This window comes from Staurois parvus, unplaced genomic scaffold (assembly GCF_062004578.1).
Source record: "Staurois parvus isolate SC_StPar_1 unplaced genomic scaffold, SC_StPar_1.0 ptg001724l, whole genome shotgun sequence".
Lineage (NCBI taxonomy): Eukaryota > Metazoa > Chordata > Amphibia > Anura > Ranidae > Staurois > Staurois parvus.
Window position 1 is genome coordinate 125,879 of NW_028319520.1, and position 72,089 is coordinate 197,967.

The 72,089-nt window shown below is 45.5% G+C and overlaps 1 protein-coding gene and 1 pseudogene across 1 annotated transcript; both read left to right on the forward strand.

Annotated features, from left to right (window-relative positions):
* The first annotated feature begins 6,290 nt into the window (after positions 1-6,290).
* Positions 6,291-35,147, forward strand: LOC149434610 (uncharacterized). Its single transcript, XM_089663585.1, has 3 exons — positions 6,291-6,450; positions 22,149-22,203; positions 33,464-35,147. The coding sequence occupies exon 3, from the start codon at positions 33,481-33,483 to the stop codon at positions 34,552-34,554; it is 1,074 nt and encodes a 357-aa protein (XP_089519711.1). The 5' UTR covers positions 6,291-6,450; positions 22,149-22,203; positions 33,464-33,480; the 3' UTR covers positions 34,555-35,147.
* A 10,492-nt stretch (positions 35,148-45,639) lies between these two features.
* Positions 45,640-45,755, forward strand: LOC149434611 (U2 spliceosomal RNA; annotated as a pseudogene).
* Positions 45,756-72,089: the final 26,334 nt, after the last annotated feature.

A 72,089-nucleotide genomic window follows, 5' to 3' on the forward strand; every position in this document is an offset into this window, starting at 1 on the left:
TAGGGGGCCCCATGAGATGCCCCTGGTACCTTTTTCATAGGCTTTTTTTGAGATTGGCAAGGACACAGGGGCCCCATGATCCCCTATTGCCCGGGGGCCCCATGAGTTGTCAGTCCGCCCCTGGTGTTAACCTTTCGATTTACAAGGCTGGAGGTATAATTATTTATCAAATATCCAAGTAGTGGTGTCTGCCGGCATTTCAGGCTTCAAAGCAACAAAATGTATTATATAGGGAGGTGATTCTTTTTTTATACCCGCTGTATATTATACAGAAAGTTCCCTATTGACTTCTCCGGTCCAGTTTGCCTTGGCCTGGGTAAATGACGAGGTGGCAGTTGCCCCTTACAGGGCAGAACAAGCCTAAAGCGGAACTTTAGCCAGAAAATGAAGTCCTGCAGGATTATTTATATATTATATACAATATATTTATTATAATACAGTATTTATATAGCACCAAAGGGTATGCTCAGCGCTGTACAGTAGCAAGGGGGACAGAACATGAGACAAGACAGTAACAATACAATACACGAGGGGTTCGAGGGCCCTGCTCCTTGGAGCTTACAATCTAGGAGGGAGGGGAAGGTGGTACAGGAGGAGATGGCTGTGGGGGATGGAGTGGTGGGAGGAGTGGAGGAGGTTAGTTGTTAGGTGAGGTCGGGTGTTAGGTGAGGTTGTGGTAGGCTTCCCTGAAGAGGAGGGTTTTCAGGGTGCGCCTGAAGGTGAGGAGGGTAGGTGACAGTCTGATGGATTGGGGTAGGGAGTTCCAGATGATGGGGGAAGTCCTGTAATCGGGCGTGGGAGGAGGAGACCAGGGAGCTAGAGAGTAGGAGGTCCTGTGAGGAGCGGAGGCCACGGGTAGGGTAGTATTTGGGTATCAGGTCAGTTATGTAGTTTGGGGCGGCGTTGTGAATGGCCTTGTAGGTCAGGGTTAGCAACTTGAACTTGATGCGTTGGGCAATCGGGAGCCAATGAAGGGATTGGCAGAGGGGGGAGGCAGATGTGGAGCGGTTGGTGAGGTGGATGAGTCTGGCCGCTGAGTTCAGGATAGACTGGAGTGGGGATAGCGTTCGTTTGGGTAGGCCGGCGAGGAGGGAGTTGCAGTAGTCCAGGCGTGAGATGATGAGGGAGTGTACGAGTTGTTTGGTGGTGTCCGGGGTGAGGAACGTACGTATCTTGGAGATGTTGCGGAGGTGGAGCCTGCAAGATCTAGATAGCAGTTGGATGTGGGGTAGGAAGGAGAGGTGGGAGTCCAGGGTGACACCCAGGACTTAGGCGTGTGGGGTGGGAGAGATGGTGGCGTTGTTAGTAGTGATGGAGAGGATGGGGGGGGGGGGGGCACGGGGTGGGGGGAAGACCAGGAGCTCGGTTTTGGATAGGTTAAGTTTGAGGAAATGGAGCGACATCCAGTCTGTTATGTCGTTTAGGAGGTGGGCGATGCGGGCGGAGAGTGAGGGGGTGAGGTGGGGGGTGGAGAGGTAGATTTGGGTGTCGTCGGCATAGAGGTGGTAATTGAAGCCGTGGGAGTGTATTAGTTTGCCAAGGGAGGAGGTGTAGATGGAGAAGAGGAGGGGGCCGAGGACAGAGCCTTGGGGGACCCCGACAGAGAGGGGGAGGGAGGGGGAGGTGGCAGTGTTGTAGGTGACGCTGAAGGAGTGTTGGGAGAGGTAGGAGGCGAACCAGGAGAGAGCAGCGTCCCTGATGCCAAGGGAGTGCAGTTTAGTAAGGAGGAGAGGGTGGTCAACAGTGTCGAAGGCCGTGGAGAGGTCGAGGAGCAGGAGGATAGAATAGTGGCCATTGGCTTTGGCGGTTAGCAGGTCATTGGTGATTTTAAGTAGGGCGATTTCGGTGGCGTGCAGGGGGCGACTTCAGGATGACTTCAGGCTGGCCCCTTTTGCAGGTATCAGGGGCGGACTGACAACTCATGGGGCCCCCCCGGGCAATAGGGGATCATGGGGCCCCTGTGTCCTTCCCCAAACTCAAAAAAGCCTATGAAAAAGGTACCAGGGGCATCTCATGGGGCCCCCTACTGACCCCGGGCCCTCGGGCAGTGCCCGAGTTTCCAAATGGTCAGTCTGCCCCTGGCAGTTATAGGTATGTAAAACATTAAACATAACTACCTATACTGTTTAACCACTTCGGCTCTCACACGTGTTCACCTCCTATGGACCAGAGCAGTTTGTACATGTATGCTATGGGCCTGTTTATTCCCCGATAACTTCGGTTAACTGACAGGTAACTGACGGGTAACTGACCTAACTTCGTTCATAACACCAATAATAATATAAAATTATAACACGCATGTATCATTTATATCACTTCCCACCATTATTATCATCACAGCAGCCATATTGTTACCATCTTTATTGCTATGGTCAGTAATTGTATTCAGGACTTTTCCCTCCATAGAGGACACAGCGATTAATTCTGGTTGCTATGGGTTACCTCACTGGGGAACAAAGGGTTTATCGGTGAATCTGGATTAAGCACGGTATCCATAGCAACCCACTGATTGCTATGGGCTACCATGAGGAGGAAAAATTGGCCCTTTATGGGGATTGTGACGCTCTGGTATCACTTATATCGCTTCCCACCATTGTTACCATCATTATTGATACAGTCAGGACTTTTCCTTCCATACGGGTTCATAGCAGTGAATTTTGGTTGCTATGGGTTACCATGCGAAGGACAAGGGGCCCTTTATGGGATTATATTATTATTATTATTATACAGTATTTATAAAGTGCCAATGGTTCGCTCAGCGCTGTACATTACAGAGGGGGACAGAACATGTGACAGAACAATACCAATACAATGCAAAACATGAGGGGATCGAGGGCCCTGCTCTTTCGAGCTTACAATCTAGGAGGGAGGGAATGGTGGCACAGGAGGAGATAGCTGTGGGGGATGGAGTGGTAGGAAGAGTGGAGGAGGTCGGCAGGTTAGCAGGGGGCGGGGTAGGCTTCCCTGAAGAGATGGGTTTTCAGGGTGCGCCTAAAGGAGAGGAGAGTAGGTGATAATCTGATGGGTTGGGGCAGGGAGTTCCAGAGGATGGGTGACACCCTGGAGAAGTCCTGGAGGCGGGCATGGGAGGAGGAGAACAGGGAACTAGAGAGTAGGAGGTCTTGTGAGTGTGCGTGTTGGGCGGTACTTGGATATCAGGTCGGTGATGTAGTTCGGGGCAGTGTGGTGGACGGCTTTGTACGTCAGTGTTAGGATTTTGAATTTGATCCATTGCGCAATCGGAAGCCAGTGGAGGGATTGGCAGAGGGGGGTGGAGGACACTGAGTGGAGGCCAGTGGAGGGATTGGCAGAGAGGGGTGGAGGGCACTGAGTGGAGGCCAGTGGAGGGATTGGCAGAGAGGGGTGGAGGACACTGAGTGGAGGCCAGTGGAGGGATTGGCAGAGAGGGGTGGAGGGCACTGAGTGGAGGCCAGTGGAGGGATTGGCAGAGGGGGGTGGAGGACACTGAGTGGAGGTCAGTGGAGGGATTGGCAGAGGGGGGTGGAGGACACTGAGTGGAGGTCAGTGGAGGGATTGGCAGAGGGGGGTGGAGGGCACTGAGTGGAGGCCAGTGGAGGGATTGGCAGAGAGGGGTGGAGGGCACTGAGTGGAGGCCAGTGGAGGGATTGGCAGAGAGGGGTGGAGGGCACTGAGTGGAGGCCAGTGGAGGGATTGGCAGAGGGGGGTGGAGGACACTGAGTGGAGGCCAGTGGAGGGATTGGCAGAGAGGAGTGGAGGACACTGAGTGGAGGCCAGTGGAGGGATTGGCAGAGGGGGGTGGAGGACACTGAGTGGAGGCCAGTGGAGGGATTGGCAGAGGGGGGTGGCGGAAACGGAGCGGTTGGAAAGGTGGATGAGTCTGGCTGCCGTATTCAGGATGGACTGAAGTGGGGATAGCCAGCGGCGAGGCAGGCCAGTGAGGAGGGAGTTGCAGTAGTCGAGTCGTGATATGATGAGGGAGTGGATGAGCTGTTTAGTGGTTTCTGGGGTTAGGAACGTGCGGATTTTGATGATGTTGCGGAGGTGGAGTCTGCATGTTGCGGAGGTGGAGTCTGCATGTTGCGGAGGTGGAGTCTGCATGTTGCGGAGGTGGAGTCTGCATGTTGCGGAGGTGGAGTCTGCATGTTGTGGAGGTGGAGTCTGCATGTTGCGGAGGTGGAGGCGGCACGAGTTTGTTGAAGATTGGACTTGGGGCTGGAAGGATAGGTTGGAGTCCAGAATGACACCAAGTAGTCTGGCCTGCGGGGCGGGTTTGATGGTGGCGTTGTTGGATGTGATGAAGAAGTCAATGGGGGGGGGTCTGAGCTGGGGGGGAAGACAAGAAACTCGGTTTTGGAGAGGTTCAGTTTAAGGAAGTGGAGTGACATCCAATCTGATATGTCGCTCAGTAGGTGTGTGATTCGGGCGGAGACTGAGGGGGTGAGGTGGGGGGTTGAGAGATAGTTTTGTGTGTCGTCGGCATAGAGGTGGTAGTTGAAGCCGTGAGAGTGTATGAGTTGGCCAAGGGAGGAGGTGTAGGTGGAGAAGAGAAGGGGCCCGAGGACAGAGCCTTGAGGGACCCCAACAGAGAGGGGGAGTGAGGGGGAGGTGGTAGCATTATAGGTAACGCTGAAAGAGCGTTGTGACAGGTAGGATGAGAGCCAGGATTGAGCAGAATCTCTGAGGCCGAGGGAGTGTAGTTTTTTGGGGAGGAGGGGGTGGTGGACTGTGTCGAAGGCCGCAGAGAGGTCGAGGAGTAGGAGCACTGAATAGTGGCCGTTAGTTTTGGCGGTTAGCAGGTCGTTGGAGAGTTTGAGTAAGGCGGTTTCGGTGGAGTGTAGGGCGGTTTCGGTGGAGTGTAGGGGACGGAAGCCGGACTGTAGGGGATCGAGGAGGTTGTTGTCGTTGAGGTGAGATCATAGGCGGGTGTAGACGAGGCGCTCGAGGAGTTTAGATGTAAATGGGAGCAGGGAGATGGGTCTGAGGTTGTTCGGGTCATTGGGGTCCAGGGAGAGCTTTTTAAGTATGGGGGTGATGTGTGCATGTTTCAGAGGGGAGGGGAAAGTGCCGGAGGAGAGGGAGAGAATAAAGATGTATCATTTATATCACTTTCCACCATTATTATCATCACAGCAGCCATATTGTCACCATCTTTATTGATACGGTCAGTGATTGTATTTATTTCCCTCCATACAGGACACAGCTGTAAATTCTGGTTACTATGGGTTACCGTACTGAGGAACAAAGGGTTTATCTGTGAATTTGGTTTAAGCACGGTAACCCATAGCAACCAAACAGCGCGCTGTGGTTGCTATGGGTTACCAAGCTGAGAAATGAGGGCCCTTTATTGGCCTGTGATGCTCTCATATTGTTTCTATTGGTTTCCACCATTGTTACCATCATTATTGATCCGGTCAGTGATTGTATTCAGCACTTTTCCCTCCATATGGGACACAGCGAGTAATTTTGGTTGCTATGGGTTACCGCACTGGGGAACAAAGGGTTTATCAGTGAATTTGGATAAAGCACGGTATCCATAGCAACCCACTGATTGCTATGGGTTACCATGCGGAGGAACAAGGGGCCCTTTATGGGGATTGTGACGCTCTGGTATCACTTATATCGCTTCCCACCATTGTTACCATCGTTATTGAGACGGTCAGCGATTGTATGCAGCACTTATACCTCCATAGGGGACACAGCGGTGAATTCTGGTTGCTATGGGTTACCATACTCAGGAACAAAGGGTTCAGCAGTGATTTTGGATTGAGCACAGTAACCCATAGCAACCATGCATCAAACTGTGGTTGCTATGGGTTACCAAACTGAGAAATGAGGCCTTTTATTGGACTCTGATACTCTTATATTGTTTCTATCACTTTCCACCATTGTTATCAGCACAGCAGCCATGTTGTTATTGTATTGTATGGAATTAATATAGATTGTGGTCGGTGCCTGTCATGTGGAAGACTTCTCCCCCAAACCCCGACAGAGGGCTCGGTGTGCGCCTCCATAGAGGAGAATGGAGCAGATTTCCTCACAGAGGAGCGGGATTCTCTCCCCTCACAGCCTCCCCATAACAGAAATGGCGGGAGAAGGAATAGAATGTTCTACAGCGTGAGGGGGAGGAGGAGGAGGGGCCGGGGAACGGAGGGCGGGACCGAAGACGAGAAGAGCGCCGCTCACAGGAGGGGGCGGGGCCGTAGATGAAGGGGGAGGCGGGGCCGTGGCTGAGGGGAGCGTGGCGCTGGTTGGACAAGGAGCTAGGAGAAAGGGCTGCGGGGGGCGGGGAGTAGGGGCACGTGACGCGCGGCACATCCGGTGCAGCGACTTCCGGCGGCGCTCTGGCTCTTTTCTGGCGGTATCGGCGCGGCAGGCTGAGTCGCGTTAGTGTGGAGACCAGGAGGAGGCGGAGACCCGGCCGGGAGGGTGGGAGACATCTCCGGCCTCTCGGTGCCGCACAGTGGATAGGTGTGTGTGTGGCGTGGAGGGGGCGCTATGTTCCGCCGTACGGGGCGCGGCGGCCTGGGGAGCCTCATCGGCGCGCGCACAGATGGCAGTAGGGGGCGGGGAGGGCCGATGGGGGGGACCTGTACACCGCACTGGGGTCCCTACAATGGGAAGAGGGGCCCGAGGAGGCCTGAACACAGACTGGTGTGGGGGGGGGGGACCGGGAGACCTGGAGCAGCCAGTCAGCTTCTGCCCTCAAGTTGACCAAATCTGGAGCAGCCAATCAGTTTCTGTCTTCAGGTTCTTAAGTCCTGATTTAAAAAAAAATAAATAAAAGTAAGCTGGAAGATGATTGGCTGCCACGCACAGCTGCTCCCTGAACTGGGATATGGGGGGGGGGGGGGCACACAATGGGAAAACAGGGCCCCATGGAAGGGCCTTTAGATCACTGGGGGATCTGAATACAGTATTGGGGGTGGGGTGTCTTGGAGGGAATTTACCATATCTGAAGCAGCCAATCAGATTCTGTCAGTTCTTGCTATGCTTTAAAAATGGAAGGTGATTGGCTGCCGTGCACAGCTGCTCTGGACTGGGAGGATGGGCACTGGGGGCCCCACAATGGAAAGATGGGCCCGCAGATCACAGGGGCCTGAATATACCGAGGGGGAGATTGATATATCTGTGTGTGTGTATATATCTGTATATAGAGATCGATCTGTGTCTGCACGGGGAGGATACCTTAGATGAAAATCTTACTCATTTTTGATCTGCCAATCCAAACTTCACCTCCAGTCTTACAAAAATTTGGAGCAGCCAATCAGATTTGATCTTCCGATTGTTTAGACTTCAAAAATGAAAGCTGGAAAGTGGATGCAAAGCGCAGCTGCTATGGACTTCTTAAGTCTCTCGTATTTGGGGGGGGGGGGTATTCTTCATCCTGGGGTCCTAGGCTGGTATTGGGGAGACGGGGGTGCAGATGGTGTGTTAGTGCCAGGGATCCTGTGAACAATGTATCCTGACTGTATGCTGTCCGCTCTTCTTCCTGCAGATATGTACAGGGTGTTCATTGATACATTGTTGGTGTCTATATATATATATATATATATATATATACACACACACTCATATAGACACCAACAATGTATCTATATATATATATACACACACACACACACACACACACATATATATATATATATATATATATATATATATATATACACACACACACTCATAGACACCAACAATGTATCTATATATATATGTATATGTGTGTGTGTGTATATATATATATGTATATGGGGGTGCAGCTTTGTAGTAGATCTCCTTGTGTTGGGGATGACAGTGATGGGGATTTTGGGGTCCCTGGCTGAGGTTGGCAGGTATGAGGGGGTGCAGGCGGCGCGCAATGAATAATCTCCATTGTACATCATCTGCCCTCCATCCTGCAGCTGCTCAAAATTTAGTTTGTTTACATTTATACTTTGTGTATATCTGTCTAATATATGTGTGTATCTTGGATATATATCTAATATATGTGTGTAAATTGTTGCATTTTTATGTGTATACACAATAATAAAAAAAAAAATATATATATATATGTAGTGAAGGGGGTTATCCCAGGATCCTGTGTATAATGTATCTGATTGTACACGGTCTGCTCTCCATCCTGCACCATGTGTGGGGGTGCAGCAGCAGCTTTGTGCATGTTGCTAGTCTGATTTTTGTTTGTGTTTGTGCATTTTTATATATTGGGGGGGGGGGGTAGTAGCTTGTTTACATTAATATTTAATATTAACTTATATTGTAAAGCACTGAGCAAACTTGGCGCTATATAAATCCTGTATAATAATATAATAATTAATATGTGCATTTTATTTATCCATAGTGGATGGGGGGGGCAGGAATCTGTCCTGTAGGTTTTTGTATTGGAGACAAAAGACTGATGGGAGCTTTGGGGTCCCTGGCTGGGGTTGGCTGGTATGAGGGGGTGCAGGCAGCATGCTACTAGAGGTAGGGGTTGTCCGGGGATGCTGTGAATAATGTATCTGAACACTGCTCCCTATCCTGCAGCATGCGTTTGTTTATATTGATGCATTGTTTCTATATATATATGGGGGTTTTTGGTTACAGCAAATGGATACACTTATTTTATTTTTAAATTCATTTTAGTTTTAATTAGTAAATATATATATATATATATATATATGTAAATATATATATATATATGTATGTGTATATATATATATATATATATACACACACACACACATGTCTGTGTATGTGTGTATGTGTATATGTATATAATTACAATGTGTCTACCAATGTAAACAGACTACTGCCCCCCCCAAAAAAATGGGGTGCAGTAGTTTGTTTACATTGATGCACTATACTTTTTTTCTTTTTAGTACATATCTGTTAACCACCTCCCGTCTGGCCGTTGTATATAAACAGCTGGGCAGTGCAGGGTCGGGTGGCCGTTTATAAATGGCCTCCCCACCCCCTGCTTGTGGGAGCGCGCAGCACCGCGATCCAGTGCCCGCTGTATCCTCCGGACACAGTGGAACACCGATCGTCGGACGGGACCTCTGTATGAGGTCCCGATCATGTGATCACTGATTGGCCAATCGGTGATCACATGCAGAGTAGTAAGCAAGATGTCACTTGTGACATTGCTTACTACGTGTGAAATCTGAATGATCACAGAGGTGACATGGTACAGGGCTATTCACCACAGCCTTGTACCATGTGACAAGCTGTGACCAATCACAGCTCACTCAGTAGTTCTCTCTGGCTGCATTTTTGCAGCCATTGAGGAGAAATTATTGGAGACAGCCTTTATGGGTGTAAAAGCAATCAGTATAAAAAAAACAAAAAAAATCACCATGCTGACAGTATGTAGAAAAAAAAATATTAAAAAATTATAATTTTTGGTTATAAACGCATTTGGGTTATTTTTTTTTTTTTTACTAAAAATATAACGGAATAAATTTTGAACACGATTTATGATGAAATAATATTTATTTGCAAAATTTTATAAGAAAAACACTTTCAAAATTTTTGGACTTTTTAAAAAAATTTAAATTTCGGCCTAAATGCATTTTGCGACATCTTTGCTAAAAAAACCCAAAACAATACGTGTAAATTAATTGGTTTACGTGAAAGTTATAGCGTTTACAAATGGCGGTATAGATACTGGGATTTTTTTCCCCCATTCTTACTAGTAATGGCGATCAGCAACTTATAGTGGGACTGTGGCAGACATTATGACAATGGGGGGGGACGACTGACATGGTGTGACTGACATCCCCAGTGACACCAATAAAGTGATCAGTGCTAGGAAAAAGCACTGACACTGGGCAGGAAGGGGTTAACATGTGGGCCATCAAAGGGTTAACTGTGTTTTTACTAGGTAGGGTCTGTGCTGTTAACTGTAATCACACTGCTTTGGATGGCTGTGCACAGCCATCCAGAGCAGTGTGCCTGAGCCGACGGAGGAGAACTGTTAGTAAACAAAACAGTTCTCCCTGTCGGTGATCATCGGAACTTGCCGGGCGCAGGTGAGTAATTACCCGGTGGGACCCGATGATTGGCAGCCACAGCCGCGAATGGTGGCACTGGTGGGGGAGTGCGCCCCCTACCCGGAAATGCAAAATCACATGTGTATATACATTATTTCTGCGCACCCTTGCAGTATTTGCAGTATTTCTGCTATAGGGTGGTCTGGAAGCTGCTAAAATATATTGTGGGGGGGGGGGGGGTGCGCAGTGGCTTGTTTACCTTGATACATTATTTTTGTAAACATATCTATAGATGGGGGGGCTGCGCAGTATATCTTTTTATATTAGAGACCGCAGACTGATGGTGGGAGGGTTGGAATCTCTAGCAGGTATGAGGGGGTGCAGGTGGCATGTTGCTAGTGGAGGGGGTTGTCCCGGCAATAATGTATGTTGATTGTACACCATCTGCTCTTCATCCTGCAGCATACGCAGTGTATGATTGTACATTGGGGGGGGGACATTGTATGGATATAATAGTTGGTGGCGGCTGTGCAGTAAATTTCCATGTATTGGAGACAACAGACTGGTGATGGGAGATTTGGGGTCTCTGGCTGAGGGGGGTGCAGGTGAGGAGGGGGCTTTGCAGTTTACCATGGGTTTCCCTGTATTAGGGACAACAAAAATGGGTAATCTAGATGGGGGGGGGGGGGGTGTCAGGGACCCTGGCTGAGGTTTGCAGGTAGTGCTCTGCCAGAGGAGGGGGGTTGTCCCTGGAAGGGATCTAGATGGGCTGCATTCACATCTGCGCCCTGAAGCTACAAAATTGCTTAGATTTAAGAATCCATTCTCCTCTATGGTGCCTGTTCACGTCCGATCGCGCAGTCAGGTGTGAACAGGCACCATAAAGAAGAATTGATTTTGAAGTCTGAGCATTTTTGTAGCTTCGAGCTACGAAACGCTGAAGTGTGAACAGCCTAAGGTGTATCTGTGCACCATCTACTCTTTATACTCCAGTGGGAGGTGTAGTGGGAGGTGTAGTGGGAGGTGTAGTGGGAGGTGTAGTGGGAGGCGTAGTGGGAGGCGTAGTGGGAGGCGTAGTGGGAGGCGTAGTGGGAGGCGTAGTGGGAGGCGTAGTGGGAGGTGTAGTAGGAGCTTTGTACGAGTTGCTCCTCTGATTTACGTTTTCTATGTACATAGTAAGTTTATGGGGGGCTGTGCAGTAAATGAGTGTCGTGCCATGGAGAGGATACAGTGATGGCAGATGATTTGTTGTGGGGGGGTTCTCAATCCTGGGGTCCCTGACTGAGTTCGGCAGGTACAAGGGGTGTGCAGGTGGCGTGTTGCTAGTGCAGGGGGTTGTCAAGGGGGGGGGGGGGGGTGGGAGGAATCTGGGCCCCTGGCACAGCAGGATGGGAGGTTTAGGGGGGTATATGTGGGGTTTTGCTGGAGGAGTCAGTGTCCTGGGAAGGATTCCTATATCCATTTCTACTCAATCTGCTCTTTATCCTGCAGCAGATCTACAATGTGGGGTGTAGCAGTTTGCTGCTCTGATTCTAATGTTGACATTTTATATACGTGGTAACTTTTATTGTAGAGGCCCCTCCTTATATATATATATATATATATATATATATATATATATATATATATATATAGTGTATATTATTATTATACAGTATTTATAAAGCGCCGATAGTTCGCTCAGCGCTGTACATTACAGAGGGGACAGAACATGTGACAGAACAATACCAATACAATGCAAAACATGAGAGGATTGAGGGGCCCTGCTCCTTGGAGCTTACAATCTAGGAGTATATGTAAATGTTCCTGGATTGGAGCTAGCAGACTGCTGTGTAGATGGCGGGAGCTTTGGGCATCCCTGGCTGGGGTTGGCAAGTATGTGGGGGTGCAGGTGGTGCGTTGCTAGTGGAGGGGGTTATCCTGGAAATAATGCACAGTTTGCACTTCATCGAGCAGCAGATCTATAATCTGCTCTGTATCAGCTGCTTTGTACGAGGTGCTCTGTGGATTCAATTCTATTGTTTTCCGTATACTGTGATAGTTTTATAGGATGGTGCAGTAAATGTCCCTGTATTGAAGAGAACAGACTATTGGGGGCCTTTTATGGCACTGGCTGGGAGGTGGGTGCAGGTGGCGTGTTACTAGTGGAGAATATTGCCCTGGGAATCATTGAGATTAATTTCTGTATCATCTTCTGTTTATACTTCAACATATCCTATGGTGCAGCAAATACATAAAAAAAAAAAAAAAAATTATATATATATATATATATATATATATATATTACACACATACACTGCTCAGCATACACGACTCCACCCCTTTTTGAAAAGTAAGATTTTAATCAATCTCTTAATGAACACAAGAACCGTTTCCAAAATGTTGACAAAACTGAGTTTTATCGAACATTTGTTCGGCTCATTACATGGAAGGAAGGTTCATAATAGAACTTATATTACAAAATCTTCCGTTTTACTCCAGTTGATGCAAACATGAATCCCCCCCCACAACAAGAACTCCTCCATCGAGTATTCTGTAGGACCTCCATGATTTGTAAGGTCCGCAGCAAGTCTTCTAGTCGTGGAATGAACAAGTTGGCGACATTTTGCCACATCTATCTTTTTCCATTCTTCAAGAACGACATCTTTTAGAGCCTGGATGCTGGATGGAGAGGGATGCTCAGGTTGTCTCTTCAGAATCCCCCATAGGTGTTCGGTTGTTCAGATCAGCAGACTGAATCACTCACCCGGTTCTTCTTCAGAACCGGGTCTTGGATCATTGTCGCGTCGGAAAAGTGCATGACGACCGAGGGCACTGAGTGATGGCAGGATCTTCTTTGAATATAGAGCAGTACATCTGTGAATTCATGATACCATCAGTGAAGTGCAGCTCCCCAACAACAGCAGCGCTCATGAGCCCCACAGAAGGACACTGCCACCACCATGTTTCACAGTAGGCACCATGCATTTTTCTTTGTACATCTCGCCTTTTGCGATGCCATACGGTTTGAAGCCATCAGTTCCAAAACATTTATCTTGGTCCCATCACTCCGGAGTACAGCGTTCCAGTTGTCTTCTTTTTCATTATGGGCCCGGCAAGTTCTAGGCAGGCTTTTTTGTGCATGGGCTTTAGCACAGGCTTCCTTTGTGGTTACACCCACGCATGCTGTGACGATCGCGGCGTCAGACCCCAGCCCTTCTCACCAAACTTGTGACCGAAGGACTAGCCAATCTAAAACCGCGCAGTCACGTGCGTAACAATGCCATGCCCAGCTGCACCCTGCACACAGATTTTCCAACTAATGGACCACAATCTGTGTACTTGCAGCCTGGGAGCGATTGTTACTGGGTCGGGTTAATTACGTAATTAACCATTCACATTGCCACCTCCTCCTTTTTGTACAGAGAAAGAGGAACTCGGCAATATCAGCAATAACACTATGATGTTTGAATAATCGTTTGTATACACAATGTCACCGCAGACAGATGCATGCAGACGTTTAAAACACACAGTAGTGTTCTTCAGAGACAGGGGTGCTTTAGTTTGCATTAAAGAGCTGTAGAAACAGTTCAACACTTTCAGAAAGTAAAATTTATTACCAAAAGGTCAAAATGGTGCAATAAAAATATTTTACAGAAAAAGATGTAGCCAGTATATATAAATAAATAAATAAATATACAGAGAACAATAGCACATCAAAGAGATAACAGGAGTTTAGAGGGTTAAAGTACTTTCCAAATGTCCTGGTTTAAGCAGATCAGGTTTCATGAGCCAAAAGGATGCCTTCTCTCCCAAACTTAGTTCTGATTTTTAAAAAAGGGAGAACTTCAACGGCTTACAACTTAGCTTAGCTTTTCCTAGCAACTCCACAGGGTGTCTCCCTGGAGCAGTAAACTAGTCGCCTCATTTGGGGAGGGAGTTGTAGGTGGAGACCCAAGCTATGACCAAAAACTGCACAAATTATAATATGGTTCAGAATTTACCCTTGATACATACAACATCCGATCTACGAGTAGATTATTACGCAGAATCCTTGGCTGAACGGTTAGATATGAAATATCCGCTTGAACAGGTAACGAGATGTAATTTTCGGCTCTCCTGTATATGCCAGCTAGGGGGTGTAATATAGGAGAATGGTCTTAACTTGAGCTGTCCGAATATGGACTCCATGTTTAGGTACTTATGTCCTATTTGAAGATATGAACTTATATGAAAAAGTGTGTTTTTAAATGTAAGTCTGTTTTTACGACCCCTTGGAATGTTTTTTGAACTCAGTAAAGGACTTTGTTTATGGCTTTACGAGCCCAGATTGCGGAAGTTAACAGACATCTAGGCCCCAGCTCAGTTGTGGGATATATAGCCATGATGCCCTCCCATGGAGTTTGCTGCCTGTGATCTGCATCAAACAGACCACCTGTCACTCAACAGAGAGGGAGGGGGGATGAGGAAAGCTGATTTGGGAGTAGACATGATACAGCATGGAAGATTCTTAACAAGGTGGATGACCGTGTCCTTCTCTCTGTGCATGATTGCTACACTTGCCATTCCTCTGCAGTGTATGCCGTATTGTGTCAGGGAAACAATCACCCCAGTTTGGCTTTTTTACTTCTTTAGCCAACTGCAGTGAACTTGCACGGCGATTTTTCTTCAGCCCTTCTCATTAGAAGACGCTCCTGTTGAGGTAATTCCATGGACAGCCTGGCTGTCTCTGTGAGATGGTTGCAGATCCATCTTTGTTAAATTTTTTTATCACTTTTGCTCCAGTATCCAGTAACACTTTGCTGATCTTCTTGTAGCCTTCACCTTTCTTGTGTAAAGAAATGATTTTCTTTCTCAAGCCTTGTGACATTTCTCCTCCATGTGGTGCCATTGCTGACAGCATGAAATGGGAAGGGTTTTCTTTAAGAAATGCACTTTTATAATCAATGTTTAATGAATAATCACTTACCTGGAGTCTAATTCTTGTTAATTAGAATTTTGTCTAAAATTTAGCTTTGCTCCTAAGACTTTCATTGGGGTGTGTTCATTTTTGCAACATGGTCTTGGATGAATTTTGTTAGGAAAAATACTTTCGTGTGTGCAAATGAACAAATTTTGTTTGCAATCAATGGCTGGCATTGGTGGGAGGATTTTGTAGTATATTGTCCCATAGAAAAAGTTAGTTCCGAAAGAAAAGTGAAGGTTTTCTGACAAATCTGTTGGGGTGCACTCCTTTATTTATATATATATATATATATATATATATATATATATATATATATATATATATATATATATATATATATATATATATATTCAGGTGCTCCCTGAAAACCCACCTCTTCAGGGAAGCCTACCCCACCCTCACCTAACAGCCGCTGCCCTTCCCTCCTCCTACCACACCATCCCCCACAGCCATTTCCGCCTGTACCGCTACCCCCTCCCTCCTAGATTGTAAGCTCGAAAGAGTAGGGCCCTCTTACCCCTTATGTGCTGTTTGTTGTTACTGTTCTGTTTCATGTATTGTCCCCCCTCTATTGTACAGCGCTGAGCAAACCCTTTGGCGCTATATAAACTCGATATAATAATAATAATATATATATATATATATATATTTTTTTTTTTTTAACAAAGAGGGAGGTGGTGGTGAAGAAATGAGTATGCAGTTCACATACAGTCGGAAGATGATAGTATGAAGATGAGATGTAACTGGGAAGGGGGGGACAAAAATGATCCCTATGATCAAGTACAACCCCTCACCACAAATTTTCATTCACTAATCTGAATATTTCCTCTGTTGTGACAGGAAGGGGAGGGTTGTGAGATGTAAACACGGCGAGTGTATATATCTGTGATTGACCATTGCAGCGTACAGAGCCTCTTCGATTGACTCTGTGCCTGTGGGCCCTCTCTGTACTGTGAGAATGCAATGCTTCTTTTGTCAGGGGTCTCTATAAACTGGGCCGGATGTGGTCCTACTTTTCTTTTTACAGCTGGCCTTTGGTGGACTATTCCTCCCCCTGACACCAGCGATAAGGGGGCGATAATTCCTCCCCGACACCAGCGATAATGGGGGCGATAGTTCCTCCCCGACGCCAGCGATAATGGGGGCGATAGTTCCTCTTCGACGCCAGCGATAATGGGGGCGATAGTTCCTCCCCGACGCCAGCGATAATGGGGGGCGATAATTCCTCCCCGACGCCAGCGATAATGGGGGGTGATAATTCCTCCCCCCGACGCCAGCGATAATGGGGGGCGATAATTCCTCCCCCCGACGCCAGCGATAATGGGGGGCGATAATTCCTTCCCCCGACGCCAGCGATAATGGGGGGCGATAATTCCTTCCCCCGACGCCAGCGATAATGGGGGGCGATAATTCCTCCCCCTGACGCCGGCGATAATGGGGGGCGATAATTCCTCCCCCTGACGCTGGCGATAATGGGGGGACGATAATTCCTCCCCCTGACGCCGGCGATAATGGGGGGACGATAATTCCTCCCCCTGACGCCGGCGATAATGGGGGGGCGATAATTCCTCCCCCTGACGCCGGCGATAATGGGGGGGGGGGCGATAATTCCTCCCCCTGACGCCAGCGATAATGGGGGGCCATAATTCCTCCCCCTGAGACCAAGAATGGGGCACTATTCCTGCCACTGGCGCACGGCCATTTTCCACTCCCACTGGTTAGTCTGGCCTTCCTAAAGTTTGAAGGGCCGTAAACTGACTCTTTTGTTTTGAAAGTTTGAAGACCCCCAGTCTACGGGAATTAGGGAACTTTAATTAAACTTTAATTCCTCTCTCTTTGTAAGACTGATCCCTTTGAAGCTGCGTGACCATTCTTGGCTGTGACGTCATCACGTACAATGCAAGGCCAACAGTCCTGCATTGTATGAAGATGTCAGGAACCTGCCCACCCTCCAGGGGTGTCGGGAGAACACTGGGATGGGAGGAATAAGGTAAGCGTGCAAATCTCTGTTCCTAGACAACTAGTATTCAACCCCTGCAGTACCAAGACGGGGGAGAGGAGGTGGCAGTGCAAAGCGCACTTTTCCTCCAGCCTGGTGTCATCTGGCTTTAAGCTGGCCAATAAAGGCTGTCGGACTCTGTGATATACTTGCCGAAGTCTTTCTAAAGGTGTGCCAAGTGGGAGTATTGCCAACTGATAAGAGTCATGTGATAGAAGGAACATTGTGTCCTTGAAGTCTCTCCAGATGTTGAGCAGCCTTTGGCCGTCATTGCCCAGAAGTGGGAAGCCCTCTGCACTGAGCCCAGAGACATGGTTGTGGGATCCTAGAGTATCACCTCCAGCTCAGTGTGGACTTCTGGGTATTTTGGTGGTCTTCCAGAATTGTATTTTTTCCACTGGAGTGGTGCTTCCTTTTAACCGCTTCAACACTGTAGAATGTACCTGTGTGTCCTTTCGTTGGTGCGGGGATACAGTCCCAACACTACAGCTGGTGGTTCCACCAACTGACCATAGTGATGACTTGAGGACCAGGATGTCCTCAATCATCTCTATGGTTTAAGAAACAAAGCGAGTATTTCGTCACTTACTATTTTCGGCTTTGTGTTTACTGGTCCGTGAAGTAGACGATCAGACGGGATCTGTGTCTGATCGGCTGATTTGAAGGCCAGAGGCAAGATATGGGGTCTAATGGACCATAAAGAGGACCTGTCTATCACAAGGGATGTTATTCATCCCTTGTAATGACAAAGTTGATAAAAAAAGGAACAGTGTAAAAAATTTATTTTTTAAAATAAAGTGCTCCCTCTCCCCTACCACTTCTTCCCCTGTGCTCGCACGCAAAGGCAAGTGCATACGTAGTCGTGCACACATATGTAAGCAGTGTTGGATCACCTCATACAACATAATAAATAGGACTTTCTGCATGTAGTAAATGATTTCATAGCATTATCTATGGGGGATCCAGGCATGTCTGCCATGTCACTGTCCTTGAGGTTGAGCAATAAAAGCTTTTTCTGTCACCGGCTCCCAGTGTTCTGGTTGGATGGTGAAGCTTCCCTCCACTGAGGTCATCTCTCGATCTCCTGTATACTTCAGGTTCAGCTGTGACCTTCCTTTACTGCCATGCAGAAGTTTTTGCACACATATAGAGGTTATGGCTGCGTCGTATTGAGGTGCAGTTTCGTCAGGGTTTGTACGGTGTGAACTTGGTTTAGGGGCTCCGGGGACTTGCTGGGGCCACATTTTTAAGTAGCTGACTACTTTTTAGTAAATAATTTGCTTTGAAAGTCTCTTCATGTTTTCAAATGATAGGTTTTTGTGTATGTATATGTGTGTGTGTGTATATGTATGTGTGTGTGTGTGTGTGTGTGTGTGTGTGTGTGTGTGTGTGTGTGTATATATATATATATATATATATATATATATATATATATATATATATTTATTACATTGTATCTTTTATTTAGATTCTGGGGGCTCTGGCATTGAATACTAGTTACTTTGTTTCAGCTTGTCCTTTTATGTACTTGCCCCTCCCCCTTAGGGTGCACTAACTTTAATAATGGCCTTGTTTCCCTTTCTTGCAATCTTCATCGTTTGTCCCTGCCCAGTGTCGCACGGCCTTTTAGTGGACATTTCCCATCGGCCCATCTTCCTAAAGGCTCCGTTCATTCCTATGGGTGAGTTGGTTTCCACTGGGAAGGGATGCCTGAGGAGGATCGCTGTCCTAAGGGACACTGGGCAACTACAAACGGTACAAGTTCTCTTTGGCTGCCTACATACTAGTGTGTTTTTTAAACTCAGATGCTTGAAAAAATGCTGTTAATTGCTATTTTTAGGAGCCCAATGATTTTTTTTTTCTTTGAGTATTTTACAGTACAAAAAAGCTAGAAAAAAAGCTGTTAGGAGCATTTTAGAAACGTTCGGCATTTTGTTTTTTTTCTGCCAGAAAAACGCTCCCAAAAACTTTACCAATACACTATATATATGTGTGTGTGTGTGTGTGTGTGTATATGTATGTGTGTGTATATATATATATATATATATATATATATATATATATATATATATATATATATACACACATACATATACACACACACACATATATATAGTGTATTGGTAAAGTTTTTGGGAGCGTTTTTCTGGCAGAAAAAAAACAAAATGCCGAACGTTTCTAAAATGCTCCTAACAGCTTTTTTTCTAGCTTTTTTGTACTGTAAAATACTCAAAGAAAAAAAAAATCCTTGGGCTCCTAAAAAATGCAATTAACAGCATTGTTTCAAGCATCAGAGTTTAAAAAACACACTAGTATGTAGGCAGCCAAAGAGAACTTGTACCGTTTGTAGTTGCCCAGTGTCCCTTAGGACAGCGATCCTCCTCAGGCATCCCTTCCCAGTGGAAACCAACTCACCCATAGGAATGAACGGAGCCTTTAGGAAGATGGGCCGATGGGAAATGTCCACTAAAAGGCCGTGCGACACTGGGCAGGGACAAACGATGAAGATTGCAAGAAAGGGAAACAAGGCCATTATTAAAGTTAGTGCACCCTAAGGGGGAGGGGCAAGTACATAAAAGGACAAGCTGAAACAAAGTAATTAGTATTCAATGCCAGAGCCCCCAGAATCTAAATAAAAGATACAATGTAATAAATAAATAAATATATATATATATATATATGTGTGTGTGTGTGTGTATTTGTTTTCTGCTCCTAAACACTGAAGCTTGAAAAATACTGCTGGCCTAAAATGTTGTGCATGGGCACATAGGATAACACTGTTTCTGCTTCTAGCAGCAGAAAAAAAAGCTGCTGTGCATGAAGCGTTAAAGTGGTTGTAAATCCTTCCATATACCCAGTGAAGTGACTGGCCTCAGGTGATGCACCACAGATGAAACAAATCCTTCTACATAAGTTGTACCGGTTTATCTGCTGTCTTTTCTACTTATGTTCAAAGTCCAGAATTTATAATGCTTGCCTGAGTTCAGAAACGGGGGCTTGGAGCTGAAGTTACATTTGGTGAGGAGAGCTCTGAGAGCTGATTGGAGGGAGGAGACAAACCTCTCTCCACAGGAACAGAGCTTAGGCTGTCAATCTGCTGGAGGTCCCTCCCCTGTCACCATTTTTCTTCTGGTGGTCAGGAAAACTTTTCAGAAGTAGGCAGCAGACAGAAATAACACTTAGTGCTCTGCATTGAGGCAAGTACACACTATAGAGAGGATACGCCTTGTTCATATTTCATTTCTGAAGTTTACATCCAGTTTAAGTGAACTCCTACCTGAGGCATGTTTCACTTCTAGTCTTATAAACCCACAGAGATCTGTCAGAGGTCAGTCACATAGCGGTCCTATCAGTATATGGGGTGAATACTTGGACTACAGGGACAGCATGGTTGCAGAGAAGAGGCGTGGTCTAATAGAGGTGCTTTAGGTCCTCCTTGTGTTGTATCTCTATCATCTGTAATACGAGGCTCAGGGTCTCCTTGATAAAGGAGTCTGCTCTTCTCCACCTGATCTGTGCTGTACAGTCCAGGGGTGAGGCTGCCGCGTCCCATGGAGTGGTTTCCACTGATGCTTATGCTGAGCAGAGAGCAGGTCATTGGAGGGGAGGACAGTCACTAGATTAACTGTTCATGTGATTGTTCCTCCTACTTTAATTAAAGAGCACCTTCACTCTTCTCTGTCAGTTTCTTAATCCCTACTTAACTGTTATCTTGGCTTTTCCTGGATTCAGATACTTGCCTGCCCAGCGAATCCAGCAATGTCCTGCTGTATTCCACTGATCAGCTGCAGCAGCCCAGGGTGCGCACCGCCGCCTTGCTCGTCCTCAGTCATCGGAAGCCGGCTGCCTTTTTTGGGTTAGGCAGCTGGCCTCCATTGACACACACAGCTGGCTACTGTCAGTCTCTGCTCCTTCAGCCTCCTGGGGTACGTGCTGTGGAATCCTAGAAGGAAACGGACACCTTGTTATCGCCTTGGCGAGAGAGGTGGCGTGGGGGCGGAGACGGGAATAAATTACGATAAAAAAAAAAAATCGGTTATCAAAAAATTGTAAAAGCGTTGATTCATACTGTAGAGGGGGCAGAAGTGCACAGTGGCTAAATGGTTAGAACTTCCTCCTGGCAGTACTAGGGTCCTTGGTTCGAATCCCAACCACAGCACCACCTGCCTTGAGTTTGCATGTTCTCCCTGTGCCTGCGTTGGTTTCCTCTGGGTACTCTGGTTTCCTCCCACACTCCAAAGACATGCTGGGAGGTGAATTGGCTCCTGTCTAAATTGGCCCTAGTATGTGTATGTATGAATGTGAGTTAGGGACCTTAGATTGTACGCCCCTTGAGGGTTAGGGACCTTAGATTGGACGCCCCCTTGAGGGTTAGGGACCTTAGATTGGACGCCCCCTTGAGGGTTAGGGACCTTAGATTGGACGCCCCCTTGAGGGTTAGGGACCTTAGATTGGACGCCCCCTTGAGGGTTAGGGACCTTAGATTGGACGCCCCCTTGAGGGTTAGGGACCTTAGATTGGACGCCCCCTTGAGGGTTAGGGACCTTAGATTGGACGCCCCCTTGAGGGTTAGGGACCTTAGATTGGACGCCCCCTTGAGGGTTAGGGACCTTAGATTGGACGCCCCCTTGAGGGTTAGGGACCTTAGATTGGACGCCCCTTGAGGGTTAGGGACCTTAGATTGGACGCCCCTTGAGGGTTAGGGACCTTAGATTGGACGCCCCTTGAGGGTTAGGGACTGATGTGAATGTACAATATATATGTAAAGCGCTGCGTAAATTGACAGCGCTGTATAAGTACCTGGAATAAATAAGTGCAGGGAGCCGTGGGGGGCGCTGCGAGGTCAGGTAAAGGTCTGCTTTAACTTCTTGCCACCCACGTATTACACAGGCAGGGCAGGCTGATCATGTGACCACTGTCAGCCAATCGGTGGTTGCATGATCAGGAAGTCTGTCAAGGGGTAAAGATGCACTATAGGACGGGGCTCATTGGGGAGGATTTAAAATAGGGCTTCACTTGTTTTGGCATCAAGAAGCACGAAGCATTTGCCGTGCTTTTATTTTACAAGTGTGCCTTAGGGTGGATAAGACACTCGAGCAGCCATCGGATACATTAGTCCATTCGGCTCCTGTGGTGGGGATGAGTTTCAGTTCATGGCCATGCCTCAAGTGTTTTCTTCCAGGCTTTATGGGTTAATTTTAGGAATTTTGTTTAATCCTTTTTTTTTTTTTTTTTTTTTTTTTCTTTCCTGCAGATAATCTCCAGCGCTGGTGGTTGCAGCAATCTCTTGCAGTTTTTTAGTCAGCCTTGTAAGTATATCGGGATATTGTTTCCTGTAAAGATAATTGAATGGTTTCTGATGTCGTAGTCCAGAGGAGCCATCATTACTGAAGAGGAGATACGAGTCAACAGCCGCCAGCTGGCTATCCTGAGGGTTTACCAATAAAATGTCTTCAAAAAACTGAAATGCGTTCAGGGGTAAGCCCTCGGGACAGCTTCCTATTGCAACCAATGGGAGGCCGACAGGTCCTGCAGCTATTTACAGCAGCCATCATTTGATCATTCATGAAGCGATTACCTGCGACTGATTGTCCCTAGAGGGCTGATCATTCACAGGTAATTGCTCCATGAGCGATTACCTGAGAGCCGGTGTAATTGGCTGCTGGAGCTTGTGGGCCTCCCTTTGGTTTTAAAGGGACTGCCACCTCCAGTTAATCGGGAACCTCCATTGGGTCTCCAGCATGTGATCACTAATGGCACCATTTTTTTTTTTTTATAAATATTTTAATGATTTCAACGTTGTACTCATCACTACAAAATGAAAAACGTTTTCCTTTTCACATTTCCCCCCACTACCCTCCCAAACAATCCCTTGGTGCCTCTCCTGTGCCTGCCAAAATTTAGGTATCAATCCCTTTGCTGCATTTATTAAATGAAATATTAAATTCTTATATTTTTCTATTGTAATCTCAGTTTTGTGGAATAAGCATATGCCTGGATCTTTCGAGATATTAGTCCCCAGAATCTCCTGTTTTTGAACTATTTCTTCCCAGTACTCTTGTATTTGAGGGCATTCCCACCATATAGGTGCCATTGTACCCCAGTTCCCACAACCTCTCCAACACATACGTGATTTCTCTGCTCGTTGCATATGTGCCACACTCGGTGTAATATACCACCTAGTTAACCCTTTGAGGACCGTAAGATTTTGGAACGCCTAAAGAATCAATTTTTTTGTTTTTAAAGTTCGTACACTTCAGTTGCTGTAACTAAGCCATTTCATGAAATAATTGGCAAAAAGCTAGATCCATTTGTTTGATAAGAACTAATATTTTGACTCAAACCAAAAAAAAAAGAGAGTTTTAAGTTCTTAATCAGATGATACACGCAATTAAAAACATGGGACAAATACGTCCCTTGGTCCTCAAAGGGTTAAACATTTATAGCTCATTTCCACCACCTTCAGATCTATAGCCCTGTGCATTAATCTGAATATTTTCTTTTTTTGTTGCTCATTAAATATTCAGAGTTCCCTTTACGACATATATGGCGGTGAAGTAGATTCCGCGATTGCAGTAAGAATTTTATAGATATTTATAATATGTTTCTGTGTCTTGCACTAAACAGTTGTTCAAGTGGATTCAAATCCTCCATTGTCCTTAGTGGCTTTGGGAGCATTGCAACAAAATGCCATAATTGAAAATATCATCACTCATCTAACATGAAAAAAAACACCTCTTTCTTATTTTTAACTCCTGAAAGGAGCATATTTCTCCTTTTTTTCATTATATCTTTTTACCTTTTCTTATCCATTTACTGGACATGTTCTCTTTCCATGGCGGGAAGAAATCTGTTCCCACCAGCGGTATTAACATTGAATTAAACTCCCATCCCATATGTTTGTGAATTACCTTCCAAATCCTAACTACATTTCTTGTGTAAGTGCCCCTATTTGCAGCCAACGTACGGTACTGATGTGGCAACCAAACAGCCCTGTCAAGTTGTGTCCTACTTAATGTGTTTTCTCTATTAGCCCAACTTTTCCCTGTTGCATTGTATATCCAATCAAAAATACGTGACATTTAAGTCCCCATGCACACTGGACGTTTTTACAGCAGCTGTTTTTGGCTTTTGACTTTTTTTTTCTGCAGCTAGTAAGCCCCCCCCAGCATGTTATCCTATGTGACCATGCACACACAGACGCTAATCAACGTTTTTTTATCTCAATATAATTTTTTTAAATTATTTTAAAATCGGATCCCAGAAGATATGAGAAGCATATGAAATTTATATAGGATTTTCGGGACCATTCTCATTTTTACCACATTTATCCGTCCTGTCCAGGAGAGTGGACCTACTGTGATTCTCCTCAATTCATCCTTTATCTCATTTATTAATGGGATATAGTTTATTTTATGTAAGTTCTTAGAGGACGAGGTTAGTTTTATTCCCAGGTATTTTACTTTTGCCCTCCATGCAAAGAGTAATTCTCGCTGCAAAACCTTTTTTTTCTTTTGGAACTTTAACATTTAAAATCTCAGATTTTGACGGGTTGATTTTTAATTTTGATAAATCTCCATAATATTTAATTCTCATTAGATTGGGTAGTGTCAGCGTAGGATTTACCACATTAAAAAAAGCATATCATCGGCATATGCTGCAGCTTTATGTTCTATTTCTCCTATCTGTATCCCTTTTGCATCCAGACTGTTTTGTGCTCTTGCCAAGAGAGGCTCTAAAGATAAGACACACGGGGGCAAAAGTGGACACCCCTGTCTTGTACCTTTTTGATACATTTAAAAAAAACTGATGAGCCATTGAGCTTTTACCGCTGCTGAAGGTTGACTATAAAGCTTTCCTATCTACTCTCTCATTTTGGGGCAAATTCACAAAGCCTCCAATTTATCATAAAGCCCCAATCTACCCTATCAAAGGCCTTCTCGGCTTCTTTCGATAAAATCTAAACGGGGGTAGGGGGTTTCTCTTACTTTTTTGTATGAGGAATAGTGATCTTAGCCCATTATCTCTTCCTTCCCTCCCAGGGACAAATTCCACTTGATCTAAATGAATCCATTGCGGCATTAAGTCAACCTAGTTGCCAGAAGTTTCACATACAGCTTTGTATCAAAATTTAACATTGATATAGGCATGTGGCCTCTTTGTTCTTTACATTTCTTGTAATAGCTCGCATTATACCCCTCTGGCCCAGGGCTCCTCCCTACAAATGTGCCCTTCAATGCCTCCTGGATTTTCTCCTGTGTTGTTGGTTTTTCTGTAATCCCACCCCTTTTAGATACTTCCCTTTTTCCTAATTTTCTTCTAACCCCTCTTTTAGGTTTTTTGGGTTTACTTCATATAACTTCCCATAATATGTTTTAAATACATTAGTGATATCAGTGGTTGAGTACACCATTATTTTGATTCTCTCTATTTCCTCGATTTCTTGGTGCGCTCATTAAATATTTACCAGGTCTATTCCCCCACTGATATCTTTGTCTTGCCATGTTAAATATCCTCCATTTCTTGCTCCATTAAGTTACTTCATCTTTTTTTGATTATTTTCTGCTGTATATCTTTTACTACTTTTTTTGTTTTTTTTTATTCCGGTTCATATAGTTCCCTTAACTTCCCTGGCGGTCTGATTTGTCGATATCTTTGAATGTCAAATCGGTACATTGTTTTGCATCGAAATTTATTTTATATTGTAGGCCTTTAACTCTTGGGAATAACTCACTTAATTCTGTCCAAACGAGTCTAGTAAACATCCTGGGTATGAAAGTTTGAAACACAAAATCATAATTATAAAAAATATAATAATTTAATTCAATAATGTAATCAAGCCAATAACACTGAAATTTTAAATAGAGCACCAAGTTCGCACATCGCTGAGCTCAGTCACAGGATCGTCGCTGTCCTCGCCTTCAGTGTCTGATGATGAATTTCCCCACGAATCATTATCGCTCAATTCTGCAAGTGGTTCTATTTCACTATCGCTGTTTTTTAGCTGGTCTACAACCACTTTTGACCTAAAGGGACGCTTTTTGGATGCCATGGACGTTCTCGCGTTTCCAGGTAGAAAGAACAGTAAAAGTGCAGACAGGAAGCCGGACAAAGCACTCGGGACAAAATTTAGGTGAAATGGTTTGATACAGTAATGGAATCATAACAGATTACAATGTATTAACCTCTATATTCACTCTAACCAGCAACTCCAAGAGTCTGTGTTCTATCAATATATAATCTAATCTAGAATACGTTGCATGCGCAGGAGAATAAAACGTATAATCTTTCTCTAGGGTGTTTTAATTCTGCAAACGTTTAGGAGTTGACACTGATATAGCATTCCGTGCATAGATTTCAAGTATCTACCCCCATCTGTCTGCACATGCGATGTCGTATCGATTTGAGAATCCTTGCAAAAATTAAAATCTCCTGCCACAATTGGTTTGCCCTTCTTAAAATCCAAAAGCCTTCTTGGTATATTTTTCACATAGGCCATTGAATTTCTATTGGGGAATAGATATTTGCCATTGTACATTCTATTTCCTGTAACCTCCACCTCAGGAACAGAAATCGACCTTCCAGATCCTCCAACTCATCTTCCTTCTTAAATTTTTAGCTAAACCAATTGCTACTCCTTTGGCACGTTTATTTTTTGAATCTGCATAATACCAGGTTGGATAATACTTGGGCCCCATGTACACGGGACACTTCTGAACGATGAAAACTGACTGCTGGAAAATGTAGGTTAAAAAACCGTCTGCTTAGCCATGTTTGCATAACGCGTTTATGCGCGTTTGCGTTTAGAAATGTTTTTTAAAGATAAGCACAGGAGACCTTCCAAATTCCCAGAATGCACTGAAAAGTGGTAAATTAACTATTTCGGACTGTTTTCAGAAAAATACAGAGATTAGAAGCAGAGACAGCAGTATGTGTTGAGATTAGCTGAGGTGTGAGTTGCTCATTAACATTTCTTTTGTTTCCAAGGGTAGGAAAGGTGTCTAGTGGAGTCATTAAGGCCACCTGGCAGGGGGTCTTCATGAGGAATTTGAGGTGTGAATGATCATTAACATATCTTTTGTTTCCAAGGGTGGGAGTGGTCTGAGGTTTGAATTCGTCATTACAATGTGTGACAAGCTTGGTAGGATTATCCTGTGTTCAGTGTTTTGTCCATCTGAGTACCTTGAAAATACTTTGCATGCATTTTTCATGAAGAAAAAAGGCTCTGGACAGCATCAGGAACTGGAAGAGTTAAAAAAAACAAAAAAACAAAATTTCAAATGCTTATCAACGCGATTTGCAGCCTTTAGAGTGTAACATAACGTTTGCTTCCTATAATAAATGAGTCTCCTGTAGAAATACTACTGACATAGATCGCTGTTGTAGTTCCCTAAGAATCTTCTGCATCTTCCCCGGGGTATTCCGCCCCTTTACATTATAGGTCATAAAACTAACCACATCCATTTCCTATATTTTCTTTTTTTTTTTCCCAACCATATTCATACCAGCGACAGTACGTTTGTCCGTCCGAAGGGACATGAAGATATCCTACTACCCGATGGCTCTTATTTTGCCTTTGAATCATTTTGTGGTCCTAGTCCCACAGTCTATTCCGGGATAGGGTGGAGCTCTGACCATATACGCCCACCCAGGCCGTGTTCCCAATCCCTGGGCTGCTTGTCTGGATGTATATAAGGATTCCCATTTTCCGCCTATCTTTTAAAATTCTCACCTTGCTTGGGAGGAAGATAAGGAAAGGGAAGAAGGAAAAAAAAAAAAGATAGACTTCCAAAAATCTCCCACCTCCATTCCCTCTTTCCCGTTCCCGTTTCTGATGTATTTTTCTTTTGGGGACTGACTTCCATCTCTCATTCTCTAATCCCCTATTCCCCTTTACCCCCTCTTCCCATCCTGGGATGTCTATTTTCTGTAATTCTAGTCTCTGAAAAGTCACCCAAGATCTTCTGGGAACCTCAGTCTTGCAGAGCGGCCATCTTTCCATCCAATTAAACATGTTGGGAATTCCCACCTGTATTGTACATTTTTGTTTTCTCATTTGTTCTAGTAATGCTTTCAGCATTCTCCTTCTGGCCAGTGTTTCCAATGTTATATCAGTGAAAATCTGTAGACTTGCATCTTCATATTTTATTACTGGTATCCCTCTTCTCATCTTCCATAAATCTACTCTTTCTTTGTAGTTGTGAAATCGCACAATCGCATCTCTGGGATTTTCACTCCCAGTTCCTTGGGATCTTCCTATTCTATGTACTCTGTTGATTTTTCAGATGCTCTGTTAATGATCTGTCCGTTATTTTATTGAGCGTTTTCTTTATCTCCATCAAATCTCCTTGTGAAGTCTCGGGCAAACCCTGTCTCCTTAGGTTGCTCCTTCTATCTCTGTTTTCTTGGTCTTCCAATCTCCTTTGCTCCTTTCGCATCTCCTCCGTCTGTTTTTCTAGATTGGTTATTACTTGGGCATGTTTATCCAGTTTTCCCTCAGTTTCTTCTACCGGCGACAGAACTTGCCCCGGGTCTTTATGTATTACCGCCATCTCCTATTTTATAGCCTGTTCCAATCTCATAAACATTTCTTCTATTTCATTTTTAGTAGGCGTTTTTGAATTCTCTTGTTCTTCAGCATTTTCTATAGCTAACTCTTTTTCTATGTCTTCAGTTACTACACTTTGGCTCATATTGGACACTCCCAGAGAAAACCTGGAGCGATCACCGATGCTTTTTTTCCATCTCCCATCTTCTGCTTACTCCCTGTTGTCTCTGGGGTTTGACCCTCTGGACATTTCTCTTGTGAGGCCATGTATTTTTTGGTTGTACTTGTTTTGGGATGATTTTTTTTTATTTTTTACACTGATTACTTTTACACCCATAAAAGATGTAAAAGCAATCATTTCTATTTCTCTCTGGCTGAATTCTTGCAGCCATTGAGAAATACGGTGAGAGCTGTGATTCGTCACAGCTTGTCACATGGTACAAGGCTGTTGTGAATAGCCTTGTACCATGTGACCTGTGATATTTCACATCTAGTAAGCAATGTCAGAAGTGACTTGTTTACTACTACTCTTGTGGCCAATCGGTGATCGCATGAATCGGGACCTCACACAGAGGTCCCGTACAGCGATCGGTGCTCCCAGGGAGCGTGCACAGGCAGTGAATGTGGGTGGCGTTTAGAAACGTCAACCTGCTTCTGCAGCGCTCCCGTCCGGTAGTTTATCTACATGGACCAGACGGGAAGTGGTTAAAGGAGAAGTGCGGGATTGGAAAAAAAAGTAGCATTGATCGATCAATCAGGTATATGTCCCTTGCCGTCTCTAAGCTTGAGAACTGAGCGATCAGTCCCGTTCTTGAGTCTGCTCAGAGCACCAGGCTGTGCAGGGGCCTGGAGCGCCTGGCTCAGGATATCTGTGGCATGCTGAGAGGCTGAGCCAGGAATGTGGGTGGATCCTGACCTTAGTATTGGAATCCTCTCAGAGACAGAAGAGCAATACCATACTAATGTACAACAGGATGTCACCACAAGGTGCGTCTTAATGGTCCTAGATCCAGTGGCCGCCTTCAAACAACCCCCCCCCCATGACACTCAACATAATTCAGTATCCAGATGGAGAGGAATCTGCCAATGTCCTGACCTGAAGGGCTAGAAGAGCAGAGGATCCCCGCTGCTGTAACATGAGGAAGTGTCCAATGTTGCCATTGGATGTAATGGATGATTTTATTTTTTTTATGTATTTTTTTTAAATGTTATTTTTCTGATGTTTTCCAGGTTATAGGAGAGATCTGGGTAGAGTAGACCCCAGATATCTCCATAAAGAGGACCGTTCATCCCTTATTTCCTGTGATGGGCATAAAAGTGATTAAAAAAAATAAAAATAAAGGGACAGTGTAAAAATAAAAAAATATTTCAAAATATTTTTAAAGCACCCCTGTCGCTCCATGCAGAAGCGAATGCATATGTAGGTCACGCGCTCCTATGTAAGCAGTGATCGCCTCGCACAAGTAAGGTATCGCCACGAACGCTATAGTGAGCACAGTAATTTTAGCGCTACACCTCCTCCTGTAAATCGAAACTGGTAACCTGCAAAAAAAGCGTCGCCTATGGATATATTTACATATCCTAGTTTGTCGCCATTACACGCGTGTGCGCAATTTTAAAGCGTGACATGTTCGGTATCTACTTGGTGTTACATCTTATATATTTTAATGAAACATAAAATGGGTTATAGGCAAATCTATTAAATCCCTTCTTCAGCTCTGTGTATACAAAGGAGCATGGGGGGGAGCTCCATATTGGGCGTGGTACTGACACAGCTCCAGATGATCCACATTGGCTCACAATTGATATGATCCAGAAATATTAGACAGAATAAAAGGTGAATAAAGCCCCTGGACCGGATGGCATACACCCCACGGGGGCCTTAAAGAATTGAGCTCTGTTATTTCAAAGCCATTGTTTCTAATTTTTAGGGACTATTTAATGACTGGCATAGTACCACTGGATTGGTGTAAGGCCAATGTGGTGCCAATATTTAAAAAGGGGTCAAAATCTTTCCCAAGTCATTATAGACATGTTAGTGTAACTTCTATAGTTGGGAAGATACTGGAGAGTTTAAGAAAAGACGCATAGAGGAGTTCTTCCTGGAAACAAATATTTTAAGCAACAGACAGCATGGATTCATGAAAGATAGAAGTTGTCAAACCTGATTTCATTTTGATGAGGTGAGCAAAACCTTGGACAGAGGGGTGGCTGTGGACGTGGTATCCTTGGACAGAGGGTTGGATGTGGTATACTAGGACAGAGGGGTGGACGTGGTATACTAGGACAGAGGGGTGGACGTGGTATACTAGGACAGAGGGGTGGACGTGGTATACTAGGACAGAGGGGTGGACGTGGTATACTAGGACAGAGGGGTGGACGTGGTATACTAGGACAGAGGGGTGGACGTGGTATACTAGGACAGAGGGGTGGACGTGGTATACTAGGACAGAGGGGTGGACGTGGTATACTAGGACAGAGGGTTGGACGTGGTATACTAGGACAGAGGGTTGGACGTGGTATACTAGGACAGAGGAGTGGACGTGGTATACTAGGACAGAGGGGTGGACGTGGTATCCTTGGACAGAGGGGTGGACGTGGTATCCTTGGACAGAGGGGTGGACGTGGTATCCTTGGACAGAGGGGTGGACGTGGTATCCTTGGACAGAGGGGTGGACGTGGTATCCTTGGACAGAGGGGTGGACGTGGTATCCTTGGACAGAGGGGTGGACGTGGTATCCTTGGACAGAGGGGTGGCTGTGGTATCCTTGGACAGAGGGGTGGCTGTGGGCGTGGTGTTTTTTTTTTTTTTTTCTGCGCTTTGCTGCATTAAAGCATTACTAAACCCAGGGCCCTGCATTCACTATATCTGGTCTCCCACAGTACACAGAACATGGAAATGCAGTTCTTTCAGTAAAAATAAACTGCTAAATACCTTTTCTCATCAGCAATATATAGCAGTCTTGTGACTACTTCTATCAGTGTCCAGCATAGCACTGGATATAGCTTGTAGGAGTTTTCATTCTTCTCTTGGATGCAGAAACCCTGATCTCTGGACATTGCTGATTGGCCCTGTGCTGATCACATGCACTCCCCCAGGAAAAGAAAAAAAAAACCTTTAGCAATACACAAACAGCATGTGCAGAGGGACTCCATACATACACCATATTGCTAAAAGTATTGGTCGGCCTGCCTTTACACGCACATGACCTTTTAATGGCCTCCCAGTCTTAGTCCGTAGGGTTCAATATTGAGTTGGCTCCACCCTTTGCAGCTATAACAGCTTCAACTCTTCTGGGAAGGCCGTCCACAAGGTTTAGGAGGGTGTCTATGGGAAGGTTGGACCATTCTTCCAGAAGCACATTTGTCAGGTCAGGCACTGATGTCGGGGGAGGAGGCCTGGCTCGCTGTCTCCGCTCTAATTCATCCCAAAGGTGTTCTATGGGGTTGAGGTCAGGACTCTGTGCCAGTCAAGTTCCTCCACCCCAAATTGGCTCATCCATGTCTTTATGGACCTTGCTTTGTGCACTGGTGCGCAGTCATGTTGGAACAGGAAGGGGCCGTCCCTAAACTATTCCCACAAAGTTTGGAGCAGGAAATTGTCCAAAATGTCTTGGTATGCTGACGCCTTAAGAGTTCCCTTCACTGGAACTTGAGGGCCAAGCAAAACCCCTGAAAAACCACTCCACGCCATAATCCCCCCTCCACCAATCTTTACCCTTGGCACAATGCAGTTAGGCAAGTACCGTTCTCCAGGCAACCTCCAAACCCAGACACGTTCATCGGATTGCCAGACAGAGAAGCAATTGATCACTCCAGAGAACATGTCTCCTCTGCTCTAGAGTCCAGTGGCGGCGTGCTTTACACCACGGCATCCGACGCTTTGCATTGCACTTGGTGATGGAAGGCTTGGATGCAGCTGCTCAGCCATAGAAACCCATTCCATGAAGCTCTCTACGCACTGTTGTTGTGCTCATCTGAAGGCCACACCAAGTTTGGAGGTCTTTAGTTATTGACTCTGCAGACAGTTGGCGACTTCTGCGCACTGTGCGCTTCAGCATGCGCTGACCCCGCCCTGTCATGTGACGTGGCCTACCACTTGGTGGCTGAGTGGCTGTTGTTCCCAGTTGCTTCCACTTTGTTATAATCCCACTAACAGTTGAGCGTGGAATATTTAGTAGCCAGGAAATGTCACGGATGGACTTATTGCACAGGTGGCCACCTATCACGGGACCACGCTTGGAGTCACTGAGCTCCTGAGAGCGACCCATTCTTTCACCAATGTTTGTAGAAACAGTCTGCATGCCTAGGGGCTTGATTGTATACATCTGTGTCCATGGAGGGGATTCGAACACCTGAACCCAATGATTTGGAGGGCAGGGCCAATACTTTTGGCAATATAGTATGTCTTACCGGAAGAAGAGGAGGATCAGAGAAGACAGGATCGAACAGTGCGTTTTTACACAATGCGGGGGGATTTAACCCCTTAGGTTCCACCGTGAGTATAACCAGCATGCTTTACTGCATTTACTGACTGATTTTACTGTTGAGAGTTTTGTAACACTTACGGTTTATTAAAGTGCATTTTTTCCAAAATTGTGTTTGAAAAACCGCTATGCAAATACCATTTGACGTACAAAACTGCAATGACGACCATTTTTTTTTTTTTTCTCTAGGACCTTTTTATGTTTGGGGGTTCTAAGTAATTTTGTAGCAAAAAAAATACTGATTTTTGCTTGTAAACAAAGTGTCAGAATAGGCCTCGTCTTGGTGGTTAAATTGTGCTCATTAATCAGATGTTAGTTTTTAATTATGTCTGTTTTTTAAATTCTCCTTTCAGTTGGCATAGTAGATGACAACTGTCTTTTGGTCACAAAACTTGTGGATTTGCAGGGTTGCAGCCATAGAGCCCTGACTGGGCCACAAGGTTCTTAAACTGACCATCCATCACCATGACAATGATACCTACTGTAGTCCTCAAATGAGTCCTCAATGGTCCATTTTCTTTTATCTTTCAACAGGCTTTGGTTGAACAGAAATGGAGGATCAAGATGATGTGGAGACCATTGATGTCTATCTTGAGCCTGACCCGGAAGATGAAGAGGAGGCACGCAGAAGACCAGTGAAAAGGATCCGGGTTGATGATAGCCCCGATGAAGATGTGGATGATGAGAGCGGGCAGGATGATGAAGGGGACAGCGATTACTCTCCTCCGACACATGGGAGGAACCTGAGGAGGCGCCGTCAGTATTACTGCGCAGAGTGTGAGAAATGTTTCAAACATAGTAATGCCCTGGAAGCCCACCGCCGGATCCATAAGAATGATAAAGGATTTCCATGTGACGTCTGCAACGCCCGTTTCTCTTTGAAATCCGACCTAATGGTTCATCGCAGGCAGCATGTGCCGAATAACCAATTTGAGAGTCCGCAAACGAGCCGAACACCCACCGAAAGCTCCAACTCAAGCGCCAGTAACAGCCCTCTGCTGGATGAAAAGCCTCACCAGTGCAACTACTGCGAAAAGAGGTTCCGAGACAAGTCCATCCTGGAAGCCCATCAGAGAATTCACACTGGAAAGCTTGCCTATCCCTGCCCGGTGTGTGACGAGAGCTTCTCGAAGCCAGCTCTGCTTGCTGCTCACAGCAACATTCACCGAGAGGGCAAACCTTTCCACTGCGACCAGTGTGATAAAAAATTCAACGATCAGACGCTCCTGGTGGCCCACAAGAGGACCCACACTGGAGAAAAGCCGCAGAAGTGTAACCACTGCAACAAATGGTTCCCTAACCGCAGCAGCCTGGAAGCCCATGGTGAGTGCCACCTGAAACCCAAGCCGTACAAGTGCCGTCACTGCGAGAAGAGCTTCAACGACAAGTCCCTGCTCATCACCCACGAGGGAGTGCACACAGACACTAAGCCCTTCAAGTGCACTCAATGCAGTGAGAGCTTCTTCCTGAAGACGCAGCTGATGGCCCACCAGGCCACCCACGCTCCTGATAAACCGTTCCCATGCAACCAGTGCGAGCGGAGCTTCAACAAAGAGGAGACCCTACTGGCTCACATCCGGGTGCACAACATGCAAAACGCCGAGAAGCCAAAACCCCTCAATTAGTTTTTAAGGATAGAAATTTACGACTTTTTACATTTTCAAGATCTGCCTTTTCCAACCTTCACCCGGAAAGTTTATCGGCTATATCCAAAACACTTTTTTCTCTCAATTTTTTTGTTTTGTACGAGTGGCTTCATTGCCATGCTCATTTACGGAAAGGGATTCTGTACACACATTTATATTGTGCGTATTCTCATGTATATACTATGTTACCAGTATAGAATGTTAAAAAAAAAAAAAAAGAAAAAAATCCAAAAAAAGTTTTTTGTGAGGCGATCATCTCTCGCACGTAGTCTTGGAAATCTCTGCATGCAAGTCACAGCAAGAACGTTGAACATCTTTTGATCTAGATAGACTGAGAACAATGGGTACGCTGATGGAGACTGCAGAAGCCAGATCTTCGAAGACGGGAGGGTTCGTGATGTCCCATCGCTCAGCACAGGAATATACCGCTGTGCAAACATGTAAGATGTTAGCAATTAGTGTGGTCCTGAGTAAATGATACATTAGTGGTTGGAAAGGGTCCATTTTTTTTTTTTAATGTTTTAAAAATTGTCATTACAATCAAGAAATAAAACTAGAAAAATGCCATGCAACCTGTGTTCGAGTTTTTTTTTTCTTTTCTTTAAATGGATTTAGACAGGGTTTGTCTATGGATGCTGCAGAGGACATCAGTACAAACACAAGGTGTGCTCGCCCCCTCCTCTGTCCTCCCCGTGGGTGTGCTCGCCCGCTCCTCTGTCCTCCCCGTGGGTGTGCTCGCCCGCTCCTCTGTCCTCCCCGTGGGTGTGCTCGCCCGCTCCTCTGTCCTCCCCGTGGGTGTGCTCGCCCGCTCCTCTGTCCTCCCCGTGGGTGTGCTCGCCCGCTCCTCTGTCCTCCCCGTGGGTGTGCTCGCCCGCTCCTCTGTCCTCCCCGTGGGTGTGCTCGCCCGCTCCTCTGTCCTCCCCGTGGGTGTGCTCGCCCGCTCCTCTGTCCTCCCCGTGGGTGTGCTCGCCCGCTCCTCTGTCCTCCCCGTGGGTGTGCTCGCCCGCTCCTCTGTCCTCCCCGTGGGTGTGCTCGCCCGCTCCTCTGTCCTCCCCGTGGGTGTGCTCGCCCGCTCCTCTGTCCTCCCCGTGGGTGTGCTCGCCCGCTCCTCTGTCCTCCCCGTGGGTGTGCTCGCCCGCTCCTCTGTCCTCCCCGTGGGTGTGCTCGCCCGCTCCTCTGTCCTCCCCGTGGGTGTGCTCGCCCGCTCCTCTGTCCTCCCCGTGGGTGTGCTCGCCCGCCCGCTCCTCTGTCCTCCCCGTGGGTGTGCTCGCCCGCCCGCTCCTCTGTCCTCCCCGTGGGTGTGCTCGCCCGCCCGCTCCTCTGTCCTCCCCGTGGGTGGGCTCGCCCGCCCGCTCCTCTGCCCTCCCCGTGGGTGGGCTCGCCCGCTCCTCTGCCCTCCCCGTGGGTGGGCTCGCCCGCTCCTCTGCCCTCCCCGTGGGTGGGCTCGCCCGCCCTCTGCCCTCCCTTGCTTCCCTATATTAATAATAATAGAAATCGCATCCTTGGCAGCAATAGAGGATATTACCAGAGCATGTTGGTCTGTAAGAGAAGGGGGGGGGGGTAAATGGATCAGAACTCACAAAGCATTTAGCCAATACCAGGTGAGGTGAGGGGACCCTTGATTCTTCTATCCAATCAAGAGTGAAGCAGAAGTGAATGCTTGGCTTCATGCTTTTGTGAATTAGGAAATGGATGTAATTTCTTTTGCAGTAGTGGAGAAAATGACCAGATAATGTATGTCTTGGAAAGAAGACAGTTGTGGGAGGTACTCCTGAAGCAGTCAGCCAATATAAAGTGAGGTGGGGGACCCTTGGTTCTTCCAGCCTATCCAGAGAGAGGTGAAGGGGTGAATACTAGTCTTCATCTTGTATTCGTAAATAGATGTCTCTTCTTGGCAGCTGTGGAGGACATTACAGGATGATGTATGTCTGTGTAAGTTGGGAGGTGCCAATAAAGCATTCAGCCAATATGAACAGAGATGGGGACCTTTTCGATACTCCTAGCCAATCCAGTGTGGGGAACGGAGGGAGGCTTCACACATTCTACAATTTGGAAGGTTAAAAAAAAAAAGTGATGTTGAGGAAACTACTAGTCTAAGCTTCCTTTTTTGGAGGCTGCTTTTCCAGATCTTAGAATTTACACTGTTCAGCTGCCAGTTTTCTGGGAAAGACATTCTACGGCAGGGGTCTTCAAACCTTTTAAACTAAGGGCCAGTTTTATGTCCTTTTAATTAGAGGAATGGTGCCCCATCATTGGTAGTGGGATGAACTATGTCCCATTGTTGGCATCATTGGGAGGAATGGTACCCCATTGTTGGTATCATTGGGAGGAATGGTGCCCCATTGTTGGTATCATTTGGGAGGAATGGTGCCCCATTGTTGGTGGTAGCGAGATGAACGGCGTCCCATCGTTGGTGTCAGTGGGAGGAATGGTGCCCCATTGTTGGTTTTAGGGGGATGAACATTGCCATATTGTTGGCATCAGTGGGAGGAATGGTGCCCCTATTGGTGTTAGGTGGGATGAACAGTGTCCCATTGTTGTCAGTGGGAGTTATGCTAGCCCATTGTTGGTATCATTGGGAGGAATGATTCCCCATTGTTGGTGTTCCCAAGATGAGCAGTGTCCCATTGGCGTAAGTGGGAGGTATGCTACTCCACTGTTGGTATCATTGGGAGGAATGGTGCTCTATTGGTGTTCAGGAGATGAACTGCGTCCCATTGTTGGTGGCAGTGGGAAGAATGGTGTCCATTGTTAGTGAGATGAACAGCGTCCCATTATTGGCATCAGTGGGAGGAATGGTGTCCCTATTGTTTGGTGTTTAGTGGGATGAACAGTGTCCAATGGTTAGTGTCCCTGGGGTCCCTGGGAGAAATAGTGCTCCATTGTTGGTATCATTGGGAGGAATAATGTCTCAAGGGCTGGATGGAGGTAAAAAAAAGGCGGCTCTGAAGAAGATGGAACTGTCCCTCGAAACAAGTCAGCCATCTAAGGGTCTTCTCAAGGTTTTGGGGTTGACTTGGTGACCTTGTCACTTTGAGATTATGATGCTTTTGATACATAACTGAGTATATTTTAGTGTTTTTATTAAAGCTTTATACTCGGGTAATGCACTAGGCTGGTGTGCCCTTTCTTCCATATTTTTTTTTTAAGCAAAGGGCGGCATCTGGCCCCTTGGCCACGGTTTGGAGACCCCCTACTGTAAGGTATAGTGGAAGCAAATGAAATTCCTGTTTTGTCTCTGTCCTTCCTGCTGTGAGAGTTAAACAGTGAGCAATAGTGGTGAGTGTAGTGAGGTTTGGTAGTCAAGCCACATCGTGGGTTTTATATAAGACAAGGATGTACCGGGGTAGAATTAACTCCTTTTTAAGCGGAGATGGGAGGAATTGCTGTATTATGTTGCACAGAATGTCATTGCTAAGCAGGGGCAGAGAATGGTTGAGCAAAATAAGTCTGCTTTAATTGCATTAAATGCGAGCCTAAAATTGTTGCTAATTTGCTTGATAAATATCCCTCAGAATTCTCTGCATCTTGGCTCCCTTCTAGTCACATGGGCTTAGTAATCAGGTTTTGTAAAAGAAACTTGTGCGGAGAAAACTGAGCGCCTGTGATTGCTGATCTCTCAAGTACAATCGGCAGGTTGTAAAGGCCTCAATACTTTCAGCTGCTGACCCGTAACAGGCTTGCAGAACGGAAAGTTGGGGACCCAGATCTATATGCATCTTCTAGCAAGCATTGAGACCAATGGTTTGCTAGGCAGCCTCTACGGTAAAGGGTTCAGAAGACTTTGGGTTTCAGTAATCTATCCCCACTGTCTTACAGATTCCCCAGGCATTTGAAGCCTGTGTTCTGGCCCTGGATTGATGGCCATCCAGCTCTACAACCTTAGCTGCAGAAATAATACGGTAGTCATTTCGAAGTATAAAATTATAATCTGTTGAAGTCACGGAACATTTATACAGTGTTAGAGAAGCATTTGAGTAGGTGAATGGAATGTGTAAAGCTGGCCATAGATGGTGCAATTTTCTTTCCTGCAACCCAAGGAAACTTGCTTGATTCTTCTATCACTACAGTGTTGATGGGGGGGGAATCCCTCCCAGCGGAGTCATTGTGTTCTTCCAGTAGGGGGAGCCATCTCTGGTTGAACACAGTGGATACAGCTACTGACTATAATAGCCGCTAGCAGTAATCACATGTAAAACCCAAGAAGGTGGTTGTACCCAAGTTGATCGATCAACTTGGATATATTCAGCTTGCCATACATGGTTTGAATCTCGGCTGGTCCCTGCTGAACTGGCTGAAATTTAAACAGTCTATGGCTGACTTAAGTGACACTTGTCCGTGTGCTTTCCTGGGTAGTCCAATGCCATAGTCTTTGGAATATCCAGAGTGCAAGGCCAGAAATGAGAGATGACCATGCTTAATGGAAGCCTCCATGCAAATGTAATGTGCAGATTATACTGGCCACTCCCTGTGCCGCAGCAGTGTGCTTTCTGGTGTTCTTTAACACTTGTACGCTGATATTATCCCCATTATTAGATAAATCACTTGGCAACTTATAACCTAAATATAACCCAGATAGTGAATACCCAACTTTTAAACCCAAGAAAAAGTCACACTTTCACCCTTGAAAGCAAATGCTAATATTCAAAACCTTTTCTTCACCTTAACTCAATAGATAAATCAAACCATAAAATTAAAGTCCCAAAAATTAACTTTTCAAGTCCACCAAAATCTCTTAATCCTGTGTCTAGCTTCAATATTTCCAATATTTCGAACCCAGTGATTACTTCGAAAAAAAATAAAACTAAGCTAGTGTATTACCTTCAAATATGTGTATATGCCTTCCAAACAAGTATATACTATAGCTGTACAAAAAATTTTCACATAACATAGATTCAACTGTGACTAACACGTGAATCATGCAAAATCACTCTGTACACTCAAACTACTATATAGTGACAAATTGTGTACACTCAAAAAAAAAAAAAAAAAAATAACAAAAATAAATAAATTTAAAACCAAGTTAACGCTCCGGGCCCACCTCTAAATGGCAAGAATGCATACGATTACCCTCATGGAGTAATATCAAGTCTTGAGGGATAATCAGATGTTATAGCAGTCACTTCTAAGCTCTCAATAACTATTTAGGGTAAACCTTCAATTCACCATCATCCTCGTAAAAGATAGAAAAGACCCATGTAGCTTGATGTAATATGTATTAAAACATTTAAGGAAGCATCTTACATTAGGGACTTTGAGCATTCAGTGATGGATTCCCATCCAGTCAACAAAATGGCCGTGCCGCCACTTCCGGTTGTGTGCAATTACGTCAGACGCCACATCCACTGACACGTTTCGTCACTTCCGGACTTCTTCTGAAGGGACGTCATGTCCACTGACACGTTTCATCACTTCCGGACTTCTTCTGAAGGGACGTCATGTCCACTGACAGGTTTCGTCACTTCCGGACTTCTGAAGGGACGTCATGTCCACTGACACGTTTCGTCACTTCCGGACTTCTGAAGGGACGTCACGTCCAATGACATGTTTCGTCACTTCCGGACTTCTGAAGGGACGTCATGTTCACTGACACGTTTCGTCACTTCCGGACTTCTTCTGAACGGACGTCATGTCCACTGACACGTTTCGTCACTTCCGGACTTCTTCTGAAGGGACGTCATGTCCACTGACACGTTTTGTCACTTCCGGACTTCTGAAGGGATGTCATGTCCACTGACACGTTTCGTCACTTCCGGACTTCTGATGAAGGGACGTCATGTCCACTGACACGTTTCGTCACTTCCAGACTTCTTCTGAAGGGACGTCATGTCCACTGACACATTTCGTCACTTCCAGACTTCTTCTGAAGGGACCACCCCCTCCTCTTCATTGTAGGACAAACACAGCCAGATCTTCTCCATCTGTACCTAAACACATTTTTTGAAGCCAGGTTCCTCAAGTAAAGCCCATAACGTCCAGTTTCTTCTGGGGCTGTGCACCTGGCAGCCAAAGTCTTCTGTTAGTGGATTGTTGTCTCTCTGGAGGTGGTCTCTGGCTACAAAAGTGACTTTTAGTATCCCTCCATCTTGTGTGTCTCCTGGACTGGGGGGTATAACCCTGGTTCCACCCTCCAAAAAGAGCTTCGAAAGCCATTGTTGTGGGGGGGAGAAACATTTTCAGTTTAATTCTGAATTTTAAAGCCTTGAATGATCTGCAAACAACAAATATTTGAGCTGCCAGATCGGCTCGCCCCCAAAGGATACCTTGGGCTTCGTGGATTTGACTTGAGGAATCTGACCACGAAATATGTGTTCTTGTGTGGAGAAGATCTGGCTCTGTCCTTCAATAAACTTGGAGTAAAGGATTTTATGCTGGGTATAAAAAAAAATTATAATAAAATCCCCCCCCCACATACAAGCAAGGAAGCATAATTACCTCTGTAGTATACAATTGTACATGCAAACAACTTACAATTTTAGGAAAACTACACAGCATATGGACTGTTACAAATATTCATACAATATACACATGCACAAGCTACCTATCCTTCCTAGCAAACGCACATAGCCATAGCAACACAGCCTCTCCTGTGTCTTTTTATAACTTAGAGCCAGTTTGTTACAAGAGATATACACTGCTCAAAAAAAAAAAAAAAAAATGTGAAGATTTTGAAAACCCATCATATCAAAAGGGAAAAATCTGCTGGATCTTTATACTGATATGGACTGGGTAATGTGTTAGGAACGGAAGGATGTTTGATGAAAATGATCGACCTACAGAGGACTGATTTCAAAGACACCCCGAAAACCAAAGTGAAGAAATGATGTAGCAGGCGAGTCCATTTTGCAGAAATCTCATTGCAGCACCTCAGAATGGTACGCAGTAGTTCGTATGGCCTCCATGTCCTTGTATGCATGCCTGATGTTGGGGCATGCTTCTAATGGGTCCTGGGGGATTTCCTCCTGGATCTGGACCAGGGTATCACTGAGCTGGACAGTCTGAGGTGCAACCTGGCGACGTCGGATGGACCGAAACATGACATCCCAGAGGGGTTCTATTGGATTTAGGTAAAGCGAGCGTGGGGGTCATTCAATGGTATCAATTCCTTCATACTCCAGGAACTGCCTGCTTACTCTCGCCACATGAGGCTGGGCATTGTCTGCACCAGGAGGAACCCAGGACCCACCGCATTGGGAGGAACCCAGGACCCACCGCACCGGGAGGAACCCAGGACCCACTGCACCAGCGTAGGGTCTGACAATGGGTCCAAGGATTTCATCATGATATCTAATGGCTGTTAGGGTGCCATTGTCTAGCCTGTAGAGGTCTGTGCGTCCCTCCATGGATACGCCTCCCCAGACCATCACTGACCCCCCACCAAAACGGTCATGCTGAACCATGTTACAGGCAGCAGAACGTTCTCCACAGCTTCTCCAGACCCTTTCACATCTGTCATGTGCTCAGGGTGAACCTGCTCTCATCTGTGAAAAGCACAGGGCGCCAGTGTTGGACCTGCCAATTCTGCCAATCGAGCTCTATGGTGCCGGGCAGTGAGCACAGGGCTCACTAGAGGAAGTTGGGCCACCTTCATGAAGTCTGTTTCTGATTGGTCGGAGACATTCAAATCAGTGGCCTGCTGGAGGTCATTTTGTAGGGTTCTGGCAGAGCTCATCCTGTTCCTCCTTGCACAATGGAGCAGATGCAGGTCCTGCTGATGGGTTAAGGACCTTCTATGATAACTAAAAGAAGGGATGAAGCGCTCAGCAGTGAGGGAACTAGATATTATATACTGAATAAATAAATATAATTGCAAAATCTTAAATATATAACTTTTATAAAAGTGACTAGTGCTTAAATAAATAAATCGTGTTCAAACAAAGCAAACTATCAGTCTGCCACCCAGTGGCTAAAACCGATAAGTGTACACACTCAGGTGTCCCTTTATGAACCAGCGGTAATAGATCGCTGCTCAGTTCTCCGGCATTCTCGGAGAACACAGTTCTCCTGTGAATGCAGTTTATGAAGCAGTTCTCCGAACGAAGGGAGAACGGTCTCCAAACGCTGGAGAACGGTCTCCAAACTCTGGAAAACGGCTGATTTTACTATAATCTCGTGAGATTACAGTAAAATATCAGTTTACTAAACAGAGGTAAGTTATCGCTGCTTAGTTTGCGGTCCCTCTGATTCTCCAGCTCTGGGCTGGAGAATCTGGAGGGAGAACACAGATCTCCAGTGAAGGGCTGACATGATCTCCTGAGTGTCATAAACTGTGAATGACCAGAGAATAGCTGAGATCCGTTGAATCGCAGCTATTCTCTGTGTCATAAACGGACACCATAGTGTATAGAAAGTGACAGGCGCTTATAAACTATATAAATACATATATATATACCATAAATAAATACGTGAATTTATACACAGGGAGTAATCACTGAACAAAGTGACAAGTGTTAGGGTAGACAATCAGAATATCAATCCAAAATTAAAGTGCAAAATTCATGCTAACACACTCTTTATAGTGTAAAATATATATAAATAGTGCTTTATCTTCCTCCACTTCCAAAATGTGCTAAAAAAAGTGGTCACTCTAGCGCATGTATCCTCCAGTGGCTACAGTGCCTCCTCACCTCCTTCCCTCGACCCCTAAGGGCCACAAATCATATATTGATATGATGTTCCACACCGATTATCTTAACCATCTGGTAATACTGGTCCCAATGGCTCCACACCACCTCCTCTATCACACCGATATCCACTCAAAATATATTAGGCGTGGACAGGCTCAGCAATATATACCAGGGCCATGGAAGGATAAGCAGAGAGAAACTACCATAGTGTAATATGTCAGTTTAATTCAAATAAAAACCAGAGAAGCAACTCACATGATCCAAGTACAAAGCCCACGGTTTCCCATGTGTTTTGGGTGTACTAAAGGAATCAAGATGGCAAAAAACCGGAAGTCCGTCACAGGAACTGCGTCACCAAGCTCCACCTGGAAATTTCATCACTGCGCTCTATTGTTACACCACGGACACGTGGCTTCTTCAGGATAGCTATCTTCAGGCTGGTGTTGGTGGTGTCATGGTGTGGTGGATCCATCCTGCCTTGTATCAATGGTTCCGGCTGGCGGTGGTGTAATGGTGTGGTGGATCCATCCTGCCTTGTATCAATGGTTCCGGCTGGCGGTGGTGTAATGGTGTGGTGGATCCATCCTGCCTTGTATCAATGGTTCCGGCTGGTGGTGGTGTAGTGGTGTGGCGGATCCATCCTGCCTTGTATCAATGGTTCCGGCTGGTGGTGGTGTAATGGTGTGGTGGATCCATCCTGCCTTGTATCAATGGTTCCGGCTGGTGGTGGTGTAATGGTGTGGTGGATCCATCCTGCCTTGTATCAATGGTTCCGGCTGGTGGTGGTGTCATGGTGTGGTGGATCCATCCTGTCTTGTATCAATGGTTCCGGCTGGTGGTGGTGTAATGGTGTGGTGGATCCATCCTGCCTTGTATCAATGGTTCCGGCTGGTGGTGGTGTAACGGTGTGGCGGATCCATCCTGCCTTGTATCAATGGTTCCGGCTGGTGGTGGTGTAATGGTGTGGTGGATCCATCCTGCCTTGTATCAATGGTTCCAGCTGGTGGTGGTGTAATGGTGTAGGGGAGATTTTCTTGGCATTAGCAAGGTGTACCTAATAAAGTGGCCAGTGAGTGTGTATCACATATCCCAGGAAGCTGTAGTGTTTCATTCACAGAGGAGTGGCTAGGCCTGCCAGCACATCATCAGGCCTGCCTGCTGAAATCAAAATATCCAGAGGAATTCCTGATGACGTCACACAAACATGGCGGCAAAGGACCCAAGCAGCAACTGCTGAGAAAAGGATCTCAGCAGGTCAATGCTGGGTCCACTGGGTGGATGAGTATTCAAATTTTGGAGAACTTGCCACGAGGTAAACGGGTTTGGAGGGAAAAAGAAGATCTGTTTTACGTTCCAGAACTATGTACTATATTTCTTAAGCCAGCACACATTTACATATATACACTGGTACTGCTTCAGGATAGCTATCTTGAAGAAGCCACGTGTCCGTGGTGTAACAATAGAGCGCAGTGACGTCATTTCCGGGTGGAGCTCGGTGAAGCAGTTCCTGTGACGGACTTCCGGTTTTTTGCCATCTTGATTCCTTTAGTACACCCAAAACACATGGGAAACCGTGGGCTTTGTACTTGGATCATGTGAGTTGCTTCTCTGGTTTTTATTTGAATTAAACTGACATATTACACTATGGAAGTTTCTCTCTGCTTAGCCTTCCATGGCCCTGGTATACATTGCTGAGCCTGTCCACGCCTAATATATTTTGAGTGGATATCGGTGTGATAGAGGAGGTGGTGTGGAGCCATTGGGACCAGTATTACCAGATGGTTAAGAATAGGTGTGGAACATCATATCAATATATGATTTGTGGCCCTTAGGGGTCGAGGGAAGGAGGTGAGGAGGCACTGTAGCCACTGGTGGATACATGCACTAGACTGACCCCTTTTTTGAGCACATTTTGGAAGTAGAGGAAGATAAAGCACTATTTATATATAAGAGTAATAAGGAATGCAGCGCTACATTCAAATCATAAAAATAAGTGAATGTGGGATCCCAAAATATCAAATAGGTTAAATTAGATAAAATGTGACAGTGTTAACAATACATATCAATAAGTGCTCGTTAATAATATCATCAACACAAATAAAGTAGATAGCTCAAAACATGTGAAAAAATATATGGAAAAACCATATCCATATATATATGAATGAAACAAAATTACACATATATATGATGTAATCACACGTGCCTATTGTGAAGTGAAATAACCATAATAATGGTACAAACGAAAATATATCTCAAAGTCCAAAAAAATATTAATGGTGACAAAACAGGAAACGGTGCTTCCAAATAATACTGTTAGTGACCATAGGTGAAACTCGTGCAGATTTCTGGGTGTGTACAAATCTGAGAATCCAACCACCATCTGGATTAGCCTCTCACCTCATCCCTTCGACCCTTGCGGATCAAAGAGCAGTAGTGGATCGCTTCTCGGCCTTTTGGCTAAGATCAAGTGTAGTATCTGTTCTTATCAGTGTCCAGTGGGGGTGCTCCCGACCATTCTAGCTTTGCGGGGATGGCTGTTGTATAGTACCCTCACTGGTATGATGGGGGTCCGGAAGGCTAGTACCGGAGGGACAGAAACCGGGGAGCGCCACGAGTATAAGCTGGGGCCCCGGGAGTAATTCCTCTGAGAAGACTGGAAAGACCCAGTACCTCCTGATTTGGACGGATCTACCTTGGTCTGGCCTGGGGCTGGGGACGCAAAAAGTCCGCAAACTCAGTGCCCCCTGAGTAGTCGCCTCAGGGGTGTCACTAGTAACACTTGGGTGTGGGTCCCCACGGTGTGAAGATGACACATGGCCACTGTTTTTCACTTCTTTTTGCACAGCGCCCTAAGGACCAGGTCTTTTGGCTAAGTCCAGGGCAATTTTTGCTACAGGCCTCAGGGCCTGGTCTGTGCACTATTAGGCACGGTACCACTTTTTTATTTTCTATTTATTTATTTATTTATTTAAACCACTCCCAAGTTTTGTCCCTTTTTCTGTTCTTATGTGTGTGTTTTTTTCACGGATGGAGGGTGTGGGTCCTCGGGCCTTACCTGAAGTCTAGGGGGAGGATGTGTGGCCATACGGTTCCTTCCTCCCCTGATCCCTAGGGGGTTTTCTCTTCGGGAGAACCCCCTTGCCTAGTACTGGATGTCCGGCTTCGGCTGGGCATAAGGAACGGTGGTCCACCAGGCCTTTTGGCCAGGAGGACCAAATGGGAACCTTGTCCCTGTCAGGACCTTCGTGCCCCGGGGGATCGGGTAGGACAAACACACCCCTAAGTGCACTTTTTCGTGTGGTGTTTTGCACTTGCACATTTTTTGTGAACACGGGTTTTTTCGTTATAGTTGCACGTTTGCGGACAAAAAAAAAAAAAAAAAAAAGCAGTAGTGGATCCCTCTCACGGATCCTCCAAGCACCAAAAACACTCCAAAGGCAGTTTTATCAGAATATAGTATTCCCACTCTGGCTCTTCTCCAGGAAAAGTTGTAGTATCAATAAGATGGCCGCCAAAGCACATGGCAAACACCAGGCAAGCATGTACCATCCATAATAAGTACCCTCTTTTTAATAGTCCATAGAATATGTCCAATCTGCCCGCAATATCACCACTCCAACACCAACTCCACCATATACTGTGCAGTCCCTTCACCTTCACTCCAGTGCTCTCACAATGCATCTAATAATTGTATTTGTGTTGATGATATTATTAACGAGCGCTTATTAATATGTATTGTTAACACTGTCACATTTTATCTAATTTAACCTATTTGATATTTTGGGATCCCACATTCACTTATTTTTATGATTTGAATGTAGCGCTGCATTCCTTATTACTCTTATCTTACGTAATCACTGGTATATGATTTAATGTTAGCAGCTCCCTTTGGGATTTATACACATATTTATTTTGTTTAATATATTTTAATTTTAAAAAAACACTTGGGAGCGCAGGAGGTTCACACCATCACTATTTATATATATTTTACACTATAAAGAGTGTGTTAGCATGAATTTTGCACTTTAATTTTGGATTGATATTCTGATTGTCTACCCTAACACTTGTCACTTTGTTCAGTGATTACTCCCTGTGTATAAATTCACGTATTTATTTATGGTATATACAGTCAGGTCCATAAATATTGGGACATTGACACAATTCTAACATTTTTGGCTCTATACACCACCACAATGGATTTGAAATGAAACTAACAAGATGTGCTTTAACTGTAGACTGTCAGCTTTAATTTGAGGGCATTTACATCCAGATCAGGTGAACGGTGTAGGAATTACAACAGTTTGCATATGTGCCTCCCACTTGTTAAGGGACCAAAAGTAATGGGACAATTAGCTTCTCAGCTGTTCCATGGCCAGGTGTGTGTTATTCCCTCATTATCCCAATTACAATGAGCAGATAAAAGGTCCAGAGTTCATTTCAAGTGTGCTATTTGCATTTGGAATCTGTTGCTGTCAACTCTCAAGATGGGATCCAAAGAGCTGCCACTATCAGTGAAGCAAGCCATCATTAGGCTGAAAAAACAAAACAAACCCATCAGAGAGATAGCAAAAACATTAGGCGTGGCCAAAACAACTGTTTGGAACATTCTTAAAAAGAAGGAACGCATCGGTGAGCTCAGCAACACCAAAAGACCCGGAAGACCACGAAAAACAACTGTGGTGGATGAGCAAAGAATTCTTTCCCTGGTGAAGAAAACACCCTTCACAACAGTTGGCCAGATCAAGGACACTCTCCAGGAGGTAGGTGTATGTGTGTCAAAGTCACCAATCGAGAGAAGACTTCACCAGAGTGAATACAGAGGGTTCACCACAAGATGGAAACCATTGGTGAGCCTCAAAAACAGGAAGGCCAGATTAGAGTTTGCCAAACGACATCTAAAAAAGCCTTCACAGTTCTGGAACAACATCCTATGGACAGATGAGACCGACATCAACTTGTACCAGAGTGATGGGAAGAGAAGAGGATGGAGAAGGAAAGGAACTGCTCATGATCCTAAGCATACCACCTCATCAGTGAAGCATGGTGGTGGTAGTGTCATGGCGTGGGCATGTATGGCTGCCAATGGAACTGCTTCTCTTGTATTTATTGATGATGTGACTGCTGACAGAAGCAGCCGGATGAATTGTGAAGTGTTTCGGGAATATTATCTGCTCATATTCAGCCAAATGCTTCACAACTCATTGGACGCTTCACAGTGCAGATGGACAATGACCCAAAGCAGACTGCAAAAGCAACCAAAGAGTTTTTTAAGGGAAAGAAGTGGAATGTTCTGCAATGGCCAAGTCCATCACCTGACCTGAATCCGATTGAGCATTTCACTTGCTGAAGACAAAACTGAAGGGAAAATGCCCCAAGAACAAGCAGGAACTGAAGACAGTTGCAGTAAAGGCCTGGCAGAGCATCACCAGGGATGACACCCAGCGTCTGGTGATGTCTATGCGTTCCACACTTCAGGCTGTAATTGACTGCAAAGGATTTGCAACCAAGTATTAAAAACTGAAAGTTTGATTTATGATTATTATTCTGTCCCATTACTTTTGGTCCCTTAACAAGTGGGAGGCACATATGCAAACTGTTGTAATTCCTACACTGTTCACCTGATTTGGATGTAAATACCCTCAAATTAAAGCTGACAGTCTGCAGTTAAAGCACATCTTGTTCGTTTCATTTCAAATCCATTGTGGTGGTGTATAGAGCCAAAAATGTTAGAATTGTGTCGATGTCCCAATATTTATGGACCTGACTGTATATGTATTTATATAGTTTATAAGCGCTTGTCACTTTCTATAAACTTAGTGTGTACACTTATTATCGGTTTTAGCCACTGGGTGGCAGACTGATAGTTTGCTTTGTTTGAACACGATTTATTTATTTAAGCACTAGTCACTTTTATAAAAGTTATATATTTAAGATTTTGCAATTATATTTGTTCAGTATATAATATCTAGTTCCCTCACTGCTGAGCGCTTCATCCCTTTTTTTAGTTATCATTTTAGCCGTGGTATAGGGTTTAGATGTTAGCAGCTGGCTTTGTGTAGTTACTGGTACTCTGTGGAGTGCAGGAGGATATCTTTGTACATTTTTAAGGACCTTCTATGGCCATGTCCTGCTCTCCTAGAGTAACTGTCTCCTGGAATCTCCACCATGCTCTTGTCTCCTGGAATCTCCTCCATGCTCTTGTCTCCTGGAATCTCCTCCATGCTCTTGAGACTGTGCTGGGAGACACAGCAAACCTTCTGGCAATGGTACGTAGTGATGTGCCATCCTGGAGGAGTTGGACTGCCTGTACAACCTCTGTAGGGTCCAGGTATGGCCTCATGCTACCAGTAGTGACACTGACCCTAGCCAAATGCAAAACTAGTGAAAAACAGTCAGAAAAGATGAGTAGGGAAATCATTGTCAGTGGCCTCCATTTGTAAAACCATTCCTGTTTTGGGGGTTGTTTCATTGTTGCCCAACATCACCTGTTTAATTTCATGAACACCAAAGCAGCTGAAACTGATTGACAACCCCCTCTGCTACGTACCTGACCAGATCAATATCCCAGGAGTTTCATTGAATTGATGTTAGACCCTGATTAAAAAGCCTGCCTTTCATTTTTTAGAGCAGTGTAGTTATGTATGGTATGTTGGCCTGTACATCCTGGAGCAGTACCAGTGTATATATGTAAATATGTGCTGGCTTAGGAAAGATAGTACATGGTTCTAGAACATAAAATGGATCTTCTTTTTCCCTCCAAACCCCTGTTTACCTCGTGGCAAGTTCTCCAAAATTTGAATACTCATCCACCCAGTGGACCCAGCATTGACCTGCTGAGATCCTTTTCTCAGCAGTTGCTGCTTGGGTCCTTTGCCACCATGTTTGTGTGACGTCATCGGGAATTCCTCTGGCTATTTTGATTTCAGCAGGCCTGATGATGTGCTGGCAGGCCTAGCCACTCCTCTGTGAATGAAACACTACAGCTTCCTGGGATATGTGATACACACTCACTGGCCACTTTATTAGGTACACCTTGCTAATGCCAAGAAAATCTCCCCTACACCATTACACCACCACCAGCTGGAACCATTGATACAAGGCAGGATGGATCCACCACACCATTACACCACCACCAGCCGGAACCATTGATACAAGGCAGGATGGATCCACCACACCATTACACCACCACCAGCCGGAACCATTGATACAAGGCAGGATGGATCCATTACACCACCACCACCAGCCTGAACCATTGATACAAGGCAGGATGGATCCACCACACCATTACACCACCACCAGCCGGAACCATTGATACAAGGCAGGATGGATCCATTACATCACCACCACCAGCCTGAAGCATTGATACAAGGCAGGATGGATCCCCCACACCATTACACCACCACCGCCAGCCTGAACCATTGATACAAGGCAGGATGGATCCATTACACCACCACCACCAGCCTGAACCATTGATACAAGGCAGGATGGATCCACCACACCATTACACCACCACCAGCCGGAACCATTGATACAAGGCAGGATGGATCCCCCACACCATTACACCACCACCGCCAGCCTGAACCGTTGATACAAGGCAGGATGGATCCACCACACCATGACATCACCACCACCACCAGCCTGAACCATTGATACAAGGAAGGATGGATCCATGCTTTCATGTTGTATATGCCAAATTCTGATCCTACCTTCTGAATATTGCAGCTGAAATTGAGACTCATCAGACCAGGAAACGTTTTTCCAATTTTCTATTGTCCAATTTTGGTGAGCCTGTGTGAATTGTAGTCTCTATTTCCTGTTCTTAATTGACAGGAGTAGCACCCTGTGCGGTCTTCTGCTGCTGTATCCCATCTGCTTCAAGGCTGAACGTGTTGTGTGTTCAGGAATGGAATTCTGCATACCTTGGTTGTAACGAGTGGTTATTTTACTGTGAGTTACTGTTGCCTTTCTATCATCCGGAACCAGTCTGCCCATTCTCCTCTGACATCAACAAGGCATTTCCCTCCATACGACTGCCGCTCACTGGACATTTTCTCTTTTTCGGGCCATTTTTTGTAAACCCTAGAGATGGTTGTGCGTGAAAATCCCAAGAGATCAGCAGTTTCTGAAATACTAGCCCAGACCAGCCCACCTGGCACCAACAACTATGCCACATTCAAAGTCACTTAAATTTCTTCCCCATTCTGATGCTCGGTTTGAACTTCAGCAAGTCGTCTTCACATCTAGATGCCTAAATGTATTGAGTTACTTCCATGTGATTGGCTGATTAGCAATTTAGCAACCAAGCAATTGAACAGGTGGACCTAATAAGGTGGCCGGTGAGTGTATATATATGCCAGGTGGCACAGTACATATAATTTGCGTATTGGAGGTGGTGCCGGACGTTTAAAAAGAAAAGCTAACGCACAGGTAGCCGAGGGGAGGAAGGGTGGACAGGAAGGACTTTCAATTTACGGGTGAAGATCTGCGGTGACTGTGGGGTCCTCTTTGTGTATGAGGAGCAGTGACTGTACCGCTTGCCCACCACCCTATAGTAGAAGTACTACTACAGGGCGGCAGGGCTGTGTGAAATCATGTTTATATACGTGATTTGCATTTCCGGGTAGGGAGCGCGCGCCGCCATTGGCATCTACGGATTTCAGTCAGCTGGTTCCGGGCGGAGATTCCCCGCCGGCACCCGGTGATCGTCGCGGAAAGCTGACGGGAGAGACCTATGTGTAAACAACATAGGTCTCCCTCCTGCCAGCAAGGACATGCTGCTCTGTATTTCTCTACACAGCATGTCTCCATTGTAAAACACAGCACATTATGAAAAACCGCACACAGTTAACCCTTTGATCACCCCAGATGTTAACCCCTTCCTGCCCTGTGCCATTAGTACAGTGTCAGTGTTTTTTATTAACACTGATCACTGTATTGGTGTCAGTGGCAGTTAGTTCCGCCCCAGTATCAGAATTCTCGCTGAAGTACTGCTATAAGTCGCTGATCGCTGCTATTACTAGTATACAAAAAAAATTTATTATATACAGTTAGGTCCATATATATTTGGACACAGGCACAATTTTAGGTTTTTTCAGGTATTTACCAAAACATATTCAAGCTCTAGTTCTATAATGGATATGGGCGGACAGTGCTCACTCTCAGGTTTCATTTGAGGGTATGTACGTCTAGATTGGAGGAAGGGTTTAGGAATTACAGCTCTTAGGAGTAGCCACCCCTCCTTTATCAAGGGACCAAAAGTAATTGGACAAATGAATAGAATCATAATTAAAATGTTCATATGTAATATTTTGTTGAGAGTCCTTTACTGGCAATGACTGCCTGAAGTCTGGAACCCATGGACATGACCAAAGACTGGGTTTCCTCCTTTCTCATGCTTTGCCTGAAGTCTGGAACCCATGGACGTGACCAAAGACTGGGTTTCCTCCTTTCTGATGCTTTGCCAGGCTCTGACTGCAGCTGTCTTCAGTTGTTCTTTGTGGGTCTTTCTGCCTTTAGTTTTGCCTTCAGCAAGTGAAATGCATGCTCAATGGGGTTGAGATCAGGTGACTGACTCCGGCCATTGCAGAATACTTCAAAAGCTCCTGGGTTACTTTTGCAGTGTGTTTTGGATCATTGTCCATCTGTACCATGAAGCTCTGTCCAATCAACTTTGCTTCATTGGGCTGAATCTGGGCTGACAGTAGATCTGTAAACACTGCAGAATTCATCCGGCTGCTTCGGTCTTCTGTCGCATCATCAATAACCACCAATGACCCAGTGCCAACTGGAAGCCATGCATGCCCATGCCATCACACCACCTCCACCCATCCCATCACACTGCCTCCACCCATGCCATCACACCGCCTCCACCCATCCCATCACACCGCCTCCACCCATGCCATCACACCGCCTCCACCCATGCCACCACACCGCCTCCGCCCATGCCACCACACTGCCTCCACCCATGGCATCACACCGCCTCCACCCATGCCATCACACTGCCATCTGTTGGCATGATATAAACTAGTCTCTAAACATTTTGATACCACCCCGTATAGCTATAGTCCTGGCTCTCTCCTTTGTTTTTCTATCCTATTTTTTTCTTCTTGTATTTCACTCTTACATCTGGTTTAGCAGGGTACAAGAGAAGAAGCAAAGTATCTGATGAATGTATGCCAAGCAATGCAGATCGAAATGTGACAAAACAAAGGAGGACCTGATTCGTAGTTTACATGAGACCAACATTCAGGCATAGCATGAGTCCAGAAGCCAGTAGTAGACTTTCTTCTACAAGGGACCTGGCACTGGCTAGCTGGGTGAGTGGAACAAAAACTGGACCTGATGTACCCATGAATGCAACCTCCAGGTCATAGCCTGCTCAGAACTATCTGTATCCAGCGTTGATGGCTGCAGGAAGCACTGCAATGGATACTACTGATCTTATGGTGCACCTGGAGTTTTTCGAGTGCCAAGCTGCAGAGTGCTGGACAGAAGAGAGGAAAGCTGCCCACCACCAATAACTGGAGATGGCTTGGTCACAGCCACTGTCACCTGAGTTCAATGAACATAGGGAAGCACATTTTGGCTGTGAGTCATGCAGCCAAATTTCCAGTCATAGAGGACAGTGGCATCAATACTTATTTGCAACCCTTTGAAAAGTAATGTGCTGTCAGTATCAGTTGCCACAGACGCAGTGGACCCGTATCTGATGCTGGAGCTGAGAGTCAAGCCCTATGGGGAATTGCAAGATGAGAAGGATTATGAGGCCCTAAAGGCTGCTGTAATGACTGCTATCAATTGATACCAGAAGTATACCACAAGAAGCCGCTACAAACACCAAGTGGATGTAGGAAGCTGCCTGTTTACCACATTTTGGCAGCCATCTATGAAGCAGGAATCGCTAAATGGTCCGGATTTGGAATGAGTCACAGTCCCATCCGGACTGCGGTGGTTACCACTTTGGAGCTCGTTCTTTCCCCCACTCTCCACCGCTGTCATTTTCGCAGCAGAGCGAAGGGCAGGTGATTAGTTGTTAGGATGCAATCACCAGCATGTTCATATGAAAAGTTATCTCTGGCAGCTCTGCTTCTACCCCTCTGTCTGGTTCTACTTTGCCTCCCACCCTCCACTCCGCTGTGGGCCCCTGTGAGGTAGGAGAGTGAAGGGCTTAGGACACGGCTGTGAAGGATGAGGGGTGATGTGAAGGGAGCAAAGGAGAACATTTCTTTGGAGGAGGAGGACCCTGCTGTGGAGTGGGTGGAGTGGGTTTAGGGTTAAGGTGGACAGAGGAGAACACTGCTATGGGGGGGGAGTTTGTAGGGGTGCAGAGGAGGCCACTGCTGCGGGAGGGGGTGGCAAAGGAGGACACTGCTGTGGGGAGTGTGTTGTGAAGGCGGCAGAGGAGCACCCTGCTGTGGGCAGTGGTGTATTTAGCTCTTGTGCTGCCCTAGGCAACACTAAAAGTGAGTGCCCACCACCAGCAGCATTCCCCCCAGGCCTCCGCCTCCGCTGCCACCACTAAAATTGGGTGCCCACCACCAGCATCTCCCCTGGCCCCCGCCGCCACCACTAAAATTGGGCGCCTACCACCAGCATCTCCCGCCTCCACTGCCACCCCTAAAATTGTGCACCCGCCACCAAGACCACCCCCACGTGCCGCCACTCTCTTCCAAACAAAGAAGCTCCTCTCCTGGCTGTGGCCTGCAAAGAGAGCGAGTTATTGAAGCCCTAACCCTTAACCTCTCCAGAGCCAAGCTCAGTGTCCTCCTTCCTTGTGCGGGAAGCTTACACCCTCCAACAGCACGCAGCCTCCTCGGATTCCATGGCAGAGCCACCCCAGGTTCTCAGACACTTCCACCCCCCCACCCCCAAAAATTGCAGTCCTAGGCAAAAGCCTTGTTTGCCTTGTGGTAAATTTGCCAGTGGCTTTGGGGGGTGATGTGAAGGAAGCAGAGGATGCTACTGTTGGGGGGGGGAGTGATGTGAAGGTGGGTTGAGGACACTGCTGTGAATGAAAGGGAGTGGTATATGAAGGGGGGTGCAGAAGACTCCTGTAAAGAATATAGGGGTGATGTAAAGGGGGGTGAGATAACAACTCTGAAGAGGGAACTATGATGTAAAAGGGGGGATTGTTATATGCGGGGGGGGGGGGGGGTAAGGACACTGATGTAAGAATGGAATTGAGATATAAGAGGAGGGAGAGCTGTGATGGGAAGGATCCAAGTCATCGCACCAACATGCAATTTGGACCTCTGTTGTAAGAAAACTTTTCTGACCAGAACTCAGTGAAATTTATTTCAATACCCCTGCTAAAAAAGGGCTTAAAAAAGAATACTGTGGGTCCCTGGGGGACCTGATAATATAGAATCATCTCCCACACGTCTGTCCTGCAGAAGTTCAGTATTTTGTGATGGAGGTCAAGCCTGAGTCTGCAAAGGGGCAGCAGAATTATGCTTACATAAACACTATCTGGTATCTGACCAAGACAAGGTGCCTCCTAGTGGCTGAAAACAGGAAAAATCACCACTGACACCCACTGTTGCACCTGTGAGCCAAGTCTCCCTTCAACTAGCCCCAGGAGCTTCTTATAACAAGCCGGCATCAGCTAATACCTACAGGTGCTACACTTGTGGACAGCCCGATACTTCATCTGTAATTGCCCTGAGCAAGAATAACCAAACATCCAGCTGGCCAACACCCATTCCTCTCTAGTGTCGGTCAGTGGAAAAGTAAGGGACAACACAAACCAATGGCAGTCATCATGGACAATGAAATATTACTGGTTTTTGAGGCACAAAAGTCCATACTCATTCCTCCTGAGCTGGTGGACAAAAGGAACATTATCCTGGAGAAGTTCCTTACTCTAGAATTGGAGGAACCTGCTCACCTGTACCCCGTGCATGATTTTTCACTGATGGGGGGAAGGGATTGGGATGACAGCAGGTAAGATTCCCATACTGGTGCTGGTAAGTTTAGGGAAAAAATACATCTTGACAGTAATGGTCTATGCCACCCTTTCCTCTAGGCAGCTGATACTTTTGCTGGGAACCTTTGAGAATTGGATTTTCTGCAGAATTCCTCAGTGTTTGAGGCCGACACTGGCCGGACTGAAATCCCAGACCCGATATCATTTATAAATATATTAAAATGTAAGGGTCCCGTCACTGAACCTTGGGGTACCCCATTAACCAATTCAATACCGGGCAATTTTCCCCCTTCCTGCCCAGGCCATTTTTCAGGTTTCAGCGCTCTCACACTTTGAATGACAATTGCGCGGTCATACAACACTGTACCCAAACTAAAATTTTATCATTTTCTTCACACAACTAGAGCTTTCTTTTGGTGGTATTTAATTACCGCTGGGGTTTTTTTTTTGCTAAATTATCAAAAAAAGACCGAACATTTTGAAAAAAACACGTTTTTCTTTGTTTCTGTTATAAAAGTTGGCAAATAATTCTTCTTCATAAATTTAGGCCGAGATGTATTCTGCTCCATGTCTTTGGTGACAATAACCCAAATTAGGATGTATTTTTTAGTTTGTAGGAAAGTTATAGAGTTCACAAACTATGGTATAGATCTGATTATTGATCAATCCTGAAGTACTGACAGCCAATCTAATTTCTTGAGGTCCAAGAATGTCAGAACAGTATAGATATCCCCCAAATGTCAGGGCGGTACAGATATCCCCCAAATGTCAGGACGGTACAGATATCCCCCAAATGTCAGGACGGTACAGATATCCCCCAAATGTCAGAACGGTACAGATATTCCCCAAATGTCAGAACGGTACAGATATTCCCCAAATGTCAGGACGGTACAGATATCCCCCAAATGTCAGGACGGTACAGATATCCCCCAAATGTCAGGACGGTACAGATATCCCCCAAATGTCAGGACGGTACAGATATCCCCCAAATGATCCCTTTTTGCAGAGTAGACACTCCGACGTACTTCATAAGAGGCATGGCGAGTTTTTTGAAGTTGTATTTTTTTTGTCATAATGTTTCAAAAAATGAAAAAATTATTTTCACTATTTTTTTTTTTACATATTGTCACCAGTGCAGTACAGCGTCTTCATATAACTGGCATGGTGGTGATCAGGGACACTGACTGGTGACAGTATGAAAAAAAAAATATTTTTTTTAAAATTTTTTTTATTATTTTTAAATTTTTATTAAATTTTTTTCTTTTTTAAGATTTTTTTTTCATATTTCGCTATGTCCAAAGTAGTACAATGTTACCATAGTAAGACATTAGTATACAATGGATGGCATGAATGAAGCCATCCATTTTATACAACTGTCATGTTACCTGCTGTGATTGGTCACAGCAGGTCACATGGTACTGGCAATGGGGCCGATACTCAGATCTGTCATCGGCCCTGTCCGAGGTACACGGCCGGTGACAGATCACGCCGCTGCGCGGCTCTGCAAGCGCGAAAATGCGCATGTTCAGGAGGACGCCATTTGGCGTCCAACCCGGAAATCCAATACATTTTGCCGGCTGCCTTTTGGCTATTGGCCGGGAGTGTATTGGTTATTAACACTGAACCTTGAGGTACCCCACTGACACCCCTAGACCATTCAGAGTATAAATCATTAACCACTACTCTCTGAATTCGGTCTTTTAGCCAGTTTTCTGTCCATTTACAAACCAATTTTTTTCAAGCCATACCACGTCCACAGCCACCCCTCTGTCCAAGGATAACACGTCCACAGCCACCCCTCTGTCCAAGGATAACACGTCCACAGCCACCCCTCTGTCTAAGGATTCCACAGCCACCCCTCTGTCCAAGTATACCACGGCCACCGCCACCCCTCTGTCCAAGTATACCATGTCCACAGCCACCCCTCTGTCCAAGTATACCACGTCCACCGCCACCCCTCTGTCCAAGTATACCATGTCCACCCCCACCCCTCTGTCCTAGTATACCACTTCCACAGCCACCCCTCTGTCCAAGTATACCACGTCCACAGCCACCCCTCTGTCCAAGTATACCACGTTTACCGCCACCCTTCTGTCCAAGTATACCACGGCCACCGCCACCCCTCTGTCCAAGTATACCACGTCCACCGCCACCCCTCTGTCCAAGTATACCACGTCCACCGCCACCCCTCTGTCCAAGGATACCACATCCACCGCCACCACTCTGTCCAAGTATACCACGTCCACCGCCACCCCTCTGTCCAAGTATACCATGTCCACCGCCACCCCTCTGTCCAAGTATACCACATCCACAGCCACCCCTCTGTCCAAGTATAACACGTCCACCACTCCTCTGTCCAAGTATACCACGTCCACCGCCACCCCTCTGTCCAAGTATACCACGTCCATCGCCACCCCTCTGTCCAAGTATACCACATCCACAGCCACCCCTCTGTCCAAGTATAACACGTCCACCACCACCCCTCTGTCCAAGGTTTTGCTCACCTCCTCATAAAAAGAAATCAGATTTGTTTGACAACTTCTGTCTTAAAATATTTTTTCCAGCAAGAACTCATCTCTGTGTCTTTTATTAAACTCTCCAGTATCTTCCCAACTATAGAAGTTACACTTACAGGTCTATAATTACTTGCCTTGCATTCCACATTTTGGTGACGTTTTGGAGCCTGGACTGGTCCATCCTGCTGGGGATGATACTGCCATCTTGTGCCTAAAGAAGTACATTACTGGATGTTCATCATACCTGGTGCAGTTATGCGCCTACTGAATGTCAGTGCATTTCTTATGGTTTATTGTGCAATAAAAGTTTTTGTATTTCAATATTTTTTTTTATGAAAAACTGTAGAAAGTATATACAGAAAAATAGGAGACATAGCCCACCTACATGGTGACTTGTGGTGAACAAACAGATTCATAGAGTATATAGGCACATGCAGGGGCGGACTGACAACCCATGGGGCCCCCGGGCAATAGGGGATCATGGGGCCCCTGTGTCCTTGCCCAAACTCAAAAAAGCCTATGAAAAAGGTACCAGGGGCATCTCATGGGGCCCCCTACTAACCCCGGGCCCTCGGGCAGTGCCCGAGTTTCCAAATGGTCAGTCCGCCCCTGGGCACATGAGAATACATCAACCAATGATGTTGTACACAAGGGAACAGCCCCAGTAGGGTATCACATATTCCATCGGTCATCAAACCTGGGCAGTTTCAGAGAGTCATCTGACAAAATAAGGAGACCGAAAAAAGTGAACAGAGAAGTCAAAGAAGAGAGTAAAGAATACAACAGAAAAAAAAACAAACGTGATAAAGTGCTTGTGAGCTAAAATGTGGTATTTTATATGTAAATAAAAAATTAAATAAGATACTGTAATAGTGGTGCATCAAACATACTCATAAAACTGTGCAAAGTTAAATGTCAATAATAAAGTTGTGTGTCGCGCACCACAGTGAATATATGGTGACATGTAAAAATGAATATTTAATATGCCAATCTAAATAAAAAATATTTTAAATTCATTAATAATGGTATAATGAGGATATAATAAATATCATAAAAGTCATAAATTAACCACTTGCCGCCCTGCCACTGTAGAAATACGGCGGCAGGGCGGCACGGGCAGGCAAAACCACGTTTTAAAACGCGTGTTTTGTAAACGGGGTGCGCGCGAGGTGCGCCTTCGCCCTATCTGTCCCGCCGATCACCGCTGCGGATGTCAGTCACCGGGTCACAGCCGGTCTTTACCGGCTGTTTCCCGGCGATCGGCGGCAAACAGTGACAGACAGCACAGCTGCAGTAGCTGTCACTTCCCTGACAGCTCGAGGACGAGCTGATCGAGAAAGAAGAGTTTCTCGATCAGCGGTCTTCCCTGCAGCACAAACCCCGCCCCCTAGTAAAACACTCCCCCTCACTCAGATAACCCTTCCCTGCAAAATAAAGTTAACCCCTTCCTCCCCAGTGCCATTAGTACAGTGTCAGGGTTTTTTTTTTGCACTGATCACTGTATTAGTGTTTTTGGGGATGACAATGACCCCAAGTCAGTACCCCCCAATGTCAGAATGTCTGCCGCAGTCCCGCCATAATTCGCTGATCGCCGCCATTATTAGTATAAAAAAACCCCTAAAAATCCCAGTATCTTTCCCGCCATTTGTAAACGCTATAACTTTCACATAAAGCAATTATTTACACGTATCGGGTTTTTTTTTTAGCAAAGACATGTCGCAGAATGCATTTTGGCAGAAATTTATGACTAAATTTGATTTTTGCATTTTTTTTTTTACTGGACATGTTTTATGGCAAAAAGTCCAAAAATATTGTTTTTTTTTCCTCAAAATTGTCAGCCTTTTTTTTATAGAGCAAAAAATAAAAACCGCACAGGCGATCAAATATCACCGAAAGCTCAATTTGTGGGGAAAAAAAGGATGTAAAATTCATTTATGTACCGTATTGCATGACCGCGCAATTGTCCTTTAAACTAGTGCAGCGCTGTATAGCAGAAAAATGGCGTAAATTGCAGTATCTATCCCATAGTTTGTAGACGCTATAACTTCACACAAAGCAATCAATATACACTTATTGGGATTTTTTTACCAAAAACACGGAGCAGAATACATTTTGGCCTAAATATAGAACTAACTTTGAGTTTACTATATATTTTTTATAGCTGAAAGTAAAAAATATTGTTTTTCTTGTTTTGTTTATAGCGTGAAAAATAAAAAGCGCACAGGTGATCAAATACCACCGAAAGAAAGCTCTATTTGTGTGAAAAAAAGGACATACATTTCGTTTGGGTGCAGCGTTGCATGACCGCGCAATTATCAGTTGAATTAGTGCAGCGCCGAGTAGCAAAAAGAGGCGTGGTCATTAAGGGGGGTAAATCCTCATTGTGTCATATAAATTAAAATTAATTTATTATATTATTTATATAACAGTTTCAGCACTTTTTCAAGCACTATTTTAAGCACTTTGTCAATATTTTTCGCTCTATTGATACGCTCTATTGATACGCTTAGCGTGGCACTTCCGCATAAATATTATTGATTTATTTGACATTAATTTATGAATTTTATGATATTTATTATGTCATCATTATACCACTATTAATTAATTAATTAAAATATTTTTTTTATTTAGATTGGCATATTAAATATTCATTTTTACATGTCACCATATATTCACTGTGGAGCGCGACACGCAACTTTATTATTGACAGAAAAAAAAAACAAAAGAGGAGAAAGAAAAGAGAGAAGAGGACCAGCCATAAGTCCATTACAGGGGCGGACTGACCATTCGAGCACTCGGGCACTGCCCGAGGGCCCGGGGTCAGTAGGGGGCCCCATGAAATGCCCCTGGTACCTTTTTATAGGCTTTTTTGGGTGTGCTTTGAGTGTGGGCAAGGACACAGGGGCCCCATGATCCCCTATTGCCCGGGGGCCCCATGAGTTGTCAGTCCGTCCCTGGTCCATTAGATAGCAGAGATATACCTAATCCATGGTTCCCATGTAACCTCAAATTTAGAAGTATTATTATTAACCACTTCCCGACCGGCCGTTGTATATAAACGGCCGGACGGTGGCACTGCAGGGTCGGGTGGCCGTCTATAAACGGCCTCCCCGCACCCTGCTTGTGCGCGCTCCCTGGAAGCGCGCAGCACCGCGATCCGGTGCCCGCTGTGTCCTCCGGACACAGTGAAACACCGATCGTCGGACGGGACCTCTGTACGAGGTCCCGATCATGTGATCACTGATTGGCCAATCAGTGATCACATGCAAAGTAGTAAGCAAGATGTCACTTCTGACATCATTGCTTTTACTATGTGTGAAATCTGTGAATGATCACAGAGGTCACATGGTACAAGGCTATTCACAAAAGCCTTGTACCATGTGACAAGCTGTGACCAATCACAGCTCACTCAGTACTTCTCAATGACTGCAAGAATGCACACAGAGAGAAAGAGAAATGATTGCTTTTACATCCTATATGGGTGTAAAAGCAATCAGTGTAAAAAAAAAAAAAAAAATCTTCATCACCCCTCACAAGTAGTACAGTGTCACCATGGTGACACTGTACTGCTAGGGTGACAGTATGTAAAAAATAAAAATAAAAAATAATAATATAAAAAAATAAAATAAAAATGTAAAAAAAAATGTTTAAAAATTATAATTTTTGCTTATAAACTAATTTGGATTTTTTTTTTTTTTACTAAAAAGATAACGGAATAAATTTTGGCTAAGATTTATGATGAAATATTATTTATTTGCAAAATTTTATAAAAAAAACACTTTTTTTCAAATTTTTTGGACATTTCATTTACATAGCAAAAAAAATACAAATCCCAGTGGTGAGTAAATACCACCAAAATAAAGCTTTATCTATCTCAAAAAAATGGTAAAAAATGAATTTGGGTACAGTATTGCATGACCGCGCAATTGTCATTCAAAGTGTGATAGCGCTAAAAGCTGAAAATTGCCCTGGTCAGGAAGGGGGGGAAAGTGTCCGGACTGGAAGTGGTTAACAATACTCGTAAGTTTATCATAATCCAATTAAGTTTCTGTGTGACCGAGTCTAGCGGAATTGATGACTGTCTCCAACATCTAGGTATAGTAATTCACGCTTCCACCAGAAGATAAAGGATTCATTTAACTGATTTCCTGGGAATATCACTGGGCAACAAATGAAATAAAGCTACTTCCGGTGATTTACGAATATTAATTCCCGTTACTGAATAGATGAAGTTAAACATTCGGATCCAAAATCTATAAACCACCGGGCATTTCTGTGACGGTGCGCGGCGTCAGACCCCAGCCCTTCTCACCAACTCGTGACCGAAGGACCAGCCGATCTCAGACCGTGCTGTCACTTGCGTAACAATGCCACTCTCAGCTGCGCCCTGCACAAAGATTTTCCAGGTCACGGGACCACAATCTATGTGCCAGCAGCCTGAGAGCGATTGTTACTGGGTCCGGTTAATTATGCAATTAACCCTTCACACTGCCACCACCACCTTTTTGTACAGAGAAAGAGGAAACTCACAAATCTTAGCAGTAACACTATGATATTAGTATAAGCGTCTGTAACACACACTGTCACCACAGACTGATGTATTCAGAGGATTATCACGTCCAGTAGCACTCTTCAAGAGACAGGGATTCTTTAGTTTGCATTAAAAGCTTTAGAGACAGTTCAACACTTTTCAGAAAATAGGATTTACTACTAAAAAGGTCAAAATGGTGCAATTAAAATATTTACAGAAAAAGATGTAACAAAGAGAACAATAAAACAACAGAGAAATAAAAGAAAGACCCCAGCCCTTCCCACCAACTCGTGACAGAAGGACCAGCCGATCTCAGACCGCGCTGTCACTTGCGTAACAATGCCACGCCCAGCTGCGCCCTGCACAAAGATTTTCCAGCTCGCGGGACCACAATCTATGTGCCAGAAGCCTGAGAGCGATTGTTACTGGGTTTGGTTAATTATGCAATTAACCCTTCACACTGCCACCACCACCTTTTTACAGAGAAGGAGGAAACTCACAAATCTTAGCAGTAACACTATGATATCAGCATAAGCGTCTGTAACACACTGTCACCACAGAGAAGGATATTTAGAGGATTATCACATACAGTAGCACTCTTCAGAGACAGGGATTCTTTAGTTTGCATTAAAAGCTTTAGAGACACTTCAACACTTTTCAGAAAATAGGATTTATTACTAAAAAGGTCAAAATGGTGCAATTAAAATATTTACAGAAAAAGATGTAACAAATATATAAAGAGAACAATAAAACAACAGAGAAGTAAAAGAAAGAAGTTTCAGAAGGCAGAATACTTGCAAAAGTCCTTGGTTTGAGCAGAGTCCAATCGTCCGAACAAAAGGTTGCCTTTGCTCTCAAGATGGTTCCTGATCAGGGGCGGACTGACCATTTGGAAACAAGGGCCAGGGGTCAGTAGAGGGCCCCATGAGATGCCCCCGGTACTTTTTTCATAGGCTTTTTTGAGTTTGGGCAAGGACACAGGGGCCCCATGATCCCCTATTGCCCGGGGGCCCCATGAGTTGTCAGTCCGCCCCTGTTCCTGTTCGATGTTAAAAGGAGAGCTTCTTTTTCTCCAGGCTGTCAGTCTTTTTCTATCATCTCAAAGGGGTGTCTCCTGAGAACAAATGACCAATCGTCCCATTTGGGGATGGGTGTTTGGGCGGTAACCAAGGATATGACCAAATCCCTTACAAGTTGATACTACGGTCAATAATCTTCGATAGGTACAGGTAGCATCCTAGAAACTGGCAGATTAATATTTAGAATTATAGTCCAAACACGCAGATACCAAACTTTAGCATATCCTGCCACTCCGGATAAAAGAAATTGCTTTCTACACTCTTGTAGGCGCTACCTAGAGATGTAAGGTGTCATGTGACTCATATTAAAATTTCCTTTCCGAATATATACTTCATATCAATGTGCCAAGTTCCTGCTGAAGTTTATGAATTTGTATGAAAAATGTACGTTTTATGGCACGCTTTAGCCCTTAATGGCCCAACCGGTCATGACTGACTGAGTTATTGTTTTACGACGGGGCAAAGTACCCCATCATTAGTGTCAATAGGAGAAATACTGCCCCATCATTGGTGTCAGTGGGAGGAATAATGGCCCATCATTGGTGTCAGTTGTAGGAATAATGCCCCATCATTGGTGTCAGTTGTAGGAATAATGCCCCATCATTGGTGTCAGTTATAGGAATAATACCCCATCATTGGTGTCAGTTGGAGGATTAATGCCCCATTATTCGTGTTAGTGGAATGAATAGTTCTAAAATCTTGGGGAAAAAAAACTTTCTTTCTGTTATACAATTTTGCTTATAGGTTATTTTTCTTCTTCACTAATGATGCTGCACTGATTGGCACTGATAAGGCTCCACTAATGTGGCTGCACTGATGAGCACTAATGTGGCTGCACTGATGGGCACTGATGAGGCTCCACTGGTGAGCCTGCACTGATGAGCAGTAATGAGGCTCCACTGGTGAGGCTGCACTGATGAGCACTGATAGGCTGCTCTGATGGGGCTGCTCTGAGGCAGCACTGATTGGCATTGATAAGCTGCACTGATGGGATTGCACTAATAATAAGGACACTGATGATCAGTGCTCTGATTATCAATGTAAACAAAGTACTGACAGCCTTGCCAGCCATCAGCTCTCCTTCCTCTTTACACAGCATGTGAGAAAAAGACTCCTCCATGGATGGGATTACCACTTCTCCATCCTCCAAGGGTGGGCTCTCCACTTCTGCAAGGGTGGGCTCGCCTCCAAGGGTGGGTTTGCCACTTCTCCATCCTCCAAGGGTGGGTTACCCACTTCTCCATCCTCCAAGGGTGGGCTCTCTACTTCTTCATCCTCCAAGGGTGGGTTTGCCACTTCTCCATCCTCCAAGGGTGGGCTCACTACTTCTCCATCCTCCAAAGGTGGGCTCGCAACTTTTCTGTTCTCCAAGGGTGGGCTTGCCACTTCTTCATCCTCCAAGGGTGGGCTTGCCACTTCTCCATCTTCCAAAGGTTGGCTCAGCACTTCTCCAAGGGTGGGCTTGCCTCCAAGGATGGGATTGCCACTTCTCCATCCTCCAAGGGTAGGTTTGCCTCCAAGGGTGGGCTTGCCACTTCTCCATCCTCCAAGGGTGGGCTCTCCACCTCTTCATCCTCCAAGGGTGGGCTCGCAACTTCTCTGTCCTCCAAGGGTGGGCTTGACAAGTCTCTGTCCTCCAAGGGTGGGCTTGCTGCTTCTCCATCCTCCAAGGGTGGGATCGCCGCTTCTCCGTCCTCCAAGGGTTGGCTTGCCACTTCTCCATCCTCCAAGGGTGGGCTTGCCACTTCTCCATCCTGCAAGGGAGGGCTTGCCACTTCTCCATCCTGCAAGGGAGGGCTTGCCACCCTTCCATCCTCTAAGGGTGGGTTTGCCTCTTCTTTGTCCTCCAAGGTTGGGCTCTCCACTTCTCCATCCTCTGTATATTAGGAAATAGATGTCACTTCCTTGGCAGCAATAGAGGACATTACCAGAGCATGTAGGTCTGGAAGGGGAAACTGGGGGGATGATGGACTACCCACAAAGCATTCAGCCAATACAAAGTGAGGTGAGGGACCTTTGATTCTTCTAGCCAATCCAGAGTGAAATGGAAGGGGTGAAAACTTGGCTTCATCCTTTTATGAATTGGGAAACAGATGCAATTTCCTTTGCAGTAGTGGAGAAAATGACCAGAATGTCCAGAAAAGAAGACAGTTTGGGAAGATAGTCTTTAAAGGATAAGTTCACCTTTGGGAACATGTTACATGTTCCAAACGTTTTTAGCTGCAGCCGTGCTCACTGCCCCTCTCCCTCTGACAGATAATGTGGGAAGAAGTTTTCCAATACTGTCTAAGATTTTTAAGCAACATGGCCGTACGGGGCTCCACCCACATGGCCACGTCATTCATTCACGGACTTCCAGAAATGAATGAACTGCAAGTCCCAACAGCCTTAGCAGCTGTGGGCTTGTAGCTTTCAATGAACTACCAAGGAGCTGTGGAGAAGCATTCAAGCTTCCTGTCAAAATATTTGCTTGGCCGTACATCCCGTACACCCCATACGTCTCGTACAGCAAGCAGATATTCTGACAGGTCTGCAGGAGACCTGTATGGCACCAGCGATCTACTGATCACCGGTGCAATGTTTTCCAGGTTCCTTTGAACAAAAATAATAAATGCACATTTTGTTTACCTGCAAAAAAATGTGCATTTATTATTTTTATCCAAAAGGTAAACTAATCTTTCAAAGCATTCAGCCAATACAAAGTGAGGTAAACAGATGTCACTTCTACGCAGGCTGTTAGGTACATTTAGTTTGGGCTTCTCCTGTAGCTACAGGAGGCAGGATTGTTTAGTTTGGTCGTCTTGAGGCTCCACAAGCTGGGAGTTTGATTACTTCCCCCTGACTCTAGGAAAAGCTTCTGGAGTTTAGGATGGGAGGATTCAAATACCCAGCATGAATATTTTTTTTGTGTTTATTGAAATTGTACAAAAGTAAAACAAGGCGCAAGGTACATACGAACAGGCAAATGTAAGGCAGTCAGTATAAATACAATTCACATGGAATTAAAAAGCTAAATATCATATGGAGTCAACTGAACATCCTTAACAAAAAAAAGGGGGGGGGGAGGGGAAAAGGTAAGAATAGAGAAGTGAGGAAAAAAATGGGGGGGGGGGGGGAGAAAGGGGAAAAGGTAAGAATAGAGAAGTGATGAAAAAAAAGGGGGGGAGAAAGGGGAAAAGGTAAGAATAGAGAAGTGAGGAAAAAAAAGGGGGGGGGGAGAAAGGGGAAAAGGTAAGAATAGAGAAGTGAGGGAAAAAAAAGGGGAAAAGGTAAGAATAGAGAAGTGAGGAAAAAAAAGGGGGGGAGAAAGGGGAAAAGGTAAGAATAGAGAAGTGAGGAAAAAAAAGGGGGGGGGGGGGGGAGAAAGGGGAAAAGGTAAGAATAGAGAAGTGAGGGAAAAAAAAGGGGAAAAGGTAAGAATAGAGAAGTGAGGAAAAAAAAGGGGGGGGGGGGGGGGGAGTAGAAGAGAGGCAACGAAGAAAAGCAAATCATAAACAAACAATAACCAAGCAAGTACACAGTACAAACTGGACCACGCCTGTGCGTGGTATGTAAGCCCTTCCGGGATTTAGATGTTTACTGGGTAGTCGGTTCAAGCCAAGGTCAGGTATCAGGTGGGAATCAGAGCGGACGTAGTCAGATGGGATAGCCGAGGTGATACACAGAGGAACGAGAGAGAGAGAGTATCCGTAAGCCAAGCCGAGGTCAGACCAGGGGTAAATCAGAGTAGACAGGTCCAGGAGCAAGCCGAGTCGGTAACAGGTAATCACAAGTCAGAATATCAGGGAACAGGTCACGGGGAGCTAGAGATTATCCAGCAACCAGAGGAAGTGATGAGCCTCCTTATAAAGGCCGTCTGGCACCAGACTGAGGCTGATGTGTACTTCTGCGGCCATGTAGAGTATTGGCAGAAATGCCAGATCTTCCAGAACTCCTGTCGTGGACAGGACCCTGACACTAGGGGCACTTCCAGCCCGAATAAACCCAGAGACAATGCCATCAACTCGACAGAAAAAGGATTGTGGGATCTGCACCGGTGTATGCCGAAAAAAATAGATAAACTTAGGTAGGTGTCAGGAATGGACTTGCCAATAATGGTGGGACTCACCTGCCTTGTGGGCTGCAGTACCAGGGCTGGCCAGCGGGTGCTCTCAGCAATCAGAGACTCACCCCTGCAGTCAGTCAAACACCTGAAGCTGATTGCGGGGGTTGTATTTAAGGAATGGCCAGACTCACAGTCAGGGCCTTGGTGTGTGTTTTCCATGGGCCCCTGTATCTTGTATCCTGTGTTCCTGTTCCTTTTTCTGCCTGACTTGTTGCCGACCCTGCCTGATCCTGACCTCTGCTGACTTCTCCTGTTTGATCCCTGGCTTGTGACCCCGACCATTCTCTGCCTGACCCTCTGCACCGCGCTGCCCGTGAGTTACTGAACCCAGCTTGTGACCCCGACCACTCTCCTGCCTGTTCCTGGTACTCCGTTTGCCCGTTTGCTACTGACCCGGCCTGCCTGACAACTCTTGCATTGTATGTATTGTTATCTGTAGGTGGTTTGGTTCGTTTGCACTGTGTTTATGTTTAGTTTTGCACTGCGTTTTGTATTGTTAGTCTTAATAAATCATATTGTTTATACCATATCTGAAGCCTGCGTTTCCCTGTGTCAGTCCACACACCTCTGGTCATACCCGGAGCCCTGACAGTAGGAATATCATTTTAAAAAGATTAACACGGCCGATGGTGCTAATCGGAAGCGAAGACCACGCAGTATATTTAGTCTGCAACTGTTGGACAAGGGGGTAAAGATTGTCTGTTAGAAACTTCTTCACGTCACGTTGCACCGTTACACCCAAATACTTAAAGCAAGAGACCGATTTAATAGGGGCGAAGGAAATGTTGGGTAAGGGCCCTGATGCAAGAGGAAACAGTATGGACTTCTCCCAATTAATGCGGATACCGGAGTAACTGCCGAAGTGATCAATAAGACTCGGTGCCTCCCTAAGAGACGAATTACAGTCCCTCAAATATAAGAGTATCGTCCGCATAGAGGGAAATCCTATCCTCCCAGTCACCCACCGGAAGGCCATGTAAAGAATCGGAAGAGCAGATTAGGCAGGCTAAGGGCTTAATCGCCAGGGCAAACAAGCCTGGCGAAAGCGGACAGCCCTGCCGAGTGCTCCTATGGAGAGCAAAAGGAGGGGGGGGGGAGGATATTGTTAGTACATACGTGCAAATGGTGCACTGTAAGGGCACCTAATCCACGAAATTAAAAAAGGGCCAAATCCGAAGCGATGCAGTATTTCCCATAGATATTCCCACTCAACCGAATCAAAGGCCTTCTCGGCATCCAGGGACAGCACAACTCCAGGGTCATCTCTATCGTGAGCCGAAGAAATATGGGTGAGCAGTCTCCGTATATTAATGTCCGTACCCTTCCCCGACATAAAACCCGTCTGATCATGAGGCACCACCGCAGAGATAACCGAACCCAGTCTCACAACCAGCACCTTGGCAAGTACCTTCGCATCAGTATTCAAGAGGGAAATTGGCTGGTAGGAGGAGCATTGAGTTGGGTCTTTCCCGGGCTTCAAAATCACCACAATCCCCGCCTAAAGCATGTCAGAGGGCAGAGTTCCTGTCTCTAGGAGTGCGTTAAAAAGTGTTTGAAATCAGAGAGCCATTTACTCAATGTATGTTTTATAGAATTCAATCGGGAAACCATCCGGGTGTCTTTCCCGATTGAAGAGCGCCAATCGCCTGCTGGATCTCCTCCAGGGAAATCAGTGCCTCCAACCGCTCCCTCTGGACTGCAGAGAGAGATGACAGGTCAACCTGATCCAGATAACGGGACAAATCCAGTGACATAAAGGTGGCTCTGGAGGAATACAAACTGCAAACCGCTGGTTAATGGAAAGTGGATCAAGAATCCTAGAACCCTCTTCAGCCTTTATAAGAGCAATATTGGACTGGGCAGATTGTTCCCTAGCCAACTAAGCCAGAAGGCGACCCGCTTTATCCCCCTGTTCCAAAAATACGTTGTTTTTGATGCAGCATAGCCTTTCGGGAGGTGAAGCAACAAGGTGTCCCTAATAGCCAGCTGTAAATCGTGATGACCAACAGGATCTGGATTGTTCACATAACTGGATTCAGCTTTCTGCACCCTCCAGTCCACCAAGTCCACTTCCTCCCGCCGTCTAACCTGCAGCCCCCCTATCAGGGTCTGATATTGACCCCAAAGAGTAGCCTTACAAGCCTCCCAGGTAGAAGTAGGCGCAGCAGTATTCTCATTAGAGTTTCAATAAAGCTCCAATGCCTTCCCTATAGGGGGTTCTACATCAGGATCAGTGATCCAATACCGGGATAACCTCCAGACCTTTACCCCTGGGGCATCAGCAATACGTAATGTAAGAAGGAGTGGAGTGTTGACTAAATCTATAGGTTATGAACTATAATATTTCTCTGATATGATTTGGTAAATGAAGAGTTCTTACCCAGAAGTGAAAGGTTCAACACAACAACCAAAATTTATTGGTGAATAGGATGGAGGTCTAAACTACCACAAACAATCTATCTAGTTACATAAAAGAAACAGTATTAAGAAAGCTCGAACACAATACAAAATACAAACCGTGAGACAGAAAAGACATAAGACAAACATTTAGATACAAGTGCGAGGGATATATTCCATAATTACCATGGAACTGGACGTAAAAGTTCCATTCCCTTCCTCTGGTGTTCCAAAAAGAGAACCTCTCTCTCTCCTGTCCATAGTTATAGGCCTCTCTTCCGTTAATTTCCATAGAGTATCTCTGATTGGTTGGCCAGTCTATTCCCTTTCATAATTGGCTAACTTCAAATCCCCTGTATTTAGCATACACCAACCCCCTTTAAGGCAAATCTTAGCACACCCTTTATGGAATATAAGCAAGCCACTTCATGACCTTTGGCTGGGAAACTATTCATGAACGGCTGTCCGCCTTCATTGCATATCTAAATGAGGTATCCTTTGAAGTGCATATTTGTGAAGCCAACTAACTCTGCCACCGAACTGTCTGAAAAGTAAAGAAGGTGTAATTAATAGAATATTCCCTTTGGCAACTATGGTATCTATAGAAGAGGAATTTATGGGAAGACGTGTTGCACATCCAGACTGATAAATCTCTAACTGAAATATATTCATAATACAATATTATCTTCAGTGTTTAATAAAGATTTCACATAAACTCATTATCTAACAGTCCGCCCCTTGTGGCCAGTGGAACTAGGCCACACCTAAAATAATGATTCATGTGTAATCTCCTTTAATATTCAGAATTTTGCTGAAATAAAAAACCAAAAAAACCAAAAAAAAACTTTTTGAAAAGACTCTAACCACCTCCTGTCTGGCCCATATATATAAATGGCCGGACGGTGGCAGTGCAGGGTTGGGTGGCTGTTTATAAACGGCCTCCCCGCACCCTGCTTGTGCATGCTCCCTGGGAGCGCGCAGCACCGCGATCTGGACACAGTGGAACACTGATCGTCGGACAGGAGCTCTCTGCGAGGTCCCCATCATGTGGTCACTGATTGGCCAATCAGTGATCACATGCAGAGTAGTAAGCAAGATGTCACTTCTGACATCATTGCTTACTACGTGTGAAATCTGTGAATGATCACCGATGTCACATGGTACAAGGCTGTTCACAACAGCCTTGTACCATGTGACAAGCTGTGACCAATCACAGCTCACACAGTATTTCTCAATGGCTGCAAGAATGCAGCCAGAGAGGAGAAATTATTGCTTTTACAGCCTATATGGGTGTAAAAGCAATCAGTGTAAAAAAAAAAAAAAATCTTCATCAC

What these genes read in the sequence shown, in the direction of transcription:
- LOC149434610 (XM_089663585.1), top strand. Translation starts at nt 33,481, where the DNA reads ATGGAGGATCAAGATGATGTGGAGACCATTGATGTCTATCTTGAGCCT.